Source organism: Panicum hallii, chromosome 2, assembly GCF_002211085.1.
Source record: "Panicum hallii strain FIL2 chromosome 2, PHallii_v3.1, whole genome shotgun sequence".
Lineage (NCBI taxonomy): Eukaryota > Viridiplantae > Streptophyta > Magnoliopsida > Poales > Poaceae > Panicum > Panicum hallii.
In genome coordinates, this window is record NC_038043.1 from 37,174,721 (window position 1) to 37,246,345 (window position 71,625).

Sequence of the window (71,625 nt, forward strand, 5' to 3'; positions counted from 1 at the left end):
GCTTCATGGTCTGGTGAAGAAGAAGCTTGGTGCAAGGCAAATGAGAGAAGGAAGGGATGTGCCAAGATGGACAACTTGTAGTGTTATGTCTAGTGTAGTGGTATGATGAGAGGGAAGGCAGCAGGCGATGGCTTTATATAGAGGTGCACAAGGGATATGTCATATCAAAAGAACATCATACCCCCACATGCAGGCAGTTTGTTAATGCACTAGGAGGCATACTGCTGACCCTACACTTATCCTACTCATTTGTCTATTTGCGTAGAGCTTAGGAGCTAGCAAAAGGTTAAACTATGCATGACCATGACCATACTAAAGAACTACAATGGTAAAAACAGACAAGATAAAGTGGCCGTCCATCCATCCGTGCAACAAAGGTGGATGCAGGTTGTTTAGTGACTCCAAGAAAGGGACTACAAAAAATATCTTGGCAGGGATTAGAGGGAAGCTTCCAGGAAGGTCACATTAATGCATATAGTAAGTGTGATTAAGCTCATCCATGACAGATGAAGACCTAGTAATACTTCTACTATGAAAATGCCTTATAACCAGCTGCAGGATAGAATTTCAGAAATGGATGAGACTGGTCTGCACCTTACCATGCATTGGCATGAAGTTACAGCTAATGGAATTACACGTTAACCAAATATATATATAAGGCCTTGTAGAAATGCAATAAAAAAAATACTGTATAACACACAAACCATTTGGGTACAGCTACAGACTTCATGAGACTTGTCTGATTTCACTTTCACTCCATTGCAGCAGGGTTATCTATCGCCTTAGTCATCATTAGAACAATGCTAGACACGTAGCTGGTGATAAAGTCAGCAGCCTTGAGTAGAGAGAGAAAGACATCATAATACTCATTCTCTGAAGATGCTTGAACGAAGAGGCCACGAAGACCTATTGCTCTGCAAATGGAGAACTAAATAAACTTGAACAAGCAAAATACTTGATATCTTCTGTGGGTGTCCTAGAAATTATCTTCCGTCGCCATTATCATGCTTCCACATATTGAATTTCTGGATTATCGCGTTCTTTGATTTATGAATTAAACACATTGTGCTTTGCAATAGGACAGTTGCATTCTGGACTTGTTGTCAGATGACCCACGACCACTACCCACACACTGTCTTCATTTCTTCTGTTCCTGATGGCACATAAAACTAGGTGTCACTTACTAAAAATTACTGATTAAAATTCAGTCAAATTCGTTCATGCTTGGAGTATGCAGTGATGCTAAGTAGACAGTAACTTGCCTAAGAACAAACTAACTCTTTCTATTTTGCAATCAAAAGGTAAGACAGAAGCTATAGTTATTGTAGGTTGAACATTAATCATCTACTAGGGAATCAAATCACAGCACTCCATATGCATTGAACCTCTCTCGGCTTGACTGCTAGTCTGCTATAGTAGTCATTAACACTAGAACGAAACAGAGGAAGATTATACAACATTTTCTTCCTTTCTTAAAAAAACGATAGGAAGGTTGGCACCACAAAGAAATTAAACTTCCTATTCTAAAGAATGGTGAAAGATGATAGCATTTCTTTTTAATAGATGAGCACTAGCCCCTTTTATTGCCTGCAATTTTGCCATTTTAATAATAAATTCAAAGTGCGTGAAAACAAAAAAAAATCTATGTTCAGAAATAGTTAAGCTTAATATATAAACTCCAAGATCTTACGTTCAGCTGAGCCAAAGGAGGTCTTCAGGCTTCTTTTCTACTACAAGTCTACAATGAATGTCTTCTGCTGGATTAACAGGATCCTGCGGCCACCAATCTTTCTTGTAGCAAAAGAAGAGAAAGGATAGGCTTCTTCAGATTTAGAATCCTCAAAAGTACATCTAAATTAAGTAAACGGCAATATTCTTCAGCGAAAAGGAGATGAAATCAGAAACATGTAATTTAACATGTAATTTTATTATTTAACCTATATCAATATAGCCTGAAAAGCAATGGTGGCATAACAACCATAGTTCATGAACTCGATAGGAGACAATATATAGTTCAAACATACCAGGCTTGTGATTTAGTAATGTAAGTAAGAAAATCAGGATCCTCAAATGCCAAATACAATGAACCAATGCTATATTAGGGAGAAATCACATAGCTAACGAAAAATTTAGTAATAAAAAGCAATCTGTCAACTGAAGTAGTGACTAATTTGTTAGTTTAGTATGATACCTCTGTAAGGATGAACATATTTTTGGAAAAAAAAACAAAAAACAGCTTAGCCAGATTGTTGTAAAATCACCATTTTCTGCAAAAGATGTCAAGGAAAAACAGAGAGACAACAATACTCCAAAACTCAAGAAAGTGATGACAATCATTGTCTTTCAGCTGAACTAACTCTTCCTTTCTAAATTGTGAAGATGTTGCATGCATTAGGTCATCTACAGCTCGGTTCTCCATTTGATCTTAACTTCAGTAACATAACATTTTTTTAAGTAAAGTCCATAGTCGAACATCACTATCATGCATTTTAGGGAGTGATGCATTTATTGCCTAAATAAACAGACCACTTGATCAAATATGCTCTTATTATCCAAGATGATTCTATGGTACTTTTCCGAGATTAAAATGTTAAGTCACATCAATGGAAAGGTGACAAGCTGTCTGTTCATCACAGATCTCATATTTTCCATTCACTCCACCACTAAGGGCTGCATGCAGATAAAGATGTTTCTTACCTAACCGCAAATTGCAATAACATGTTGTTTCGCAGTAAGAAAGATTGAACTTTTTTCCCATTTCAGGTATACTGAAAAACTTCCAACTGATACGCAGAACATAAATAGGCAATTTTATTTTTCAAATAACATATCTCCTTTCCAAACACCATTTGCATACAGATATGCACACATCACTGCACATTCGACAACCAAGATGACATGTGAGGACCAAAATGTGTAAAGATGAGCCCAATGGACGGACGTGTAGAATCTTGAGATGAAAAATTACAGACAATAAGGACAACATATGGAGATTGCTCACTATAATTTAATTATATGAAGTACTTTTGATGCTATTGCTCTCCAAAATCATCAGCATAAGAAGTGAAGTGTCCTTGGTATTAGTAGTAGAAATCTGATGGTACAGCTCATAAAGAAGAGCCTTTCACTAATACACACTTCAAGGTGATAATTAACAAATTATATTGTCGGCATATACAAATCAAGGCTCTAGGAACAGCCCAGAGACAGGACCAGGCAATTTGCATCATTGCCGCCTTGAAAGTTCATGTGGACCTTGTCCTAACACACTTGACCAGCATATGTCTAGGTAAACCAACTTCTCAATGAATCTGTTAAAAGTTGCAACATAGCCTTGTTGCCAGGATGCATGCATGAGAATCAGAAATGAGTGAAGACCAAGACTGTCAAAGTTCGCTACAGAAAAAGCCCAAGTACCAAAACAATGTTGTACTACGTATAATACTAGAATAATTGGAGCACTGATGGGACAAAATGGAAACTTGTGTATCTTGGAGAGCTGCCAACAAAAGACAGCATGCATTGAGCATGCTGCACACTTTTTGAGCGGCAAAACCATGTTACATTATACCATGTGATCCAGTGATTAACGAATATGTGCAAGACCACACACTGCATTAAGATGCTTTCGTTTTGTGTGTAGTGTTGCCACTTGCACTCTCAGCTTTTCTATTAACATGAGCCTTACTTTGTGCAGTAGACCACGGAGGCTGATAATCTTAGTAACACTAACTGGGTTGAGGTGGAACAAAACCAATGCATACAGAAATGATTGAAATCTTGACAGCTAAGAGAGATAGAGAGGCCTAATCCTAATAGCAGCTACACGTATAAGATTGCCCAAAGGAGGAAAAATCTAGGTCAAGGAACACAATAACTCCTCCGAAGGTTTTAAGGAATTCAGTTTTTTAAAGAATAGAATTACATCGAACTGATTTACACATCAAAAGCATGAGACTTTCCTGTAATTGCACCATTTGAAAAAGGACAAAAAGACGCTCAAACAATCATGCGATGAACTAAAATATTCTTGTTCCTTAGAAAAAAGAATCAGCGAAAAGGAACATGAAATCATTAAAGCTGCTCAAAACTGACAGAAGATGCGTAAGATCCTACCAACCCTTCAGACAGATTACAAAGTGGAGCGACACCCCTACAGAGATCTCAAAAGTTGCTCAAAGAGGCAAAGCAAGCATTGTTGACATATTAGTTATGTATCCAAGAACAACCTTGTCTGGTACAAATGAACTCTTCTGGAGGACCTCTATAGGAACTATCAAACAATTCTATACATCACAACTTGCATGATATTATAAGAATTTTCATAAAAGGGGCGTTTAAAAGATCCCTCGAGTCCAATACAAATCGGAAGTGGAAGCTGCCTTTGTGAGATCGTGAGCGCTCACATGGCATGATGCATGGTATGACTTAAAGCCCCTTCATCCATGATACTAGTTTCAGATTCCACTGCAAATACCAAACACTCAGAATCCAGGAGAGTGAATAATCCATATAACTAATGCAAGCCTTGTCTCCCAAATTGTATTCAACTATTGGACATTTGCATGTCAGGGGTGAGCGCAGAATTTTATCTCTATAAAAGCCAACCATCCCTCAGCATACCAACCAAATCTACACAAACTCAATCCACATACCCTTGTACCATGCTCTGCTTTCTACTCTTCCTATAGAATTCTAGCTAGCTCTTTAGGCATGAGAGCAGAGAGGAAAAGGAATGTAAGAAGGGGAGGGTTCATTAGAGCTGTTACAAAAACAACGGGCGAATAACAAAGACGATCAACCAATAACGCAGAACACAACACGCAAATTTTACGTGAAAAACCCTTCAAGGCGAAGGGAAAAACCACGGGCACGAGCCAGTTACGACTTCACTATTTCTGGAGTGTTTTACAGGAACGTCGCACTGATGGCGGCTGCTTACAAGATAATCATCATCCAAAAACCCTAATCACGGTATTTATCGCCCAAGCCTCCGGCGACAGGCCTCCGCTACACTCCCAACCTGGCCACCTCGAACGGGATTTGGATCACAATTCAACAATCTCCACCTTGAGACAAATCCATCTTGTAGCAGTAATATGTAATTATTCTCCTGAAAAATAAAATCAAACTGCCGGTGCCAACATAGCCACTAGGGCTAAACAATAATACCAACTAAGCTTGAGCAAAGCTTAAACTTAGCAACAGGAACAGGCTTAGTCATCATATCTGCTGGATTATCATGAGTACTAATCTTGCGTACCTTCAATCTGCCCTCTGCAACAACTTCACGGACATAATGGTATTTGACATCAATGTGCTTTGTTCTCTCATGAAACATTTGATCTTTTGTAAGGTGAATAGCACTTTGACTGTCACAAAATAAATCAATGCAAGATGTATCTCCAGAAAATTCAGCATACAAACCTTTCAACCAGATAGCTTCTTTGCAAGCATCACAAACTGCAATAAACTTAGCCTCAGAGGTAGATAAAGCAACTGTAGGCTGTAGACAAGCCCTCCAACTGACAGCACATCCTCCAACTGTGAACACATAACCTGTCAGTGATCTTCTCTTGTCTAAATCAGCAGCATAATCTAAATCGACATAGCCCACAAGTCCCTCTCTGTTTCTACCAAACTGCAAGCAAGCATCAGATGTACCCTGCAAGTATCTGAAAATCCACTTCACAGCATTCCAATGTTCTTTACCAGGATTAGCTATGTATCTACTGACCAAACTCATAGCATACGACAAATCTGGATGTGAACAAACCATGGCATACATCAAAGTACCAACAGCACTAGAATATGGAACTTTTGACATGTAATCATAATCTGAATCTGTGCTAGGACACTGAGAGGATGACAACTTGAAGTGAGATGCAATGGGAGTACTTACTGGCTTTGAATCATGCATATTAAAGCAACGAAGGAGTTTTTGAATGTAACTGTGCTGACTAAGAAATAGCAAACCAGATTTTCTATCTCTACTAATCTCCATACCAAGAATTTTCTTAGCAGCACCAAGGTCCTTCATCTCAAACTCGCTACTTAACTGTCCCTTTAAGTTAGCGATATCAACATTGCTCTTGGCAGCAATCAACATGTCATCAACATATAACAACAAGTATATAGGTGATCCATCAACAAATTTAATATAGACACAGCTATCAAATTGGGATCTTTTAAAACCACTGGCAATCATAAAGGAATCAAATTTCTTGTACCACTGTCTAGGTGACTGCTTCAAACCATACAGTGACTTCTTCAATTTGCATACAAAATTTTCCTTACCAGGCAAAATGAAACCCTCAGGTTGAACCATGTAAATCTCCTCCTCCAAATCACCATGCAAGAAAGCAGTTTTCACATCTAACTGCTCAAGCTAAAAATTATGCATAGCAACAATACCAAGGAAAGCACGAATTGAACTATGCTTTACAACTGGAGAGAACACATCATTGTAGTCAATACCTGGTATTTGACTGAAACCCTTGGCAACCAACCTTGCCTTATATCTGACAGACTCGCTAGGAGAAGAACCTTCCTTTCTTTTGAAGATCCATTTGCACCGTACTACCTTCTTCCCTGCAGGCAAGCGAACAATGTCCCATGTGCCATTTTTCTCAAGTGACTGCATCTCCTCTTGCATAGCAAACATCCACTTCTCACGATCACCAGAAATCATAGCTTCAGTGTATGTGGACGGCTCAGCACTGCAATCAATCTCCTCTGCGCAACTGAAAGCAAAACTTACATTGCATTCTTCAATCAATCTTCTCACTAGCTTCCGAACCCTTGTGGGCCTATCAATTTCCATGGGCTGCGAAGACTGCAAATCAGGGGAGTGCTCAACAACAGGTGAATCATCATCAAGAGCCTGTGTATCCTGGGTGCCAATATCATCAGGAGTTTCATAGTCGCCCTCATCAGAGATCTCCACCTGCACACTGACTTTCTAAGGCACATCATCATGAGCATTAGTAACACGATTAGCATAATACATCTCAGGTTCATTGAAAACCACGCTTCTACTCAACATGCTCTTTTTAGTTTCAGGGTTCCACAACTTATATCCTTTTACCCCCTCACCATAACCTAGAAAAACGCACTTTGCTGCTCTAGGTTCTAATTTGCGATGGGCCTCCGCTACACTCCCAACCTGGCCACCTCGAACGGGATTTGGATCACAATTCAACAAGAGCCCTAGAGTGTCAATCACGGTTTTACATCATCCGCTGGTGTTTGGTCAGGATCCTCTGCTGGCATGACTGAAGAGTGTGCAGTACATTTGTCATGTCCGCAACATCAACTCCAGGGGCGCCACAGGTGTTACAACAAAGAGCTAAAGCTGCATGAGAGTGTGAAACCAACCTCTTCTCCAGCTAGTTTTTGAGAAAATGTTGAGTTTTTTTCCTTCTTTTTATCCGAGCACTTTGTATTGGATTTAACTGATTGTACATATACCTGAAGTTTAGTAACAAAGATCCGTACTTTTAGTTGCATCTGATCAAGTGGTAGTCTGAGTGGGATCAAACTCTGATCATTATGAGCATCCACACTTACCTGATGTTCCATGAAGTTAATCCACAAATGTTCTATTAGCTCTCCACTTGAGCATCCCATTCCTTCTTATCTCCCTTTATAATGAGCTTCAAGGGTTTACAGCTCAATTAAGGAAGAATAGTAAATATTTCACAGGAGAAAAATCTATGGTTCTCGTTTTCATTAATATATTATAAAAAATAAAAATAACAGACAGCAACAAAAAGCTCATATTGCTCCACAGTCAGAGAACAATACAAAAAAAATACAATTATGTAGGTAACGTATAAAAAAGTACAAAATATATTACGTGGGCAAGTGTCAGTGATACCTGAATACCTATGTAAACTGCATGACAGGTAATCTGAAGTTTTCATTTCTCAGCAGAATGTTCCAGTCAGAAGCATATAAAAGAGCAAAGGAACAGGTTGTTGGCCTAGTCCTATTAGAACAAGAGACGCAGCAAAGGTAGCTTCTTAGCCAGAAGCAGCAAGGCTGTACTGTAAGTGCATTGCTAGTCGAAGAGAGAATGTAGCTACGTTAGTTCCTGGGTTTCAGCTTCAGGTTTGATCTAATATGGATAAAAGAAATACACGAAACAACACAGCCTTATTCAACCATTAACAAGATGGTGTCCCTGAACTAGAGTCATTTGAATAACACTATGTAGCCTGCTTTTCTTATTGGCGGGGAATTGAACCACTTGGAATCAATGTGTTTTAAAATTTTATCATTAGAATGAAAGAAAAGTTTTATTTAATGAGTTGACCTTTCCATTCAAATTACCATAATATTTTTTTTGAAAGGAGAGAGCTTATATTAAACTAACAGAGCAAGTTTACAATCAAGGTCTAAAGCCGCCGATACGCAGGCCAGAACACCTTTAGACACAAAACCAGAAAAAAAAACACTCTCCTACAGATCTGCCCTAATTCATGAGCCATTCCATTTGCGCTCCGGTTGCACTTTGAGACTTTGAAGCGCTGAAACATTCTCAACATCTTTTTTGCTTCTTCTAGGATGATGCAACTGACCTATCGGTTTGGAGTACTATCATTGAGTGATTGTATTATCGCCAAGCAATCTAATTCCAGCCAAATACAACCTTTGTAAACTAAGAGGGTTTTGCAGATGCCCACCAGGCCTGCTAGACATTCAGCTTCTTCAGCTGAGTAGCAGAGGCGGTCGCTGGACCAATCTGAAAAGATGACTTCACCCGGGTGATTTCTAGCAACAAAGCCCAGGCCAGCATGTCGTGTGTTAGGGTCGGAACCAGCATTGACGTTGAGTTTTATCCATCCCGATGGAGGGGGCGTCCAAGAATCAATTTTTTTAGACATACTTTGACCATCCAGATGGATTGAGGCTGGCTCAGAGTGACAAGGATCTTTACCTCTTACTAAAGTCGATGGAGAAACCACGTCTAAGTTCAAGGAAGCAAGGTAGTTTTCTAGGAAAATTACCGATGCAGAGATGGGGCATTCACCTTTCCCAAACACATCATTCCTATGGTGCCAGATTCTCCAGAAGTGGAGCATCAATTTTACTCTTGTGTCTTTGTCAACATTGTTGAGTAGCACAATAATCCAATCAGGACCTATGTAGTTGAAAGACGATTCGTCAGGGAGTTTCCATAATTGCCGAAGAGCGTGTCTTAATGCAGTGGCTTTTGTGCATCGGACCATAGCGTGATGACCACGTTCAGGTTCCCTGCCAAATTACCATAATATGATCTAAGACCACCCGACATCGCTGCAGGCCTGCAGTCAAACAGTCTACAGACAGAAAGACAACAAAATGTCGGGTATTATGGTTTTGGCTGGTGACAAGGTAGCAATCTATTGGAGATCCAACAAAGAAGTTTATTTACATGTAAAAAATGTCATATAGGAACAAGCAGTCAACAGTTACCACAACTATATGCAACTATGCCTGTATAACACACAAAAAAAGGTCTCATGGGAAGTCAAACTTGAGAACTACACTCAGGACTGCTAGTTGCTATGAGCCTATGACCAGAGAATATCAAAGGCTATCTGACAAGATAACACCCTACACAACTACACAAGAGAACAGGAGACAGAATTGTGCAAGCGACAAGAGCTTGGTGAAGAAATATGGACACAAGAGAATAAATTAGCGAGTTTTGATTATGGCTATTTAGTATGGTCGGTGATTAGGAGTAGTGAGGATAGTCAGAGAGACGAGAAAGGGAAGGGCAGAGGTCTTCCCAGATCGGTTCTAAGTTTCAGGGGACATGTACGCATATTGTGGCAGCTGAGGAGCTAGGTTGCAGGAATAGCCAGGGCAAAAACAGTTGGTGGAGTTATTGAGTAATTGAATGAGAGCGCAGAGAGCCATGGAAGAGAGATTGAAGGAAACGATTTATATGTTTACGAGGTCCGATCATCATGGTCTCACTGAGACAATATTATGTACATTTGATTTTTTTTTTCCTTGCTACTCAGCTAGCCAACCAGAAAGGAGCGATACATACCTGAGTTGTAAAAAATTATGAACTAAATAAATCTTTATCTTTATCTTTATCTTTACCTCTTTCTAAACAGCGGATCGATTCTGCGATACTTTTTGACTTTCGATACGTCAACAGTGATTGACAGGTAGGCCCAAATAGGACGTGGACGAGGACACGACCTCCCATCGGTGTCCTCCACGCCGGGCGCCGCGCCGCCCGCGCACTTGCCGGACTCGTACTTTACGCTCTCCGAGCACAGCCCGCACAGCCACCAGCCCTCGAAGTAGGCCCGCACGCCGGCGTTGTACTCGCCCATGCACTCCTCCAGCCCGCAGCACTCGCAGCTGACCGCCTCCACCTCCATGGCCACTCCCACGCCTCAAACGAATTCAGGCTCCTGATCTTTTCCTGGACTGCATGCAAGAGCTTTCTGAATTCGTGCGATCCAAGGTACGAGCTTGATGAGAATTGGGGCCGTGCAGGCCGATGTTCTTGCTTGCGAAGTCGAGCTCTGCGTTATTTGTGCTTCTCCCAGCTGTTTATATGGGTTCTTTGGAAGGGGAGGGGCGGTTCTGCTACAACGCCTGACGCCGATGCTTGCATGGCACCTGTCGCTGTCCGACGACCGGCGCAATTAACCGCATTGTTTTCGCCGGGAAAGACCGGCCTTTTTGGCACATGGAGGGCGCCATCAGATGATGAGAAACAATGGCGGAGCCAGAATTTAGAAGTTGGATATTCCCATATCAAAAGAAAAATTCGCAATACAAAATGTTAAAAGTTCGTAGTGCTACAAAACTATTCAAATAAAAAATGGTCCATGCAATAAAAAGAAATTACAATTATTTATAATTCCTCATGTGTCCATATCTAAATCTCCTTTGATAAAAGTATTTGCACCAGCACAATTAGTTTTATACTTCAGCAAGTAGCAAACTAAATAGAATGCACCTAGCTCCACAAAGATTCTAAATCATTGATTTGTTATTCATTTTACAGCTCCAAAATCCACGTTAAAAGAACATAGACCGCTTAAAACTAAATATTAATATTTATTGTGCAAGAAAATCATAACTTGGGATGTAAGGTTCCATCATCAATGGTGCTAGTGCTAGAGCTAGCCAGATGCCTAATGCTCGATTCAACTAGGGGCTACCGCTGGTCCACGCCTTTTTGGTGGTATATATACTACCTCGCTCTAACGCTCCTGATAAAGAGTGTGGCATAGGTGGCATATGTCCTTGATGATGTTGGGTGTTACCGTCCTGAGAGAGTGGTGGGTGTTGCCGGCCTAGAAGAGTGGTGGGAGTGCTGTCTACTAGGAGAGATGTCGGCCTCCTAGGCTGTCAGCTCTGGCCAGCAGGCTAGTCTGGGAGTGGGTACTGGGTAGTGCTTTATATCGGCATTAGGCTGACTTATAAGTATCGGCATTAGGCTGACTTATAAGTTAAAGACTAGAGATTTTAACCCAATATAACACATATGTTTATAATTGACATATACTTATTTTTAAAAAAATATTCCTGGGAATAGCCAGGCATTAGTACTGCCTCCGCCCCTGATCAGAAACATGCCAGTCCATCTAACTCTCACCTCGTCGTGTGCATATATCATCACACTGATACATGCCTTGGCATCCCAATCCTCCAATAGCAGCATCAATTCAGATGATTTTCAGGGAAATCAAGAACACTGGAGAGATGAGGAGGAAAGGGCGACCGATTCTGTGAGCCCTCGATGCGAGTTGATGGCTGATGGCAAGGAATTTCTGGCAGCAGCTGGAGGTGTGTGACGGAGAGGAGAGAGGAGAGGAGGGGAAAGAGAGGTGGCGGCTTCAAGGCTGCTGCTAGCTGCGTTGTTGAAGCAGGCAGTTCATGTGTGGTGACATAGCTCTGAGCTGGGTTGTGTGGTCTGCTAGCCCAATAGCATATCTGTTCCCTTCTTTTTCTTTTTTTCTTTTACCTTTTTAAACTTGTAGCGCATTTGCACATGGATTTGTCACAAATGGATTAGTTGAACATGACACGATTAAAAAATAGTTTCTAGCATTATTTTAATATGAACTTGTCATATTTTTACATTTTTGAAAATTAAAATAATTGATATATATTAGGCATGGTCCTAATTCCTCTTCTATAAAGTTGGAGATGCGGTAACTCGTGTGGCTTAACCACGCATTCCATGGTGCAGCAAAGACCAGGGCGAAGCTCTCGGTATGGCTAGGTATTGCCGCCGCCATACCTCTTGTTTTTCTAGGGATCTTGTCATATTCCACATGTTGCCTTCTTTTTATGTTATTTTTTCCTTTACTCCCGCCATCACTTGAGGTTTGGAACTTCATCAGCCTAGTTGAGCCACACCTTAGTTTTGATCTGTCCTCCGCCATTGGCAAGGACATACCTCATATGGTAGTCAAGTTGACAGAGAACTGATTGGACTTATACCATCTAAATTTTGGTCCATATTTATCGGCAAAGAACTGCTGAAAACACAGACGCCGTCAGTACGGAGTAGAAGTGTGTGAGATTTATCATGTTTCGCGATGCAACGTAAGGATATATTTGCCAGTGGAAATAGAATGCAAAACTGCATAAGATAGTAACAGTTCAACCTGTGAAAAATATGTAACGTAGTACAAAACAGCATATACAGAACCTTTTTAACTCTTTCAGTGTTACAATCGAAGATGTAAAATGTGTAAAAGCGGAGGAGAAACAAAAAGATATCAAACCGTCACCGGCAACCGCGACGACGCAGACGCACGTCACCGTTCCAAGCGTCAGCAGTCTCCATGGACCCCGACCCTGCCCTGGCGCCCCCGGCGTCAGCCGCTCTATCCCGGCGGCCCGTGACTGAAGATGTGCCGACACCTGGCGACGGGATCGGTGGCGGGCGGCGCAGGCTGGCTTGGTGCCCGACGATGCAACTGCCGAATCGCGACAGTTTCAATTCAACACCGATCGAACCAGATTCCCAGAGTCCAGCATACTGTAACAAAGAGGCAGCTTGGTCTTTTAACAATTTAACTGGCCTGTTAATTAAATGGAAAGGAAAATAGGAAATGAGGAAATCAATTCTAGCAGGATTGCGTAGGTAGGTTCATGCAGACGAGTCTGCGTGCGTTGTGAGTGTCAGAGTTATACTGTGTGATAATTTTACAAAACTAATCTTTTGTAAAGCCAATATTAAGAGTGGTGATATCAAGATTTCTCATTTTTTCCCAACTCAAGTTTTTCCGTGCGGTTTAGCTCCTACCTCGTTTTATACTGTTTGGAGGTTTTGTAAGATTTATCACATGTAAAATGGTTCCTGTTGTATTTCTAGTGCACAATTAAAACCTCTGGAACATCGCCTTTGTACAATTGATGCTTGGTAAAGCGGTCGAAATCGTCAAGGAAAGGAATACCAAGCTCTGGGATATTTCTCCTCCACGATTCGTCCACAAGCCGAGGGATACGAAGAGGTACGGTATTTCTCCTTCCTCTGCAAATCGGAGCAGCTAGCTACATTGGTGATGGCCAATCCTTGTTGTATTTTTTATATGGAAACCTCGTGTCTGGCCTTCCGGAAAGAGGTGCTAACTGCCAAAATGTATCCGCAGCATCGACGAGAGAAGATATAGCAGTAGTGATCGAGGTTGATACTACGGCGGCGGCCCTGATCAAATCTGTTTTGCACTAATTTTTATGTATTAATGAAACGACCTGAAACGCTCTAAAATTTATGTTTGGATCCAATGCAGTAGATCCGGTGTGTTCTTTGCAAAAATTCCAACACAACTCCATGGCACGAACTTGTACATTAATGGTACAAGTTCGGCATATTTTACACCAACTTTCATGCACTGAGGAAACGGTCCAAAACGCTTCAAAATATGAGTTTTGCATCCATTGAAGTGGATCGGATATTGCGAAAAATTCCAACATAATTTCATCACAAACTTGTGCATTAATGGCACCAGCTCGGCCTGTTTTGCACTGCCTTTCGTGGAGTAATGAAACAGTACGAAATGTGACAAAACATTATATATGAGTTTTGGGTCCAACTCGGATGCGTTCATTACGAAAAATTCTAACACAACTTCATTGCACGATGTTGTGCATTAATATCACCAGTTCGGTCCGTACTGCACCGACTTTCGTGCAGTATTGAAATAGTCCGAGACGCTCCAAAATATAACTTTTGGGTCTCTTGGAGTGGATCGGGTGCGTTCATTGTAAAAAAATCCTATGCAACTTCGAGGCACAAACTTGTGTATTAATGACACCAGTTCGGCAGGTTCTGCACCAAATTACATGAAGTAAGAAAACGGTCCAAAACGCTCCAAAACTTGTATGTGCTCATGGTATTCTTCAAATCTTATATGCACATATTAACGGGGAGTTCTCTTTACTCATAGAATATTATCCTAAAATTTTCAAGAAAATGGGTAAGTAAATCCGGAGTTCAATCTCAAGCCTACCTTATGCCTTGAGTATAAAGTTGGCTTGAACCTTTTTATATCACTCTTTGAAGTGTTGTCATCAATTACCAAAAAGGGAAGATTGAAAGCATCTAGGCTCCTAATACGAGTTTTGGTAATCAATGACAATATTTATGGACTAACAATCTCTGGAGAAAGAAATGAGTATATGTTGGTCCATGAGAATATAAGCATACGTTGGGGTCATGAAGAAATTTGGAGATGATGTAGAAGGGATATGCTCAAGGCAAGGTACTTGATAGGGTTTTCTATTTTTGCCGGTCATAAGATGATTAGCATATGAGAAATGACCGGATTAATAGGATAAATAGCTGCACTATCAAAAGGGATCGTTGTGTCTTTGCTTGACGGTTCCATAGTGCTATTTTGCTTAAACAATTGCATTGCATGCATCAGGGTTAACTTCGTTTGAAAAATGGCAAACCTTAAATTACAAAATGTGTGCTGATTTGATGACGCGGACCGTCCGGTCGAGATGGGCGGACGGTCCGCCATCTTCTCAGAAGGTTTTGGACAAAAACTTGGAGTTTTTGGTGGGCGCGAAAAGTTGAATGGCGGAGGGTCTGCCCAGGGATAGCAGATGGTTCGGCACCTAACATAAGTTGTTCTAGGCCCACCGATTGGTTTGGTGGTGATCTTCGTGGTAGGACCGAACTAATCAGTCAGTCCTTGGTGTCCGAACTTGTTAAAGGGCAGACATTCCGGCCTAGATGGGAGGATGGTCCACCAACTATACAGAGACATTCCTCTGTTCTGGTTGGTTTTTTGACTTGAACAGCGTACGGTCAGTCAGTGGGTGCGGATGGTCCACCAGGGCTCTACGGTCGACTCTGACACGCATTTATTCCTTCTCTGGCTGTTGTTTTTGAACAGCGGACAGTCCGGTTTCTATGAGGCGGACGGTCCGCGAAAACTCTGTTTCCATGGGTATTGAGTGTAATGGCTAGATTCCGAGGGGTGGCTATATATATCTTATGCCCTGTTATGGGTGAGGTCTCTTAGCACTTTAAAAAGTTTCCTTGCATTCTTATGCCAGCTCCCTTCTCTCTTTCACTCACTTTGCTTAGAGATTGCATTCTTGAGAGTGTAAGAGCATTCTAGTGCATTGCATCAAGAGTTTAAGCTTTCTGGCACTAGAAAGTCTTCAAGCAAGCGTCGTGGGCCTGTTACTCTAGGGGGTTGCCGCCTCCTAGATGGCTTGAAGAAGGTAAAACCGCGAAGCCCTTCAGGAAGATTGTGGAGGAGCCCAGATTTGGTTTGTGAGAGGTTCTTGTGCTCACCTCGCCAGAGTGGTGAAGAGCAACTCTATTGGAATCGAGGTTTAGAGAGGGTCATTTTCAAGCCGGCTCAAGATCAAGAGTGGTTCTTCATAGTCTAGCGGTTGAAAGCTTTGAGTCCACCTCAACGTGGATTAAGGGTATCCGGCAAGTCATTGACACTACATGAAGAATTCTTGTCTCGTGCCCGGTTATTTCTTTGCTCAATTTATTCTTGCGATTTACTTTGAGCACTTTACCTTACTAGAAATTGAATTGCTACTTGTCAGACTAGGTTGCAAAATCCCACTAGTGATAGTTATAGGAGTGGTAAAAATAGGAGTTCGCTTGTGTTACTGATTAAATTTGCTGAGTGCTTGTGTGTTTAGTTAAAACCGTCTATTCACTCCCCTCTAGTCGGTATTTTGATCCTACACCCAGACTATATAAGGGCGGGCAGGGATCCCCTCCAAAGCATCACGCAATCATTTACAATCTCAGGCAACACAAACCATTGAACAGAACATAGGATATTACGCAACTCATAGCCCGAACCTGTCCAAACCTTACGTTGCTTGCGTTATTGTGTTCCTAATCTCGCTGACTCTCTACCTACAATCAACTACCTTATAATAAAATACTGAAAGGCGTGACCACGATGGCCAACAGATGGCCACCGGGCGTGGCGCCACCGCCCACGCTGGCCAAGCAGCGCAGGGGTAGCGGCGCAGAACCGGAGAAGAGGGCATGGGGCTTAGCCCGGGGAGGGAAGAAAGATAAAATGGCGGCTAAATTTAAAATTTGAAAAATTAGATCTTTCCAATCTCCAAAAATTCCTAAATTTTAACAGTAGCAAGAAAACATCATGAATAAGTGAATAACACACTGCAACAATAATCACACAAAGATCTGCTCTAAAACAGTCACAGCAAAAATAACTGTCGGTACATACGGACAGGGGTACCTCCTGCTAGGGTGTCCAGGCCCTTAGCGTATCACCATACGTGATCTCCCCCTCGCCTTCTGGGTGACATGGCATACGGCCCGGGCCTGACAGCTGGGGCCATGGTCTCCGGACCTTCCCCATGCTCTTAGAGGTCCGGGGCCTCTAAGTGCCCAGGGGGGGCGGGAGAGCTCTCGGGTAGCCCCCGCGGGCCCGGACTCCCTAGGGAGGTCCGGGGCTGCCACGTGTGATGGCCGGACCATCACAGACCTGACCGCTCCAACCGGCCTCCGGGGCCTGGATCCCCCTTCCCCCGGAAAGAGGTCCGGTGCCACCACGTGCCGCCCCCACGGTGGAGGCAGGGCTAGCCCTGCCACGTGCCTGTGGCAAGAGGCCCTTCGCGGGTCTCCAGGCCACCTACCAGCATTTAATGCGGTAGCTGGGCCGGGCGCGCCCAAGTCAAAAAGTGTGGCCTGCCCCTGACATACAGGGCAGGTAGGCTGACACCATGGTAAGCCCGCCTGTTTCCAAGGCGGCGCGTCGTATCACCGTTACTGTGCGCAAGCGGCGTACAGTCCCATCACGGCACCGCGCGCGTGCGTGATGATGGCCTGCAACAGGAGAGCCGAGGCCTGCGCTGCTACAATGCGCGCGGAGGCAATGGCGCGGCGGGTCAGCGCTGTTCCTTCGCTTGACAGGTTCTCACTCAACAGTGCTGTGCTGGCACGGCTCCACTGTTGAGTAACACTGACAGCAGCCACTGTGCCTGCAAGGCAACACGCGACCGTACCCAGGCCGTGGATACGCACATTATCTTCCCAACCGTGAAGACTACAGTGAGGGGCTAGAGATGGAGATCTCCATATCACATAGAGTAGGCTCCAGTTGGCCGGGCCCACCTGTCGGGGTCCCGCACAGTGTAAGCACCTCCCTTGAGCTATAAAAGGGAGACTGCACTCATTAGAGGACAAGTTCCAGACAAGCTCACGCTAGTTTCCATCCAGGCTTACACAGTCAATACAACACCAAAGTGGACGTAGGGTATTACGCTCCAGCGGCCCGAACCACTCTAAATCCTTGCGTCCTTCCTGCGTTCATCTGCCCACCGATCGAGCGCTCCTAAGTCTCCTCCAAACCCATCCTTAACTAGGATTAGGCGGGTGCTTTCCGCCACCTGACTGGAGATTTCCTCCGACATTTGGCGCGCCAGGTAGGGGACTAGGTTTGGTTTACGCTCGGTCGAAGCTCAAGACCGCGATGGCACAGGAAAATGGTCATCATGACCTCCTGTTGGGTGAGGAAGTGGCGTCCTCGACGCTGCACGCCTCACGCCTCACGCCATCCTGCGTCTAGGGCGGCGGCGCGTGCTGCTCTGCAGCGTGCTGCGGAGCGGGCCTCCGCGGCCCCATCGGTGCCCGCACCGAACGGGCCGCTCGTGGCAGTCAGGGAGTTGCTTCGCAACCCTCCTAGTGAGGCTGCCTCGCCTGACGCCCAGAGGCAATGGCGTGACGATGTCGACCGCCTCCTCAACCTGGCGTAGGCTTCCCCGGGCTCAGCGGGGGGGTCTGTGTCCAGGCAACGCCGTTGTCAGGGCGGCGCATCCGGTTCTGTGCACTCACCATCGGTGAGGAGTGCACGGACCGAGAATCTCCGGGCAGAGCTCAACCGTAGACGTGCGGGAGAGGACGCCCGTGTCTCCATTGAGCGGGCGCGTGGTCGCCGGCTCAACATTGAGGGTCATGACCTCGATGCCGAACTCGCTGCGGTAGCGCCGGCGCCGCAGGGACCTATTCAGGCACCGGTGTCCGGGGTGGGCTGCGCAGCGCTCACAGACCACCTTCGCGCGGTCGCCTGGCCGTCCAAGTTTTGGCCACACCTGCCGGAGAAGTACGATGGGACTTCCAACCCGTCAGAATTCTTGTACGTCTACATCACCGCCATTATGGCGGCTGGAGGTAACGAAGCCGTCATGACAAGTTACTTCCAGGTAGCCTTGACCGGGCCAGCCCGGACTTGGCTCATGAACCTCACTCCAGGGACCATGCAGTCCTAGGGTGAGCTCTGCGCACAGTTCACGGCAAACTTCGCCAGTGCGTACCAGCAGCATGGTGTGGAGGCCCACCTCCATGCTGTGAGGCAACAACCCGGAGAGACCCTCCGGGCCTTCATCTCCCGCTTCACCAAGGTGCGTGGAACCATCCCACGTATCTCCGATGCATCTATCATCACGGCCTTCCGCCAGGGGGTCCGTGACGAGAAGATGCTGGAGAAGCTGGCGACTCACCAGGTGGAAACTGTCACCACCTTGTTCGCCTTAGCGGACAAATGCACCAGGGCTACAGAAGGCCGTGCATGGCACTCTGCAACCCAGGCAGGACCCGCTCAGACAAGCGGGCCTAGTGTCGCTACCCCTGGCAGCGGCAAGAAAAAGAACAAGAAGAACCGTGGCTTTGACAAGTCACGGATAGTGGGTCCGGCCGTTGCTGCTGCAACGATTGGGGGCCAGAACCCCCGAGGCAAGCGCCCACGGCAACAGTGCATCGACCCCGGGTCGTGCCCTGTTCATCCTGGGGCTCGCCACAGCACCACCGAGTGCCGCGAGATCCAGAAGCTCGCAGAGCGCCTTAGCAAGAGGCGCGACCAAGCCTCTAGGGAAGGCTCTTCCCCTCCACGGAGGTCCGGCAAGGAGAAAGCCTCCGATGCCGACGCAGCCACAACAAAGAGAGAATTGGGGTATCAAACCCCCAATAAAGACCTCAAGGGTCTCTTCCACCAGTCCGACTCCAAGTCCGGTGGTGACGAGCGCCGCAAGAAGCTGTACGTCATGTAAGGCTGCAGTTCGGAGCTCGTCTCCCGGCGGGACGTCAAGACCCTTCACCGAGAGGTCCTCTCGGTGAAGCCGAGGACGCTGAAGGCGGTGCCCCATCAGCGGTGAGGAACATCACCATCTCCTTCGGGCCATCGGACTGCCCGGAGAACATGGCGGGCGCAGGTGTGTTGCCGCTGGTCACGGTGCCCACCATCGCCAACGTCCGCCTCCACCACGTGCTGATCGACGGAGGTGCAGGCCTCAGCGTCATCAGCTATGCAACGTTCAAGCACCTGCAGATCCCGGAGTCCAAGCTGACTCCTTCGCGCCCATTCTCCGGAGTGGGCCCGGACCCGGTGTAGCCGGTAGGGACCATCACCCTACCGGTTACATTTGGGATGGAGGACAACTTCCGTACCGAGAACGTGCAGTTCGAGGTGGCGGAGGTTAACCTCCCCTTCAACGCCATCATTGGCAGACCGGCCCTGTACCGGTTCATGGCCATTGCCCATTACGGGTACCTGGTCCTGAAGATGCCTTCTCCGGCAGGCGTCCTCACCGTCCAGAGCGACCGGGCCGCTGCCGTCGTGGCGGTCGAGAAGCTCCATGCGCTGGCAACAGGGCTTGCCCATGCAGCTGGCGCCCAGGGGTCCGACCCCCCCACCTCACGTGCCAAGGCTCTGGCCAAGGCACCTAAGGTCCGTCCGTCCGAGACGGACGATGTACCCGTGAAGACCGTCCAGGTCGGAGCGGAGGCCTCCCAGACCACCCGCATCGGTGGGAATCTGGGAGAGAAATAGGAAAGCACGCTCATCGCCTTCCTCCGGGCAAATGACGACGTGTTCGCCTGGGAACCGTCACAGATGCCCGGGATCCCTAGGGAGGTGATTGAGCACCATCTGAAGATCCACCCTGACGCCAGGCCGGTCCGGCAGAAGCCACGCAAGCAGTCCATCGAGCGGCAAAACTTCATCCGTGAAGAGGTCCGCAAGCTGCTACAGGCTGATTTCATTGAGGAGGTCTACCACCCAGTGTGGTTGGCTAACCCTGTCGTGGTCCCGAAGGCAAGCGGGAAGCTTCGGATGTGCATCGACTACACCAATCTTAATAAGGCATGTCCAAAAGACCCATATCCACTTCCGCGTATAGACCAAATTGTAGACTCCACCTCCGGGTGTAATTTGCTATCCTTCATAGATACCTATTCTGGTTTTCACCAAATCAAAATGGCTGAGGGTGATAGGAAGCATACAGCTTTTATAACAGTGGATGGTCTTTATTGTTATATAGTAATGCCTTATGGATTGCTTAATGCTCTACCCACCTTTGCTCGTGCAATGAACATCACTTTAGGTGATTTGGTTAGAGAAATAGTTGAGGTGTATGTTGATGACATCGTTGTCAAGACTAAAGAATCAAATTCCCTCCTAGAAAATTTAGCTCAAGTCTTCGACAAGCTACGAGCGACCTCCACCAAGCTTAACCCCGAGAAATGCGTCTTTGGCGTGTCGGCGGGAAAGCTCCTCGGTTTCCTGGTCTCCCACCGGGGGATCGAGGCCAACCCGGATAAAGTCCGGGCGATCGAGGCAATGAGACCCCCTGCGCGCCTCAAGGATGTCCAGAGGTTGATGGGGTCCCTTGCAGCCCTCAGCCGCTTCATCTCGAGGCTGGCGGAGAGGGCACTCCCCTTCTTCAAGCTGATGAGGGGGCCCGATCCATTCTCATGGACTGAAGAGGTAGAACATGCCTTCCAAGAGATGAAGCAGTACCTCACCTCCTTGCCAGTCCTAGTTGCACCAGACCCAGGTGAGACACTGTTTCTTTATCTTGCAGCGACGGCCGAAGTGATCAGCATGGTGCTGGTCACTGAGAGGTCCGAGCATCTCCCGTAGGGGGCCCCCGCGGACCCCCCTGTAGGAGAAGGAGGTCCGGCCTCCACCGCTCCAGCAACCGGACCTACTTCGGAGGGTCCGGCCGGGTTCCAACCCGGAGAAGCACTAAGCAACATGGGGTCCGACGGGTCCCCAGCTCAAGCAGAAGGATCCGCTTCGGCTGGCAGAGTCAGGACCGTCCAGAAGCCGGTCTACTACATCAGTGAGATGCTTCATGAGGCAAAGGCCAGGTATCCTGAGACGCATAAGCTTCTTTATGCTATACTCGTTGCGTACAGGAAACTCCGCCACTACTTCCAGGCCCACAAGATCGTGGTGGTAACCTCCTACCCATTGAGGGCCATCCTCCACAATTTCAACACCACAGGCAACATCGCCAAGTGGGCAGTTGAACTCGCTGGATTCTAGCTCGACTTCCAGCCACGCTATGCCGTCAAGAGCCAGGTCCTTGCTGACTTTGTCGCGGAGTGGACGCCATCGCCAAGCGTCCCTGGGGGTCCGGGTAATGGCTCCGACCCCCCACGTCAGGAGGTCAGGGCTCCGGTGTTCACCGGACCCCACTGGACACTCTTCTTTGACGGGTCCACCCGCAGCAAGAGAGCAGGGGCTGGCGTGGTCCTCATCAACCCACGTGGCGAGCAACTGAAGTACATGGTGCACCTCGACTTTGAGGCCACCAACAACATGGCGGAGTATGAGGCCTTGATCTTTGGACTCACGGCGGCTCTGTCCCTGCGGGTCCGGGAGCTCCTGGTCAAAGGAGACTCCCAACTTGTCATCAGGCAAGTCCGGGGGGAATGTTGCTGCAACAATCCCCAGCTCGCAGCCTACCTCATTCATGTGAAGAGCTGGAGAAGGACTTCGATGTGCTGGAACTGCAACATGTTCCACGCGAGGGCAACTCAGCAGCTGATGCACTCTCCGCGAGCGCATCGACTCAGGCACCCGTGCCTGAGGGCGTCTTCCAGAGACATCTGCTGAAGCCTTCCGCCCAGCCTGCCGACCTGGGCGAAGGGGGTCGGACTAGCACCTCGAAGCTAGCGGTCCCGGCGGCGCTCCATCCGTGGAGCCCGCCAAGGGTCGTGTGCTCCCTCGAGGGTCCCGAAGACCTCAAGGAGCCATGCCCAAATTCTCAGGAAGGTCCCAATGCATGGATCTCTAAGGTCCGGGACTACCTGAAAGATAATTTCCTTCCTGAAGACCAAGCATCTGCTGAGCGCATAGTCCGGATGGCTAAGTGATACACAGTGGTACAAGGGGATCTCTACCGCCGTGGCGCCAACGGCATCCTCATGCGGTGCATTATCCAGGAATAGGGTCGCGACTTGCTCGCAGAGATCCATGGAGGCGAGTGCGGAAGTCATTCTTCATCCCACACGCTGGTCGGTAAAGCCTTCCGGCATGGCTTTTACTGACCGACAGCGCTCCAGGATGCAGCTGAGTTGGTAAGGTCCTGCAAAGCGTGTCAGTTCCATGCAAAGCAGATACACACTCTAGCTCAGGCGCTGTAGATGATTCCTCCCTCTTGGCCCTTTGCTGTATGGGGGTTGGATATCTTGGGACCTTTCCCTAGGGCCGTCGGCGGGTACCGGTACCTCTATGTCGCCATTGACAAATTCACCAAGTGGCCGGAGGCAACCCCAGTGGTCAACATCACCAAGGCGTCAGCAACCGCTTTCCTCAAATCAATTGTGTGCCGGTTCGGGGTCTCGAACCGGGTCATCACCGACAATGGGACTCAGTTCACAAGCCAGTATTTTCAAGAGTACTGTGAGGACATTGGCATCCAGCTCTATTTCGCCTCAGTGGCACATCCCAGGAGCAATGGCCAAGTCGAGCGGGCTAACGCTGAGATCCTCAGAGGGCTCAAGATCCGGACCTACTGTGACCTTGAGAAACACGGCGCAAGGTGGATTGATCAGCTTCAGAGCGTGCTGTGGGGAAACCGGACCACACCCAGCCGAGCAACAGGGGAGACCCCTTTCTTCTTGGTCTACGGGGCCGAAGCGTGCCTTCCCCCGGAGATCACCATGGGCTCTCTACGAGTCCAGGCTTTTGATGAGGACTTGCAGGAACAGCAGCGTCGCCAAGACGTGGACCTCGTCGACGAGCGCAGATGGCAAGCAGCAGTCCGAAACGCACGATACAACCAAGCGCTCCGGTGCTACCACCAACGGTTCGTGCGTAGTAGGGAGCTCCGGGTCGGGGACCTAGTCTTGAGGCGGATCCTGAACCGAGAGGGCCTGCACAAGCTCTCCCCCAGCTGGGAGGGGCCCTTCAAGGTGACAAAGGTGTGCCGACCCGGATCTGTTCGCCTGGCTACGGAGGAAGGCATGCAACTACCAATCCATGGAACATTGAACAACTCCGTAAGTTCTACCCTTAGGACCTGGTTGGGAGGAAATTTTTCCTTTGTAATTGGTAGCATCAACGTGCGGACCAGAGCGGTGGAGGTCCGCCCTCGTAAACCCGGCCCCTGGCGTACATCGCACAACTCTTCTGTACCAATTCATTAAGGGAAAACTTGTTCCCAGTGTGTCCTTGAAGTCTATGCGATTCTATTTTTCTTTGCTTCTCATTACGCTAACCCCCCACGTGGTTTTTCGCGTCTGTGTTGTGCCTAAGGCCTTTCTTGAGTTGATACGCTACGTCTCTGCCCTGGGACCTCTGTCTCGCGGGAGAAAAGGAAACGGACACCCGGGAATTGGCCTTAGGGAGACGTGCTCATTCTTTGCTGCGGTCCAGGGTCGTGTAGCCACTTAGCTTGGTTCCGTACCCTAAGCCTACGCGCCCTACCCCCCTAGGGCGAGTACCGTTGCCCCTCGAACCATAGACCCGGGGGCCGGGACCCCTTTGATCCCCGAACCTAGGAGGCCTTCGCTGGCCAGACCGGGACCTCGTGGGGACGTCTACTAAGTGTCGATCCTAAGTCATGTGCAGGACCTCGGTTCTATGGCAGCTAGTCCCGATCTAACGCGACTACCTCCCAGGGGACCACGGGACCTCGGTGCACTTAGGAACACTTTATAGATCGACAACCAGGAAAACAGCTAAGTTTTTCGCAAAAAAGTAGACGCACGAAATACTTAAATACATTACTGATAATGTTATATTACATCACATCACAAAGTTATATTACAGAAACAATATCAAAAGTGCTAATCCTATTGCCCTGGTGGTCCGGAGGTGTCGGGCCGACGTCGGATGCGCGACACCACCATGTCGACCGCCTCCTGCATGCCCTCCTTTGCGGTGGCCGCCGTCGCCCGGAGGGGACCAACCAAAACGGGAGTTAGCTTCATGGCGGGGTCATGGCTCCGGAAGCTGGTAAGGATGTACTCAGCCGTCCCCCGGGCAACTGCCCTCCCTTCTGTCTCCAGGAGGTCAAGCATGCCGGACTCCAGGCCTTGTAGTCGCTCGGCGGTGGCGTCTAGCACCTGGAGGGCGACGCCCAGCGATGAAGGAGCCTCCACCACACAGATGGGGTTTGCTCCGAGAGCCTCCAGGGAGGAGTTCACCTCACCGGCTGTAACGCCCCGACAATTTCAAATCTAAACTACGCGTTCCGATTAAAAACCTAACCGACAGGAAACCCTCCGCCACACGCGCACTGTCAAGTTCCCCGCCGTGTACCGCACAGCGTCCGGCCGCGATACGACAACCGGCCGCGACCGCTGCCGCAATTAGCGCCGGCGCTCCTCGTGCGACGCGCGAATCTCGCGCGCGCATGGCTGACCGGCCGGCACGGCTGGCGCCGACGCGCCTCTCCCTTCCCTCTCTCCTTCTTCTTCTCCCCTTTTCCTTTTCTCTCTTTTTCTTTTTCCCATTTTCCTTTCCCTTTTTTTCTTTTTTTCTTCCTTCCTTTCTTTCCTTCCTGTTTCACCCTCCCTGCTCCTCTGCTCCCGAACGCCACCCCGCCCTCGCGCGCACGCCGCCGTACGCGCGCGCGCCGCCGACCCTCGCGCGCACGCGCTTCACGCGCACGCGCTCGGCCGAGCCGCGGCGCGCTCGCGCACGCGCCGCCCGCACGGCCACCGCGCCGCCCGTCGCTACGCCGCCCCGGCCTCGCTGCCCGCGCCGTGCCTGCGCGCGCCCCGCTCTGGCCTGCGCGACGCCGCGCCGCACGCGCGCACGAGCGCTTCCCCGCGCGTGCCGCGCCGCCCGTCGATGCCCCTCCCCTCGCGCGCGTCTGTGCCCAGCCGCCCGTACCCGCGCGTGCGCCGCTGTGCCGCCTCGCCGCCCGCGCCTCCCCTGTGCTGCACACCGCCGCCCGGCCCCCCACGTGCGCGGCCGCGCCCCGCCGCAAGCCACGGGCGCCATTAATGGCCGCCCGTGGAGCCGCTCCGCCGGCCGCCCCTTTCCCCCACCGCCGGCCGCCTATAAATAGGCCCGGCCGCAGCCCCTAGCCCCCCACAAGCCGCGCCGCCCCTGCCTACCTCCTCTCCCGCGCCCAGACCGCCGCCACCCGAGCCGCACGGCCGCCGCCGCCTGCCCCACGCCGGCCCGCCGCCTCGCACAGCCCCCGCCCGAGGTGAGCCCCAAAGTGGAACCCCCTCTTCCTCCTCTCCCTTTTCCCCCACACACCCGAGCCGATTAGGCCCCTAGGCCGCCGGATTTGGGGCCGGCCCGAGCTCCCCCTTCCCTCCCCTGTTTCTGTCAACGGGAGGAAGAAGAAGGAGGGCAAGTTTGCCCAAAACCCCCTGGCCTTCCCTGCTTTTTCAAGGAGACCCCCCCCCTCTCTCACTCTAATGACCATAAGACACTTCCTTTCGCAAAAGAAACCCTGCTCTATCGGATATTTCAAATAAACCCTTCATTACACGAACTTAATTACACTCGACACCCGTTAGCATACCCTAAATACCCCTAGCATTCGCAAATAAGTCCCTACCCTTTTTAGATAATTGTGAATAGGCCCCTGGATCCCCGTTTAAGCCCTGAAACCACCTTTAGCGCGTCATTTTATGTGCGAAACGACCTCCGATTGACCCAAAACTTTACCACGCCCTTTCTAGTATAGTTTTAGCCACGCCATTAAGAAACCACCCCGAGATATTGCCCCTAACTCCGTAACTAAATTATTTCCGATTCAAGCCTATCGGTAAAAGCTTTTAGTTCTTTCGCTTGATTGTGTGTCTGTTTGTTTGCGTCGTAGGACACGGAGTGAACGACGAGGTTCCCGACCGCGACCAAGCAACTGAGGGCCAGTTCTGCGACCCCGAACCCGAAGGACAGTGCTTCGATCAGGACTTCCCGCAAGGGTTTGACGATGGCAAGTTCAATTCCGCCCTTTGATGCATATTTTTGTCCTAGTTTTTATAAACACAACCCAGTGGCCTGTTTTATGAAATTGCATGGTTTTGCGTGCCGTAAACATGGTAGGATAGCCACCCATGTTGTGATAACCTTACCTTGAACACCTGATTTATAAAGGAAATGCGTGAGTGTGTGGGAAGGGATAAAATGTGGTTTTGAAAAGCGAGTCAGACGGGATGGACGGCAGTTCTGCATGGATTGCCGCTGGTGTGCTCGTACCTGTGTGGTAGGGCAAGGGAGGGAAATGTCCGTCTTGTCACCCCTAAGGACCGAGTTGTTGTGACATCTCACCTAGCTTCCTGTCGTGCAAACCACTTGACCGTTGTATGGGCAACGGCTTGGCCTAACCCCACTAGTTAGTCTGATAGCCATCAGGAGAGCTGGGAGCAACGGGTGATCAAGGAGACGGGATAAGCTCTGTGTGACTTATGCCCCGGTTAAACCTCAGTGTTAGGTCGAATGACCCCTTGATAGATCCCGTGGTGGCTAGTTAGGTCTAGCTAAGGTGGGTAAGGGCTTCGATGGGATCTGCACCGGCGCTAAGGTGTTCGTGTTGTGGTACCCCGCCTGTGGGTAAAGTTGCACACCTCTGCAGAGTTAAAATCTATTCGAATAGCCGTGCCCACGGTACTGGGCAAGTTACGGTGTGGTCACATAACTAGTGTTTCTCTCTGGGAAGGGTTGAACTGGTGTGAGTTGTTTGAAAAGTATCCGGCAATGGTGTTGTGTGCTACGACGGACGGGGAGCCCGGTAGCGGCTTGAAACTTGGATCCGTGAGGATCGACATTGTGCGTTCTTAGACACTTGAAAACTTGTTTTGAAAAATGCTTTTAAAACGAACCCTTGCATATAATTGTGTTTCCGCAAAAGAACCGTAACTTTATCCTTGGATTATCCTGTGCATCTAATTCTGTTATAACCCCCCCCCCCCCGTGGGTGTGATTGGACTTGCTGAGTACGTTTGTACTCACCCCGTTCTTACTTTACAGTGGAGGATCTCGACTACAACCCCGAGAACGACGAGTAGGGTCCCGTCCTGCACCCAGTCTTGCCTGTGGGTGAGGTCACTGTTGGAGCTCCGCATGGCGCAAGACTCTGATGATTCTTTGTTCGTAGCTAGTGTAGTTGTGTGGGTTCTGGTTGTAATCCTCGTGATAGTGGCGCTTCACTGCCCATTACCGCGTAGAGCTGTACGGTGATGTACCATCTGATGTAATAAATGTGTTATCAGCCTCCTGGGACTGATAAAGTGACACTTTTAAGTCTTCCCTGATGGGGGGGACGCTTCAGGTGGTATCAGAGCCGTAGGCTGGCCGTAGGACGTGACCCTAGGAGCGAAACCCTTTTTAAGCCCTAGGATTTGCGCTGGCTTAGCCCTTTTCTCACGCAAACACTCACCACTGATTTTTTTTTACCCTGTTCCAGATGGCTGACAATGGATGGGTCAACGGAGTCTGCTACGCAGAGCCTGGCCTTCCTAAGTTATTATTGCTCAGCCTGGAACGCGTTGGGGTTATGGAAACGCCGGAGTACGCCTACCGAGAATACATCTCCGGTGGCACCCTTCGGTGCGACACGATGATTTTTGTGGAGAGAAGCACCCGCTACCCGGATGTGGACCCTTGGTTCATCTCCACCACTGGCTTTCGCTTCACCGACACGTACCGAAAAGCCACTCGTAAAGCCCTGCGACGGCTGCGCGTGCTCTACAAGCACCACCTTCGGCGGACCCCCATGGGATTTTTCCCACCCGCTGAGAGAAGTGGACGCACTTGGATTGCCAGGATAAGGAGACTTGGACGAGAAGAAGAAGACTTAGAAGATGCGGTCTCCCACCGATCCATCTACCTTACTGGCTTGGATGCTCTCTGCCGCGAACAGTCGGCACAACTGAAGAAGCTAATCCATGGGGTTGAAAAGTTAACCCAGGAGCTGGAGGAACAACGGACAAGAGCTGCAACCGCCGAGTACTCCTTAGCCACCCTCCAAGCCCAGATGCAAGAATACGAGACCCGCAACGGAATAGGTGGATGGATAGAGGAAGAAGAAGAAGAAGAACCCATGGAGACCCATTGGGATAAGGGTACACAGACCGAAAACGAGATGGATCGGTTCCTTCCAATAAAGAAGCGCTCCATCAGGACCGAGGAAGAATCCCCTTGATAGGATTAGCACCCCTAGCAAAAGCCCTACCCTAATGACCACGTATCCATGAAAACTGTACCACCCTTGTTATAATAATAAATATCATCTACTCGCTTTTGCACCTGTACCAGGTTGTTTACCCTACTTCTGTTTCAGATGGCTGAGGAAGGATGGACCCAGGGCGATTGCCAAGCTGCACCTGGATTCCCCAGCCTCTTGATCAACACCCTGGAAGACCTTGGCGTTACAGAGCGCCCAAGGTACTACAGCCGAGAGTACGAACACCATGGTACCCTCCGCTGCAGGGTGATCCTGGTCATCGCCAGGAGCAACCGCTCCCCCGACATCCAGCCCTGGTGGGCGACCGCCACAGGGTTTAGACACCAAGACACCTACCCCTTGGCCATCAGAAAAGCACTCCGTTACTTGTGCCGGATTTTTGAAGAACACCTCACCCCTACACCAGCGAAGTTCTTTCCGCCGGCCATCAGAACCCCAGTCTGGGAAGCGCGCATGAGAAACCTGGAGCGACGTCACCACGAAGAAGGCCCCCTGTACCAAGTGGCTACTTACCTAGCCGCCCTGGACCAACTCTTTGACGAGCAAGCCAACCTTCTGAGGGAGCAGACTCACCGAGCCGAGCAAGCAGAGCTCGCGGTGAGGATACAGCAGATCCGAGCTGCCCATGCCGAGGCGAGAGCCGCAGCCGCGGTCAGTAGCGAAGCAGTCGCCCAAGAGAGCCTCAGGCAGGCCCGAGACCGGCGTATGCAAGATTGGACCCAAAGTGGAACACCAGTCCCGGCGATAGGGGAAGACCACGTTTTACTCGGGACGCCCGTCATAGGGTGGGGATCACTCTTCAGGAGCGCACGAGCCCCACCCGAGAACCCTGAAAGCTCTGCTGCCGCCGACGAAGGGGATGCTGCGATGCAGCCCCTGACCGATGGGAACCCAGAAGACGGCGAACGAGAACCTCTCACCCTGTCCGCCCCGGAAGAAGACACACCACGCAAGTAGAGTGACCGACGCCATCCCAGTGATGCCTTCCCAGCCTTTCTGTTTAAGACGTGCCCTTTTGCAAGACCCTGGCCGAATAGCACGAGGCTTAGTCGTACCCCTAAGTTGTACCCCCCCGTGCTTAATAAAATAGTTGATGCTTGTGGTGATTGTATGTTGGTTTGTTGTGTGCTACTTGTTTATATGGATACCGGCAGGAGGAAGACCCTGCCTTATATATACGAATTAAATAACTTAAACACCACAAAATCGTAACCCCGATTTGCCCAATCAACAGGTGACCCCCCGGAACGTTGCGAGGGCCTCCCGTGGCCGGAACCCCGTAGCCGCTAGCGTCGGAGCACATCCCGTTGAACAAGATCTTCCCCAAGGAGAACAAGAAGTAAGCCAGAACCGAGGGGGAAGTCAAGAGGGAGAACAACTACCACCACCCCCACCCCTCGGAGGCCTGGCGCAGATCATCCATAACCAGACCCTCATACTGGAGACTCTGGCGAATGCCCTCATGAACCGGCAGCCACGAGGGCAGAATATGAACGACAAGCTGACGGCCTTCCTAAGGACCAAGCCACCCACCTTCGCCGGATCCTGCAACCCGTTGGATGCTGACGACTGGTTGCGGGTAATTCAGAGGAAGCTCGAACCATTCGAATGCCAGGACCGGGATAAAGTCCTTCTGGCAGCTCACCAGCTCACTGGAACAGCATTATCCTGGTGGGAAAACTATTGTGCTGCAGCCGAAGATGCCTCTACCATCACCTGGGGAGAATTCGTAAGGGAGTTCCGCCGCTACCACATCCCTTCGGCCACTATGAAGCGCAAGGCGGACGAATTCCGCGCACTACAACAAGGGAATATGACGGTGGAAGAATACACCCACCGGTTCATAGAACTGGCCCGATATGCGCCGGAAGAGGTGAACGATGACGACAAAAAGCAAGACATGTTCAAGAAGGGACTAAGCCCAGAGCTCCGGACCTTGCTTACTCCTCAGATCTATCCGGACTTCAACACCCTAATGAACAAGGCCATCCTCACGGAAAGGGCCAAGGCCGAAGAAAGAAAGGACAACAAACGCAAGTTCTTGGAAAGTAAGGCTCGCCAACAAGACCGTTTCCAGAAGCCGAGAAATTCCAGCTATACTGCACCAGGAACTCAGGCCCCAATGCAGTATAGAACTCAGTCCCAGGTGACAGGATCACAGGCCCCGCCTAGAAGCCAGAATACCTCGAGGGCCCCGCAAAGCAATGCAAGTCAGGCCACCCCCGACAACAACAATGTTAGGGCTTGTTTCAACTGCCGAGAGACAGGGCACTTCATCGCCAACTGCCCTTACGCCAAGAATAAGCCGGCAACATCGGCCTTCTCCAACATAGTGAATGGGCCCAGACCAGCCCTGACCGGTGCCAACCGAGTGCCCGTCCGCAACAACGACGGCAGCCAGCAGGTGAAGCAGCAATCATTTGGACGAGCCCGCGTCAACCACATCGACGCGCAGGAGGCTCAAGAAGCTCAGGGCGTTGTGCTCGGTGAGTACCTAGTCAACTCGGCTCTGGCGACAGTATTATTTGATTCTGGAGCATCACACTCGTTTATATCCTCGAGCTATGTGGAGAAGCACAAAATACCTACAGTACTACTAAAAACACCCCTATTAACCCGGACGCCTGGAGGCGACATCAATTGTCAATTAGGTTGTCCCCGGGTAAGGATCAATTTAAGTGGGGTAGACTTTCTAGCAGATTTAGTAGTACTTAAGCCTGGGGGAATAGATGTGATCCTTGGGATGGATTGGTTAAGCCGACACAATGGTCTCATAGGCTGTACCGACAAAGTGGTACACCTAACAAACCACGAAGGAGTACAAGTGATCTGCCGTACCCGGGATAGTAAGTTTGACCCAATGGTGTTTAGCGTGGAAGCCAAGCCCTTAGAAGGAGTCCCGGTAGTAAGCGAATACCCAGATGTATTCCCCGAAGAGCTTCCCGGTATGCCGCCGGACAGGGATATAGAATTCGTCATAGACCTTATTCCCGGAACCTCTCCGATAGCCAAGAGACCCTATAGGATGGCGGCCTCTGAATTGACAGAATTAAAGAAGCAACTAGAAGAACTGCAGAGGATTGGCTTCATCAGACCAAGCTCGTCGCCATGGGGAGCCCCAGTACTGTTTGTCAAGAAGAAAGATGGGAGTATGAGGTTGTGTGTAGATTACCGGGCACTGAACGAGGTTACCATTAAGAACAAGTACCCCCTCCCCAGGATTGATGACCTTTTCGATCAACTAAAAGGAGCCAAGTACTTTTCTAAGATCGATCTAAGGTCAGGGTATTTTCAGCTTAAGATTAAGGAAAGTGACATCCCTAAGACAGCTTTCGTCACCCGCTACGGGCAGTTTGAGTTCACCGTAATGTCCTTCGGACTAACCAATGCCCCTGCCTATTTTATGAATCTCATGAACAAGGTATTTATGGACGAGCTGGATAAGTTTGTCGTAGTCTTTATTGACGACATACTTATCTACTCTAAGAGTATTCAGGAGCATGAGCAACATCTGCGGGTAGTATTGGAAAAGCTGAGGGCACATAGGTTATATGCCAAGTTCAGCAAGTGCGAATTCTGGCTGGAGAGAGTAGCTTTCCTTGGTCACATTCTAACCGCGGAAGGTGTAGCAGTGGACCCAGAAAAGGTCGAGGCAGTATCCAATTGGCAGCAACCGACTAATGTTAGTGAAATCAGGAGTTTTCTTGGATTAGCTGGGTACTATCGGAGATTTATCGAGGGATTCTCCAAGATAGCCCGACCCATGACGGAACTTCTTAAGAAGGAGAAAAAGTTCGCTTGGACAGAGTCCTGTGAGAGAAGTTTTCAAGAATTGAAGCAAAGGTTGACAACCGCCCCAGTGCTGACCCTACCGGATATTCATCGGGACTTTGTCATTTATTGTGACGCATCCCGACAAGGTTTAGGATGCGTACTGATGCAAGACGGGAAAGTCGTTGCATATGCCTCCCGCCAACTCAAGACTCATGAGCTGAACTATCCGACCCATGATTTGGAATTAGCAGCCGTAGTGCATGCCCTTAAGATTTGGAGACATTACCTGATCGGGAATAAGTGCGAGGTTTACACCGACCACAAGAGTTTGAAGTATATCTTTACCCAGCCGGATTTAAATTTAAGGCAGAGAAGATGGTTGGAGTTGGTCAAGGACTATAATTTGGAGATTCAGTATCACCCCGGAAAGGCGAATGTGGTAGCCGACGCCTTAAGCCGGAAATCCTATGGGCCCAAGGATGACAACCTGCGCGAGGAAATGGCACGATTAAATGTGCACATTGTTCCTCGAGGTTCCAGCCATGTGTTAAACGTCCAATCAACATTAGAGGACAAGATTAGGGAAGCCCAAAGCTCGGATCAAGAGTTAGTAAAAATTCGCAAACAAACTGGAGAAAACAAAGCACCGGGTTTCAGGGTAGACGATAAAGGAACATTATGGTACGAGGATAGGATTTGTGTGCCCCAGAATGGAGACTTCCGGCAGATAATCATGGACGAAGCCCATAACTCGGCCTACTCTATCCACCCAGGATCTACCAAGATGTATATGGACATAAAGCAAAAATATTGGTGGAATGGGATGAAAGCGGATATTGCGCGATTTGTGGCACATTGTGATACCTGCCAAAGGATCAAGGCCGAACACCAAAAGCCGGCAGGACTATTGCAACCATTGCCTATCCCAGTTTGGAAATGGGATGAGATAGGAATGGACTTTGTAGTGGGTCTGCCTAGAACACAAAAGGGACACGATTCCATATGGGTAATAGTGGACAGACTCACTAAGTCGGCTCATTTCATACCTGTACGAACCAATTACGGTGGAGAAAAGCTGGCAAAGCTTTATGTGGAGAACATAGTAAAGTTACATGGAGTGCCTAGCAGAATTGTCTCTGATAGAGGGACCCAATTTACATCCAGGTTTTGGAAAAGCTTGCATAAAGCTATGGGTACTAAGCTAGACTTTAGCTCCGCATACCACCCACAGACGGATGGTCAAACCGAAAGGGTAAATCAGATCATGGAGGATATGCTGAGAGCATGTGTCCTGACCTATGGAAATGATTGGGAACAGAATCTGCCCTATGCAGAATTCTCGTACAATAATAGTTACCAAGCCAGCCTGGGTATGTCGCCATTCGAAGCCCTCTACGGAAGAAAGTGCAAAACTCCCTTAACGTGGTCGGAAGTCGGAGAACGTGCGCTAGTAGGGCCCGCACTTATAAAAGAAGCAGAAGAAAAAGTAGCGGAAATCCGCGAGAAATTGAAAGCAGCTCAGTCCCGACAAAAGAGCTACGCAGACAAGAAGAGGCGGGGAATAAGTTTCAACCCAGGCGATTTTGTTTATCTCAAGGTCTCACCCATTCGAGGAACACGAAGGTTTCAAGTACAAGGAAAATTAGCCCCTCGGTACATTGGACCGTATCGAGTCCTGAAGAAAGTCGGAGCCGTGGCATACCAACTGGAATTACCGGAAGAAATGTCGGATATACACCCAGTATTTCATGTCTCGCAATTAAGAAGGTGTTTGAGAGTACCCGAAGGTGAACACGTGCCGGTGGAAACAATAGACCTACAACCGGATCTGCGGTACCAGGAAGTACCGGTCAAAATCCTGGACACTGTCACCAGAAGGACAAGGAACTCCGAAGTGCGAATTTGCAGAGTTCAGTGGAGCAGGCATGGAGTGGAGGAAGCAACATGGGAACGCGAAGATGCTCTGAAGAAGGAGTTTCCCCATTTGTTTAGGAGCCAGCCGAATCTCGAGGACGAGATTCATTTAAGTGGGGTAGGTTTGTAACGCCCCGACAATTTCAAATCTAAACTACGCGTTCCGATTAAAAACCTAACCGACAGGAAACCCTCCGCCACACGCGCACTGTCAAGTTCCCCGCCGTGTACCGCACAGCGTCCGGCCGCGATACGACAACCGGCCGCGACCGCTGCCGCAATTAGCGCCGGCGCTCCTCGTGCGACGCGCGAATCTCGCGCGCGCATGGCCGACCGGCCGGCACGGCCGGCGCCGACGCGCCTCTCCCTTCCCTCTCTCCTTCTTCTTCTCCCCTTTTCCTTTTCTCTCTTTTTCTTTTTCCCATTTTCCTTTCCCTTTTTTTCTTTTTTTCTTCCTTCCTTTCTTTCCTTCCTGTTTCACCCTCCCTGCTCCTCTGCTCCCGAACGCCACCCCGCCCTCGCGCGCACGCCGCCGTACGCGCGCGCGCCGCCGACCCTCGCGCGCACGCGCTTCACGCGCACGCGCTCGGCCGAGCCGCGGCGCGCTCGCGCACGCGCCGCCCGCACGGCCACCGCGCCGCCCGTCGCTACGCCGCCCCGGCCTCGCTGCCCGCGCCGTGCCTGCGCGCGCCCCGCTCTGGCCTGCACGACGCCGCGCCGCACGCGCGCACGAGCGCTTCCCCGCGCGTGCCGCGCCGCCCGTCGATGCCCCTCCCCTCGCGCGCGTCTGTGCCCAGCCGCCCGTACCCGCGCGTGCGCCGCTGTGCCGCCTCGCCGCCCGCGCCTCCCCTGTGCTGCACACCGCCGCCCGGCCCCCCACGTGCGCGGCCGCGCCCCGCCGCAAGCCACGGGCGCCATTAATGGCCGCCCGTGGAGCCGCTCCGCCGGCCGCCCCTTTCCCCCACCGCCGGCCGCCTATAAATAGGCCCGGCCGCAGCCCCTAGCCCCCACAAGCCGCGCCGCCCCTGCCTACCTCCTCTCCCGCGCCCAGACCGCCGCCACCCGAGCCGCACGGCCGCCGCCGCCTGCCCCACGCCGGCCCGCCGCCTCGCACAGCCCCCGCCCGAGGTGAGCCCCAAAGTGGAACCCCCTCTTCCTCCTCTCCCTTTTCCCCCACACACCCGAGCCGATTAGGCCCCTAGGCCGCCGGATTTGGGGCCGGCCCGAGCTCCCCCTTCCCTCCCCTGTTTCTGTCAACGGGAGGAAGAAGAAGGAGGGCAAGTTTGCCCAAAACCCCCTGGCCTTCCCTGCTTTTTCAAGGAGACCCCCCCCCTCTCTCACTCTAATGACCATAAGACACTTCCTTTCGCAAAAGAAACCCTGCTCTATCGGATATTTCAAATAAACCCTTCATTACACGAACTTAATTACACTCGACACCCGTTAGCATACCCTAAATACCCCTAGCATTCGCAAATAAGTCCCTACCCTTTTTAGATAATTGTGAATAGGCCCCTGGATCCCCGTTTAAGCCCTGAAACCACCTTTAGCGCGTCATTTTATGTGCGAAACGACCTCCGATTGACCCGAAACTTTACCACGCCCTTTCTAGTATAGTTTTAGCCACGCCATTAAGAAACCACCCCGAGATATTGCCCCTAACTCCGTAACTAAATTATTTCCGATTCAAGCCTATCGGTAAAAGCTTTTAGTTCTTTCGCTTGATTGTGTGTCTGTTTGTTTGCGTCGTAGGACACGGAGTGAACGACGAGGTTCCCGACCGCGACCAAGCAACTGAGGGCCAGTTCTGCGACCCCGAACCCGAAGGACAGTGCTTCGATCAGGACTTCCCGCAAGGGTTTGACGATGGCAAGTTCAATTCCGCCCTTTGATGCATATTTTTGTCCTAGTTTTTATAAACACAACCCAGTGGCCTGTTTTATGAAATTGCATGGTTTTGCGTGCCGTAAACATGGTAGGATAGCCACCCATGTTGTGATAACCTTACCTTGAACACCTGATTTATAAAGGAAATGCGTGAGTGTGTGGGAAGGGATAAAATGTGGTTTTGAAAAGCGAGTCAGACGGGATGGACGGCAGTTCTGCATGGATTGCCGCTGGTGTGCCCGTACCTGTGTGGTAGGGCAAGGGAGGGAAATGTCCGTCTTGTCACCCCTAAGGACCGAGTTGTTGTGACATCTCACCTAGCTTCCTGTCGTGCAAACCACTTGACCGTTGTATGGGCAACGGCTTGGCCTAACCCCACTAGTTAGTCTGATAGCCATCAGGAGAGCTGGGAGCAACGGGTGATCAAGGAGACGGGATAAGCTCTGTGTGACTTATGCCCCGGTTAAACCTCAGTGTTAGGTCGAATGACCCCTTGATAGATCCCGTGGTGGCTAGTTAGGTCTAGCTAAGGTGGGTAAGGGCTTCGATGGGATCTGCACCGGCGCTAAGGTGTTCGTGTTGTGGTATACCCCGCCTGTGGGTAAAGTTGCACACCTCTGCAGAGTTAAAATCTATTCGAATAGCCGTGCCCATGGTACTGGGCAAGTTACGGTGTGGTCACATAACTAGTGTTTCTCTCTGGGAAGGGTTGAACTGGTGTGAGTTGTTTGAAAAGTATCCGGCAATGGTGTTGTGTGCTACGACGGACGGGGAGCCCGGTAGCGGCTTGAAACTTGGATCCGTGAGGATCGACATTGTGCGTTCTTAGACACTTGAAAACTTGTTTTGAAAAATGCTTTTAAAACGAACCCTTGCATATAATTGTGTTTCCGCAAAAGAACCGTAACTTTATCCTTGGATTATCCTGTGCATCTAATTCTGTTATAACCCCCCCCCGTGGGTGTGATTGGACTTGCTGAGTACGTTTGTACTCACCCCGTTCTTACTTTACAGTGGAGGATCCCGACTACAACCCCGAGAACGACGAGTAGGGTCCCGTCCTGCACCCAGTCTTGCCTGTGGGTGAGGTCACTGTTGGAGCTCCGCATGGCGCAAGACTCTGATGATTCTTTGTTCGTAGCTAGTGTAGTTGTGTGGGTTCTGGTTGTAATCCTCGCGATAGTGGCGCTTCACTGCCCATTACCGCGTAGAGCTGTACGGTGATGTACCATCTGATGTAATAAAAGTGTTATCAGCCTCCTGGGACTGATAAAGTGACACTTTTAAGTCTTCCCTGATGGGGGGGACGCTTCACCGGCCCACCTAATGATGCGGCCGATGCTGGTGCTCCGCTCCACCTGGAACTTCTCCACCCTCACCTCCCTCTTCTGGAGGGCTGCTTCGTGCTCCCAGAGCCTCTGGGTCCCGGCCAACAGCTCCTCCTCCACGGCCGCCTCCCGCGCCTGGAGTTCCTTGAGCCAGGACACCTCCTCTGCTTCGCGGGCAGTGAGTTCTTCTTCCCTCTTCGCCGCGGCTGCCGCCAGCTTTGCAAGAGTGGCCTCCTGCGCCGCGTTCACCTCCACCAACCTCTTGGCCTGCTCGGCCAATTCTAGGGAGATCTTCTCCCGCTCCGCCGCTGCCTCCACCTTCTCCTCCGCCGTGATCTCCCACCTGAGAGCATCCGCCTCCCATCGCACTGCCGCTCTCTCCCGTTGGGCCGCGGACACCTCCCGGTTGAGAGCTTGCTGCAGTTGCTCCTGCAGGAGCTCGCGCTCCAGCACGAGTTTGGCGCGCTCATCGGCGTAGCGGGCGGTGACGGACTTGATGCGGTCCCCCAGGCGCTGCTCCCAGTCGAGGAGCCGGTGGCGTTCTGCCTCCAGCCTCTCCCCCTCCCGCCGGATCCTTGCCTCCAGTTCCTCGTGAACCTGCAGGCTTTTGGCAAAAAGGCGGGGGAGTGGGACCTCTGCTAGACTTGGAAGAAGACGCCTCCCCAGCACCACCTCCGGCTCCTCCTCCTGTGCGGGTAGGGTGGTGGTGCTGGTGACTTCTGCCACCTCCGGTGCCGCCGCGGCCTCTAGCATCACCTCCGGTGCCGCCACTTCCGGCGCTGCTGCTGCTCCCGGCTTCGCCTCCCCCGGTGCTGCTGCTGCTGGTACAGCTGGAGGAGGCTCCAGCTCAGCGTCCGGTGCTGCTACTACTTCAGGCGCCTCGGTCAACGCAGCTGGTCCGACGGCCTCCTCCTCTGGGATGGGCTCAGGCCTCGGGGGTGTGGCGGCCTCCGGTTCCGGACTGCTGGGTCCGGCTGCTGCTGGTACTGGCTGGGGGTCGGACCCTCCAGCTGAGGCGGCTCTGGTAGTCGTGCTTGTGGCATCTGGAGAGGGGGACCTGTCAGACCATCAACAAGGTTAGAGCACCAGGAGGCAAATTGGGATAACAAGAGATTCCAGGGAGACTACTTACTCAAAATCAAACCACTCCCATCGGCCCCGCATTTTTGGGGGGACCACCTTTTCTGCCGAAGGCCCACCGGACCTTTGGCGGGTGTCCCCGGCCGCTGGCGCTTCTGGCGGCGGGGGTGGGGTTTGTGGCCTTGGCTCGGACGGTACTGGTGGCGTTGCCGGCCGCCGTGTCGGCGGTGGTGGTGGAGGAGTCTGCTGCCTCGGAGGAGGCCGTCGGGCCTCCTCCGGTCTCCTCTCCGGCTGTTGGCGCTGTGGCGGAGGTGGTGGAGCTCTGCTCTGCTCCTCTGCCCCTACCGTCTTCTGGCGCTTGGGCGCCGGCTCCCCGACCAAGGAGCTGTCGCCACGCTGGAGCCTCCGGGACTTGCTCCCTTCGGCTTGGCTGCTCCGCGCGGGTGCTGCTCCCTGGGCCCCGTCGCTCCTTTGGGCCGGGGCAGCACCCGCATTCTCCTTGTGCTGGTGCTCTGGCACTGGCACCTTCTCCTTCCCTTTCCCGCCGGGGGCCGGACCTCCGGGTCTTGGCTCCCCGGGACCTTCGCTGGTACGTTGCTGGCGGTCCAGTGTGGCGCCGAGGATCTGGAGCCCGCGATTGGGGTCGCCTCCCAGTTGCCGGACCGCCAGGCCGCCCTCGTCCAGGGTCGGCATCGACACCAGGACTGATGACCGCAACGCCTGGTCCTCGCACAGGGCCTTGACCCCGCTCGGGAGGACTAGGGACTCTGGGCTGAACGCCTCGCCGGTCATCGCCCGGAGCGCTGCCTCCAGCTCCGCCTTGGTGAATTCGGAGCCGGGCCCCCGTACGATCCTGCTGCAGTCGTTCAGACCTGTACACATGTAGGCCATCCGGGACCGTTGCTGCAGGGGGGCGATCCGCCACTTCAAAAAGTCGCCTAGCACCATCAAGGATGTCAGGCCGCTCCGTTGGAGATTTTTGACCCGATCAAGGACCGGGCCGAGCTCCTTCGGTATCGTCGGCTTGGCCTTCCAGGTGCTTCGATCGCTCTGGGGTCCGTCTGTTGGCAGCTCCAGGCGGTCGTGGGAGTTAGCCTCCGCAATGACCCAGCCTTCACGCCAGTCCTCCCACTTGGAGCTGGAGAAGGCGCCGACCTCGCGCTTGCTCCTCCCGGTCCCGACCAAGGCATAGAAATGCCGGAAGATGGTGGTGCAGGGGCGCACCCCCACGAACATCTCCATAAAGTGGGCAAACACCACCACGAGGACGGAGTGGGGGGTGAGATGATGAAGTTGGAGGCCGAACTCCTCCAGGAGCAGGAGGAAGAAGGAGGAGATCGGAGGAACCAACCCGCACATAATGTATGAGTTGAAGAGAACGAACTCCCCCGCGGCAAGGTCGCGGAGGGGAATCTTGCCGGCCCTAATCTTCCCGGCTTGCGCCGGCACGGACCATCCCAGAAGGCGGCGCACCGAGTCCAGCTGAGTCTGGCTCTGGAAGCGGCGCGGGAAAGGAAGCGAAGACATGGCGATGGATGTTGAGTTCGCTAGGGATGGATCGCAAGGAGGCAGAGAAGAGAAGGAAGCCAAGCGCAAGGAAGCTGATCGCAAGAAAGGATGCGGAGGCGAAGGGGCGCTGCAGTGTCTGTTGATGGCAAGAGCGAAAAGGTAGCCGTTCCCTTCGGCGCCTACCTTTTATGCAAAAGGCTGTTGCCCTCTAGTGCTCCGCGACGACCGAGGCGAAGTCGAACGGTTGCCTGCGCCAGGCCCCCTCCTCTCACACCCAATGACCGGTGGGCCCGGGCCCGCCAGTCAAAGGTGTGGCTGCTGGAGGAAAAGGGGGAAGGCGGAATCTGAACCGCCCGAGCCGCGGGACGGGCTGGAATAAGACAAGAATCTGAACCGCCTAACGCGCACGGCGCGGGCGGAGGATGGGCCCCTCGGGGATCCCGCTTTGGGGGAAAGGTCATCCATGCCCTTCCCCGGCGGAAACAAGCTGTCCACCCGGCGCAATGCTGGGAACTGGCCCCACCTACGGGTTTATCCTTCACCCGAGGTGGGCCCGGGGGCCTCTGTCGGTACATACGGACAGGGGTACCTCCTGTTAGGGTGTCCAGACCCTTAGCGTATCACCATACGTGATCTCCCCCTCGCCTTCTGGGTGACGTGGCATACGGTCCGGGCCTGACAGCTGGGGCCATGGTCTCCGGACCTTCCTCGTGCTCTTAGAGGTCCGGAGCCTCTAAGTGCCCAGGGGGGCGGGAGAGCTCTCGGGTAGCCTCCGCGGGCCCGGACTCCCCAGGGAGGCCCGGGGCTGTCACGTGTGATGGCCGGACCATCACAGACCTGACCGCTCCAACCGGCCTCCGGGGCCCGGATCCCCCTTCCCCCGGGAAGGGGTCCGGTGCCACCACGTGCCGCCCCCACGGTGGAGGCGGGGCTGGCCCTACCACGTGCCTGTGGCAAGAGGCCCTTCGCGGGTCTCCAGGCCACCTACCAGTATTTAATGCGGTAGCTGGGCCGGGCGCGCCCAAGTCAAAAAGTGTGGCCTGCCCCTGACACACAGGGCAGGTAGGCTGACACCACGGTAAGCCTGCCTGTTTCCAAGGCGGCGCGTCGTATCACCGTTACTGTGCGCAAGCGGCGTACAGTCCCGTCACGGCACCGCGCGCGTGCGTGATGATGGCCTGCAACAAGAGAGCCGAGGCCTGCGCTGCTACAGTGCGCGCGGAGGCAACGGCGCGGCGGGCCAGCGCTGCTCCTTCGCCTGACAGGTTCTCACTCAACAGTGCTGTGCTGGCACGGCTCCACTGTTGAGTAACACTGACAGCAGTCACTGTGCCTGCAAGGCAACACGCGACCGTACACAGGCCATGGATATGCACGTTATCTTCCCAACCACGAAGACTACAGTGAGGGGCTGGAGATGGAGATCTCCATATCACATAGAGTAGGCTCCAGTTGGCCGGGCCCACCTGTCGGGGTCCCGCACAGTGTAAGCACCTCCCTTGAGCTATAAAAGGGAGACTGCACTCGTTAGAGGACAAGTTCCAGACAAGCTCACGCTAGTTTCCATCCAGGCTTACACAGTCAATACAACACCAAAGTGGACGTAGGGTATTACGCTTCGGCGGCCCGAACCACTCTAAATCCTTACGACCTTCCTGCGTTCATCTGCTCACCGATCGAGCGCTCCTAAGTCTCCTCCAAACCCATCCTTAACTAGGATTAGGCGGGTGCTTTCCGCCACCCGGCTGGAGATTTCCTCCGACAATAACAATTCAGCATTATTTGAACTTTCCAAGAATTTTGTGCTTCATGTTAATGGTCATTAAATTAAGAAAAAATACTGTAAATTATCATTTTAAGTCTAGTTTCTAAATAAATTATTTGGGGGCATATTTCATAGTAAAATTAAACTTCCTTCACAAGCATGCATTCATACAAGGCACAAAAAATAAATAAATTCACGCAACACAAGTCCATGATGCTTCATTATACCCATAATGATACCCATGATGCTATGCTTTAAATGTTTAGGATGTTTGGGTCCTGACAGTGCACTCGTGCTCACAAGCTTTCTGAACGTTGAGAAAAAGTCTACGAATTCACGGCTGTGCAAACCGTGGTCATAAGCTTTTATGAGCGTTACAACACTTACTGCGATAATTTAAAAAGAAAAAGAAAAAAGGTGCGAGGATAGTGTCTTTCGTGTCGCACCATTATCGGGGAACTGCGTTCACCGCTTATTTAAGCCTCCGGGCACGCCAACTGTTTGTGCCTCGACTCCTGGCATCCAGTTCCCTTTATTTGCTTCGATCGCTTTCCCCTCCTGGTAAGAGCTCCTCGCCACGTTCATGGTGTCCCGGCCCGATCGACGCTCCCACTCCCACAAGCTAAACCATCCTCATCGGCATCCAACTAGCACAGCATGGCACATTGCCTGTCCGGCCCGGCTGTTTGGACGGCCACGCCAAACACCTTGAAGAGGCAGCCGTTAGAGAGTGTTGCTTATTATTCTATTGCCCCTACCATAAATGCAGCGAGGGGCGATTAAATGCGCTGTCTTATATTAAGCGCCTCACATGCAGCTGAGCATGCAGAAGCTTCTGCTCTCTCCCTCTCTCTCTCACTCCTCACCACCTCCCGCTCCCATCACTCACCATCCTAATGCGATCTCATCACACGAACACGCACGGCGCAATTAGTGCTCCACGCTATCGCCGCCAGTTGCAGCCTTGCAGTGCACTAATGTATATGTATGCACACATGAATAATCGGTTGTTAATTTTACCCCGGCCCGGCCGGCTCCATCCTAACGAAGCACGCGACGACCCGTCTATTATATATATATATATATATATATAGTAGTTACAAGTTGCACGTAGAATAAATTTCTCTATATACGTACACACGCTCCAGGCAGCTAGTGTTATATAAGCACCAGCACCTTACTCACTCGTCCCGTCAGATACACCAGTGCAAGCGAGCACTGTATCGTCGTCGTCTTCAGTTTGTTTGCAATGTCGTCGACACCCCAGAGGTACTTATTGCCGTGCACGTTGTTGATCTTCTCCTGCTTCTTGCTTCACGGCGGAAGAGTGGCGGCGGCCGGGAAGGTGCCCGCGATCATCGTGTTCGGCGACTCGTCCGTGGACACGGGCAACAACAACTTCATCCCGACCATCGCGCGGAGCAACTTCTGGCCGTACGGGCGCGACTACGCCAACGGCCTCCCCACGGGCCGCTTCTCCAACGGCCGCCTCGCCACCGACTTCATATCCGAGGCCTTCGGCCTGCCGCCCTCCATCCCGGCCTACCTCGACACCAACTGCACCATCGACCAGCTCGCCACCGGCGTCTCCTTCGCCTCCGCCGCCACCGGCCTCGACAACGCCACCGCCGGCGTCCTCTCGGTGATCACGCTGGGCCAGCAGCTGGCCTACTTCAAGGAGTACACGGACCGCCTCAAGGTCGCCAAGGGCGAGGCGGCGGCCAAGGAGATCATTGGCGAGGCGCTCTACATCTGGAGCATCGGCACCAACGACTTCATCGAGAACTACTACAACCTGCCGGAGCGGCGGATGCAGTACACGGTGGGCGAGTACGAGGCCTACCTGCTGGGGATCGCCGAGGCCGCCATCCGCCGCGTGCACGCGCTTGGCGGACGCAAGATGGACTTCACGGGCCTCACGCCCATGGGCTGCCTCCCCGCCGAGCGGATTGGCAACCGCGACGACCCCGGGGAGTGCAACGAGCAGTACAACGCCGTCGCCAGGACCTTCAACACCAAGCTGCAGGAGCTCGTCGCCAAGCTCAACAGCCAACTCCCGGGGCTGCAGCTCGTCTTCGCCGACACCTACCAGCTCCTCGCTGCCGTCGTCAACAGGCCGGCCGACTACGGTAACCACTGAGCACCGCGCACGACTCCATTAATTCTTTTCTTGCACGATCACAAGATAGCCATGCAATGCTGGCGGTAGCTCGCTGCATTCATGTGGGGTCACTCCTCTCCAATTCTCCATTAATGGTGCTCTGCTCTGCTCTGCTCTGCTCAGCTCCGCAGAGAGCTAGAGGCCGTCCGGCATGCGCGCCACATGCCCATCTCTTGGCAACACGTCGCAGCCAGCGGCTGCAGAATTCAACAGTGCCCTCAACTCATTACTACAAGCTTCTGCCGCTGCTCTTCCCTTCACTTGCACACAGTTTTTCGTGATTAATTGCTACTTGTATTTCTATATATATATGCTCATATTGGCAAATTTAAATTAAACGGATGTATAGAAAGTATTGTATAAAGCAATGATTATTTAACTTTTTTTCTTTTCGGAACCTTTTTCTATATCATTGACTGGGACTAGTAATCAATAATCAAGACTGCAGTGCGAAGAGGCTAATCTAATCATTGTTAGTTCCATTTTCCCTTTCCTGGTGCGTGCGCAGGATTTGAGAATGCAGTGCAAGGTTGCTGTGGGACAGGGCTTTTCGAGGCAGGCTACTTTTGCAGCTTCAGCACCTCGATGCTATGTGGAAACGCCAACAAGTATGTGTTCTTCGACGCAATCCATCCCACGGAGAAGATGTACAAGCTGCTAGCCGACACCGTCATCAACGCCACGTTGCATGTATTCATGTGAAAATACTTGATCTTGGTGATGTAGACAAGGCATGGACGGGTACATTATGGCTGTGCTACGGTAGTGTGTACCGTGTATATTGTAAACAGGCACCACACAGTTTTCCACATACTACACTCTTGAGAGCATGTCACATTGTTACATGGTAATATGGTAGAGGCCACTTGTGCTGTAAATCTGGTCTTCTCAATTTTGTGATTTCTCTTGAATACATACAAAGTGTACTTATATGTTATTTTTAGAAAAAATTCAGTTTACACCCTTAAACTATTACAAGCATCCGATTTTCAACGTTCAACTACAAAACCGGATAACGAGGACTATCTAATTGTTGAAACTTGACAAGTTTGACTCTTTTGGTGCTTAAATATGATTTTGTATTTTAAAAAATTAAAATAAAATCTAGTTAGATTAAAAAATCAAATCTAACTCATTTTAAAAAAATATATGATACAAATGTAATATATTTGTTGTTGCTCTATTTGAGTCTTATTTATTGAAAAGTAATAGGAATAACTGCAAGCAAACAAATAATATGAACATAAAAAATATATGATACGAATAATTGATAAGTAGATTGCCAATAAATATATCATATTTTTTTTAAAAAAATACTGGCGCCCGTTTCATTTTTTATTTAATATAAATTACTTATAAAATTTTTAGTCTAAATTTGAATACTTTTATTTTTCATAAAATAAAAAAAATCACCTTTGAAACCATTTAAAGAGCTAAATTTGTCCGGATTCGACAGTTAGATGGTTTTCATTATCCGGTTTTGTAGTTGAAGAATGAAAATTAGATTTTTATGATAATTTAAATGTGTAAATTGGACTGTCTTTTTTTCTCGTGATGTTGCACGCATTCGCATGCTGCAGCCTGCAAGCTAAGTCTCTCAACTGCAAAAGGTTTTCCTTGGTTCCGCTATGGTACGAAGTACTGCTCTGCTCCAGCATCTACCTCATACTAGAACAATGAAGTGGTCCACAATCAATAGGCGACGCGCGTGGTCGCACGGGCCGGACGTGCTTCATATAAAGATGTAATCAAATCAGATATGTATAGAAACCAGATATGTATGGAAATGGATTTGGATATCTCGGATATCCGTGTTCCTAATTCCTTCCCGTTTCTATCGCTTAGGATGGAAACGGATTGATACACATGAAAACGGATTCGGATATCTCGAATATCCATTTCGAGTATTATTTTGCTGTTTGCTTCCCGTTTCCATCCCTGACTCCATACCTTGTTTATCAAAGAATGAAAGATAAAAAAAAGCAAAAAGGAAGCTACTAACTGTCCGCATTTAAGCATTTGGAGGAATGTACGTATGTAATTTATTATGTCATTCAAGCATTATTAGTTGAATCCAACGATGTGCGTGTATGCAAACTTGAACTGCACGTTGTTTGTGGTGGAATCTTTCCATCTCTAGGCACTTCTATAGAGTCATTCTAATAATTAACGGTTGTTTTGGGGAAAAAACAATGTTTGTTATCCATTGCAGAAAGCGGCCCTGCCTGTCCATGTACGTTCAGTTCCTCTATCATCCTGGTTGTCCCAAACTATCAAGCTGCATCACTAACCTGCACTGGCTGTTTTCCTCGTTTTAGTAGGACTGCTCGAACATGCACCTTAGTCCTTAGTCCTTAGTCCTTGGGGACCTCTCATCAGTTACATTTAAAGTGGAGCTTAAGTCACTACCGGTTAGTTGCCAATAGGTATGCTAATCCGGTACTGAACTATACATACTGTACTTATTTTAACCCTGCCAAAACAATAAAGTTTGCACCTTTTCAACTATGAAAAATAGCAGAGTATTTCTTTTGTTACGAGACGATTGCCAAAAATATAGGAGTACACTCCTCGCTTGAAACAAGTATAGAAGTACACAACAGCAGCTACTGTTTAGTTACCTATGAGTTCATCTGTCACCGTCTGACTCTTTCCAAAGTAAGAGTGCATGACATGTAGGAAGACCATGGGTTTCCCCCTTGCTTTAAATTGCTAACAAGAGCACATTTTATTATTCTTTCCCACTTTAGATATTCAATTTTAAACATATATATTAATTTGTTCTAAACGTCATATATATATTTAAAATAAAGGGATAACCTTCAGTCTCAGTGGAGAGTGTCATCACACAATTACCAAAATTGGAAACTTGGTAACTGTGTCCTAAACATCATATATACATTTAAAATTTTTTAAATGATAACACTCTTCTCTCATCCCATAAAACTTCTCCTCCTCTCTCCTCATAAATGACTCAGCTATATCAGTAAATTTGCTGATATGGCATGAGATTTAATATGGTATGACATTTACCGTTCATGGCACTTCCATTGAGATTCAACTTTAGTTCAAAGGCAACAAGGTAGTCATCGTTGGGCGATCACATCAATAATGTTCGGTACCAGCTGCACTGTTGCACGAAGTACCGAAGGGCAGCGTGGTTCGGCGACGGAAGTGTATCCATCAGTCACTATCTCGCTCTTTTCCAATGCATGGCATCGAGGAGGACCAAACCAACAATTTCAGGCCTGCATTGAAGAGCCGCCCCTCCTAATTCATCAAATCAAGATGGTCGGACCATAAGCCAAGAAAAAGACAATACACATAGCCACTCTTCACCTAAACCAATGCAGATATTTCCAAATACCCAATAAAAACCACTCGTATTTGAAGAGGCCTCTCTAAATAAGCCTAAACGGAGAGCCTTCCTTTTGTGGAAAGGAGCCGTCCGCTATCCCTTGAACCGCTAAAAAAAAAGCAGGTGACTCAGCGGGCAATCCGTCAGTCTCATTCACCTCCCCTTCGCTCGCTGTACACGATATTTCTCTAAGGTCTGGCACGCCAAGAAGGCCTCCGCTTCTGCAAATACTCCGTATGACACGTTCTTCCATCCTGACAGCCACAGTGACATTGAGTGCTCATCAAAGACACTAGAACATTCGGCGCGCTTACCACATACATTTTGAACAGCAAATACAATCATGGCAAAAAGATTAATACACCAGTACACCACAGCAGATTTTAAACTGAATTGAAGTATCAGAATTGATACATGTGAAAGGACATTCACAATTCGAGACAAGCACATTGGTAATTAGAAACAAAATAATGCATTATATTTTCTTGGCATGAACCATCCTGAGATGGGATAGAAGCACAAAATGCTACTTAAACTCATAGTCGGTGGGTAATGGGGAAAGAGCCCTGACCAGGTGGTGCTTTCAGGTTGTCCTTCACGCTTCTGTTATCCTTCTTTTAGCTTTCTATTCTGCATGCCATGTATTCAAGGGTCATGAAATAAAATGGGTTAGACAGGAAGTAGGATCCGATGAAGATTAATGCAATAGGCAGATATTAATATGTTTAGATGTAAGCTTAATCATGGAGGCTTAAGCAGTGCTCAACCAAAGAAGCCCCAACATCATAAGTTCACACCGAGCATTTGGTCTTGAGGAAGCATATTAGAATTCAGCTAGTTACCTCTCTAATCTCATTCAACACACAAGCATGCACAATAGGGATCTAAATGAATCAACCATAGCTTGAAAAGATCATAGATAGAAATGCATGTGTTGCTGGTACGTGCCACTAAACGGGGTTGAACATCGCACATGATTCTGAATTATATACCAGTATTCGTGTTTCCAAAAGAGCAGGCATAGAACCAAAGCTATTGTAATCTCATGCTGGAATACAGGTAACAGAATGACTACATTGGGCAGCACATTCCATGTTTACAATATAAACTTAGCTTTGCATTTTAAATCAGTGTGCAGGCTATTTACTTACACATCTTTAATTCGTCCACAAGTATGACATATCGGAGTAGTATAGAACTCTAGAAATGTGAAAAGAAAATGGATGCCAAGGCAACTATTCATGTTTCTAATGGCTAAACTATTCAGAACACTATATGTACTAAAAAGATGTAACTGGCTCCTGCTTGGTTTATGACATTCAGTTTCAGATGCCTTGTGTTCTGAAGCTGCAAATTGCATCATATTGTCAACAAAGATGTCAAAATGGCCAACTATTTTCTGAAAATGGAGCTTCATATGAAAAATCAGGAGATATTATTGGTGCTTACAACATCATTGGAATAGTGTGTGTGCCTCGCAGCGCATGGCACAGAACAAAACAACAACAAACAACAACTTAGCCTTTTGTCCCAAGCAAGTTGGGGTAGGCTAGAGTTGAAACCCACAGAAAACAAGAATAAGAAACACAAAAAGGGCACAAGCCAAAGGAAGAGTTAGGGGTTAAACAAAAAGTAACAAAGGTCACGATTCAGGTACGTTAATTGCTAATCTCCAAGCGCTCCTATCCATAGCAAATTCCTTAGCGATATTCCACTCCTTAAGGTCTCACTTAACCGTCTCGTCCCAAGTTAGTCTAGGTCTACCTCTACCTCTCTTTACATTATCGCCCCGCTTTAAAACTCCACTACGCACCGGCGCCTCAGGAGGCCTCCGTTGTACATGTCCAAACCATCTCAACCGATGTTGAATCAACTTCTCCTCGATAGGTGCCACCCCGACCCTATCTCGAATCTCTTCATTCCGGACTCTATCCCTTCTTGTATGCCCGCAGGACCAACGTAGCATACGCATCTCTGCTACACTCAGTTGCTGGACATGTCGCCTTTTTGTAGGCCAACATTCAGCACCGTATAGCATCGCCGGGCGAATCGTCGTCCTATAGAACTTACCTTTTAGCCTCTGTGGCACCTTATTGTCACAGAGGATGCCCGAAGCCTGCCGCCACTTCAACCAACCGGCTGAAATTCTATGTCTAACATCTTCATCAATGTCTCCATCTTTCTGAAGCATTGATCCTAGATACCGGAAAGTATTCTTCTTGGCCACCACTTGACCTTCGAGGCTAACGTCCCCATCCTCATGCCTAGTCGGGCTAAAGTCGCACATCATATACTCGGTCTTGGTCCTACTCAGTCTGAACCCCCTCGACTCTAACATGTGTCTCCACAGCTCTAACTTCATATTAACTCCTGCCCTACTCTCGTCAACTAGCACCACATCATCAGCAAAGAGCATACACCAAGGGATATCACCCTGTATATCCCTTGTGACCTCATCCATCACCAAAGCAAATAGATAAGGGCTCAATGTTGACCCCTGATGTAGTCCTATTTTAATTGGAAAGTCACTGGTATCGCCATCACATGTTCGAACACAAGTCATCGCATCCTTGTACATATCCTTAATGAGGGTAATATACTTAGTTGGGACTTTGTGTTTTTCCAAGGCCCACCACATGACGTCTCTCGGTACTTTGTCATACGCCTTCTCTAGGTCAATAAAGACCATGTGTAAGTCCTTCTTCTCCTCTCTATATCTCTCCATCAACTGTCGTACTAAGAAAATCGCCTCCATGGTCGACCTCCCAGGCATGAACCCAAACTGGTTTTGGGTCACCCTTGTCAATCTTCTTAAGCGATGCTCGATAACCCTCTCCCAAAGCTTCATCGTATGGCTCATCAGCTTAATCCCCCGGTAGTTAGTACAACTTTGAACATCTCCCTTGTTCTTGAAGATCGGTACTAAAATACTTCTCCTCCATTCCTCCGGCATCTTGTTTGACCGGAAAATTAGGTTAAAAAGCTTAGTTAACCATACTACCGCCCTCTCGCCCAGGCATCTCCACACCTCAATGGGGATGCCATCGAGACCCATCGCTTTACCTCCCTTCATCCTCTTCAAAGCCTCCCCGATCTCTGCCTCCTGAATCCTCCTCACAAAGCGTCTGTTGGTATCATCAAATGAGTCATCCAACTCAAAGGTAGGACCCTCATTTTCCCCATTAAACAACTTGTCGAAGTATTCTCGCCATCTGTCCTTGATCTCCTCATCCTTCACCAGAAGTCGATCTGTCTCATCCTTGATGCATTTGATTTGGTTTATGTCTCTTGTCTTCCTCTCGCGGGTCCTAGCTATCCTATAAATGTCCTTCTCTCCTTCCTTCGTACCTAGCCGTTGATAAAGGTCATCAAAAGCCTAACCTTTCGCTACACTTACAGCTCGCTTTGCAGACCTCTTCGCTAATCTATAGCCCTCGATGTTGGTTACGCTCTTGTCGAGGTGAAGGCGTTTGAAACATTCCTTCTTCTCCTTAATAGCCCTTTGCACCTTGTCATTCCACCACCAAGTCTCTTTCACTTCCTGCTTGCCTCCCCTACTCACACCAAACACTTCTGAAGCCACCTTCCGAACACATGTCGCCATCTTTAGCCACATATCATCTACATCTGCTCCTTCTTCCCAAGGCCCCTCGCCTAGCATCCTCTCCTTAAACGTTTGTGCCTCTTCCCCTCTAAGCTTCCACCACTTCGTTCTCGCAATCTTGGCACGTTTGTCCCGGTGGGTACATACCCCAAAACAAAAATCCGCCACAACAAGCTTGTGTTGGGGGACAACACACTCCCCAGGTATCACCTTACAATCTAAGCAAGCACGTCTATCCTCTCTCCGAGCAAGGATAAAATCGATTTGGCTCGAGTATTGTCCACTATGGAAGGTCACTAGATGGGACTCCCTCTTTCTAAAGAGGGTATTTGCTAACAGCAGGTTGTAGGCCAACGCAAAATTCAAAACATCCTCTCCCCTCTCGTTCCTACTACCATACCCGAAACCCCCATGTACTCGCTCATATCCTACATTAGTCGCACCCACATGGCCATTGAGGTGTCCTCCTATGAAGAGCTTCTCACTGATAGGCACGGTACTAACCATGCTATCAAGATCTTCCCAGAACTGACTCTTGGAGCTCTCACTAAGACCTACCTGAGGGGCATAGGCACTGATCACATTCAGAACCAAATCTCCAATGACCAACCGCACTAGGATAATCCGGTCGCCTTGCCTCCTAACATCTACAACTCCATCCTTAAGACTCTTATCGATCAAGATGCCTACACCATTCCTACCCGAAGTTGTCCCCGTGTACCAAAGCTTGAAGCCAGAACCCTCCACCTCCTTCGCCTTCTGGCCCTTCCATTTAGTCTCCTGCACGCATAGAATATTTACACGCCTCCTAATTGCTACATCGACTAGTTCTCTTAACTTACCTGTTAGAGACCCTACGTTCCAACTACCTAGACGAATCCTAGTTGGCTCGGCTAGCTTCCTTACCCTTCGCACCCGTCGAGAGAAATGCGAAGACCCTTGCTCATTTTTCACTACACCCGGGCGCAGATGTAGCGCGCCACAGAGGCTGCGACGACCCGACCATTGCTCACTTATCATCGTACCCGGATCACGATATGACGCGCCCCTGAGGGGATGACGACCCGGCCCTTGCCCATTTAACACCACACCCGGGTTCCGATGTGGCGTGTCGCTAAGAGGGTTACGTCCCAACGAATTTCTTATGGGTTTCATTTCCATTAGAGTGGCTGATTTTTATGCTGGTTCGCCAAACCTAACACAACCCTCCACATTTTCTCATCGCGGGCTTGGGACCAGCATGGCACAGAACACACAGAAAATAAAAGTTCAATGTTGCCTGTTGCACCATGTTGCCCACAAGGCTCACAACAATTCCACCATGTTGCCTGTTGCCCTTAAGCAACCATTGCCATCATCCTTGCCTCTCTGTTTTCTATGCAGTTGACAGGCCAAAAAAAATCATACATAAAGCATTACTTTTCTATGTCTCTCTTTGTATTAAAAGCCTACAAAGCCATCTTGGAAAAAGAATAGTTTTAACAATAAGCGAAAGAAGTATCTTATAAAAGATTAAGGCTATAGGTTGGAGACTAAACTGCACATTAAGTACATAAGTTGGATCTGTAAGAGCTACTGAAATAGCAAAAGTAGACCATGGTACACATCAATCTGATTATGGTGGTGATTTTTGATGAGTAGTTAATAAATATACATTAGCACATACATGGCAAACTGAAATTGAATGTATGTTTAGGAATCCATAACTTGCAAAATATAGCATACTGACAGCAATGTGATAGAGAAATAGTCCACTGATAAAATGTAAAGGACCAACTCATCAATTCGTAAGAAAGTCTGTGTCTAGGACAAGAACACAATGTCTCATCAATTGCACAGAACTTATTGAAATACATGTCAATCTCTGTACCAACCACTGAACAGATATGCTCAGCACAGCTAATAGAGATGGAGACTGTACAAAATCAGCACGCAAAAAATTAAAAAAGGAAGAAAAATTGTATACCTTGCACCCATTTCATCGAACACGTTGAGGGCATCATTCATGGAAGCGTTGATGCCCGCAATGAGGGCACAGGAGCAGGAGGAGGAATGGAGAACGTGCTAGTGCTGGTGTATTGGAGGCTGCTGGATGTGGCGCAGTGGCCATACAACAAGAAAGGCTGTTGTTGTTGATTTGAGGGAGATGGACGAGAGAAGACGAGAAGTTGCGGCCTTGCTCAGCTGCTGTTGCTCCTGTGTGGTTGAGAAAAGAACAGAGAACTGGCATGAGAAGCAGAGATGATTTGAGGGTTGCTGCTGCTAGAGATTGGATTTGCATGCAATTCGATTGGAACAAAGTAAGCCACTGTAGCTAGCTAGTGTTGCTTCGACGAAGAAAAATGAGAGGAGATAGGAGAAGATGTTTGAGTGATGCAGGATGTGGATATGCTGCTACTGCTATGCATCTCGTAGGAATGAGAGAGCTACCTAGTGCTTCTTTGGAAGAAAGAAGAGAGAGATGATGCCGATGATATGTACTTAGCCATGCGAAGAAGAATCTGTAGAGAGGCACTGCCCCTGCCCAGGCCGCCGCGCAGGCTCGGCGCCTCCCCTACCCCGGCCTCCGCGGAGGGTGGAGGGGAGCTCGCTGTCACGACCCAAAATTAAAACCACATGGTTAAAAATTTAAAACATCATCATGAGCATCATCCAAGCATCAAGGAGCATCATATGCACTTAATTACATCATGAGCATCCATTTTCTTGTGTGATTTATGTGTAAGTTGTGAAGCAAGTTCAAATTCTGTTATGTAGCTGTGCCCCCAAAGATTTTATTCAAATACTAGATTTCAAATGATTATTTTTAGATATTTTTTCCTCAATTTTTGGATGTCTCTGCCGAGCCATAAAATTCTTGGAAAGTTTGAAAACTGCAGTTTTGTATGATTTTTTGTGGGCAATTTTGACCTCCTTTTGAGTCGTTGTTATTGCATTATATTCTTGGTGGTATGATCTTGCTTCGGTAAAAATTTGGTGATTTTTGGAGCCCGGGAAGTGCATGTATTTGATTTTGCAAGTTGAACCATTGCCTTTCTTTTTCCCTTCTCCCGGCCCCACCTGTCTGCCTCCTCTCTCTCTCCCGCGCGCCCGGGCCCGCGCGTCAGCCTCCCCCTCCGCGCCTCCCGCGCCTCTGCGCCCACCCGTTGGGCGCCCGCGCGGTGGCGCATGCCGGCGGCCACTGGCTGGGCCAGCGTGGCCGCCGTCCCTTCATCTCCCCATGCCGCCCGCTCGCCTTCTCCTCTCTCCCCACTCAAGCGCGTCCTCTCCTCTCCCCCGGCCCGAACCCTAACGCCCCCAACTCTCCCTCTTCCTCCCGCTGCCGCCTCCCCTTCTGCCGCCGCAATCTACCGCCGCCGGTAAGCCCTGCTCCGATTGCCCGCGCCTACACCACCTCCTCCTCCTCCTTGTTTGATTCCGGCCGCCCGCCGCCTCTCCCTCCGCCCGCAGCTCCTCCCCGACGCTCGCCCCCTCCCGCCGCCGCCGCTCTCCGCCGCGCCGCCGCCCGCCGCCCCATCCCGCTTGCCCGTGCCGCGGCCGGGCACCCTTACCGTGCCGCGCGGCTGGTGCGCGTGCGCCCCGCCCGTCTGCGCCCCCTACCGCTCCTCCGCTTGCGGCCGCCGCGCGCGCGCGTTCACGCGCGAGTCGCACCGCGGGCATGCGCTTGCCGCGCCCATGGCGAGTCAAGGCCACGGCTGGCCTTGACTTCGCCTGGGTCACGCGCCCGGCCGCCTGGGCCTGCCTGTCGGCGCCCAGGGGCGCTAGATCCGGGTGGATCTAGCGCTGCCGCCTCGTTTTTGCTTTTGTTATTTCATGTGTGAACTTGTAAATTGCATAGAAACTGTTGTAAGTCTCCAAAAATTGTGAAATTTGTTTTGTTTGACTCCTCTGTAATAGATCTACTTAGATAAATTAATTTTATGCATGTTAGAGTCCTGTACCTTGAGTTATAGTTTATTCTTGCTAAACCAAGTTAATTGTTAATCTTGTTGTGTGATGCTTTAGAAATGCTAAGCTAAATCTTGTTAAATTTCTGATGAAATGCTTTATCTCATGGTGCAGCTTGTGTAAATGTTCCTAGGCTGTTTGATAGGGTTTTAATGCATTTTTGGTTTTGCTGCCTGCAAACTTGTAAAATGAATAACTTTTGATAGAAAGTTGATAAAATGATAAAACTACTTCTATTACTTTTGTTTTCATGTCCTCTGCCTCCAGTAATTCTTTGAGAATTTATGGAGATTTTTTAAGTATCTTTTAAGATTTAACTTGAGTTTAACGGCTGAAAATTATAAATAGCATAAGTAATTCCACAAATATGTTTTTGATGCAATTTCAACTCTCATGATTTCCTCTTGAGATCCCCTATGTGCAGAAATAAAACCATGATTTATTCTTGCTATATGTTGTGTGAGCAAGTTCGCCTTCGGGCTTAGATTTTGAATTATTGATTGAGCTTCGTGTATTTTGCTTGCGTGCCTCCTTGTGGTACTTCATTTCCATTTCATATCATACCAACTCTTTGCATATCATTAGCATCATCCTAATGCACACATCTCATTCATGCACTTTAGTGACCGAGACGCCGGAGGACGCACCCGTTGAGCCCACCGAGTTCGTTGAGACCGAGCCGGGAGCCAAGTGTGTTGTTGAGCAAGAAGAGAACCAAGGCAAGCAGCTAAGCATGATTTCTTGACCTACTTAACTTTCTTAAATTTAGTTATTTCACTTGGGGTATCTATGTTTATGTTAAATATTTATCTATTGCATCGTTGGTCCTATTTTCATGCAATGTCCTCTCTTGATTTTGTATATCCATGCCCTTGGCACACGTAGCTAGTTGCAACCAAATTAACTAAATGCTTAGTCGTGCCTAGAGTTGGTGGATATCTTGTAGGGAAAATTGGAATAGGATCACTTGTTTCACCCACATTTTGTTATCTTAAACATGTTGTCCGGTGTCGGGTTGTTGGTTTGGATCGGGCTAGTTGGAAGTGTGGTTTTGAGGTTTGAGCAGAAGGTAGGGCCTAGAGAAAGGAGTCTCGGAGGTTTAGTCCGCTTGAACCGATTAAGGACCGTACGTGGATGACCTTGGAAATTGAGCACTTATCGTACTACCACATATCCATTCAAAGGGTGGATAAACCGAATACCCTCTAGTTCTAATCGTTGATGCACGGTCCTAGATGCGTGGCCGTAGGGCTTTGTAGAGAGGCTTAGGGGTGTCCCCGGTGGACCTAGGTGACTCTCCGCGCAAGCTAGGCGTGATGTTCAACGGTTACAACTTCTCGGGAAAGGTTGATGCGAGTACCCCCTCACCCCACGTGATCGGTTGGGTGAGTCGCATGGTCCTTGTGTCGTGTGGGTAAAGATGTACACCCTTGCAAGGTTATTGAATCAATTCGAATTGCCGCGCTCTCAGTTATGAGCAAGCTCTTTATCCTATGAAATCTTCGTAGAAGTTTTGGTCAAATGGTTGGTTGCATGTTACGTTCCCTCTTGTTGAGGCTTAGGATTTGAGTTAGCTAATTAACTAAAATTTGAGGTGGGTTGGGCAAGTTAATTAAAATGCTAGGAGGCTAGATGGTGGAATTAGGGAGCTCATACTTATTTAATTTACTTAACCCTAAAGCCTTTTTGTGAGCCTTCATATGCATTTTTCTTGATCTATTTATTCGCGTAAGTCTTGCGAGTATCTTTGTACTCATGTTGCTTTATTATACTAAATTGCAGGTGAGCTGGAAGTGGTATTTGGCCATTTCTTCCCTGCCGAACCCAGCGCGGGCGAGGAATAGGCCAATATGGTCAATGGTGTTCTTGAGCAAGACGCCATTAATATTATCTATCGTTATATTTTCCGCTGCGTATCGTACTTGGGGTTATCATGATAAACATTAAGCTTTATGGTTTTATCTCTTCTATATTATTGTGAGCCCGAGGCTTGTATCCTTTGTTGAACCTTAAATTTTAGATTTGGAACCTCCCCTTATGCCATTGTTGTAATGGTTAATGGCTTAACTTTGTATTAAAATTTGCTCTTTGTGGATCAATGGTGATGTATGAGCTTGTGACGGTATGTGCATATGCGTGATCTTGGACATATGTTGGAGCACATACCGGGACTACCGGGTTTAATATTATTTTCGGCGAAAAGTTAAGTTGGTTCTTGGGAGTTTAGATGTGGGTTAACCCGTGGCGCGCCATTGGTGCGAGCGCGAGTTAACTCTCATCTTCATGATAAGGACCGACGGTTTCGCTTAAAATGATATTAAATTGGGCGGTTCTCACACTCGCCATGCCCGGCCGCGTCGCACCGCCCCTGCCCCGGCCTCCGCACGGGTGGAGGGAGCTCGCCGTGCCTGGCCGCGCCGCTGCTCCTCCGAGCTCGTCGCGCCCGGCCGCCCCGCTCCGCTCCTCCGCCCAAGCTCGCGCAGACCGCCCCGCTACGCACCGCCGGTCCTTGCGCCGGAGCTCGACGCCGCCGGCCCCGCGCTGCTCGGCCACCTCTTACCTCAAGCCCGCCCCGCGTCGCACCGCCCCTGCCCAGGCCACCACGCAGGCTCGGCGCCACCCTTGCCCCGACCTCCGCGCGGCGGAGGGTGGAGGGGAGCTCGCCGTGCCCGGCCGCGTCGCGCCGCTCCTACCCCAATCTTCGCATGGGCGGAGGGCGGAGGGAGCTCGTCGTGCCTGGCTGCACCGCTGCTCCTCCGAGCTCGTCGTGCCTGGCCACCCCGCGCCGCTCCTCCACCCAAGCTCGGCGCGCCCGACCGCCTCATGCCGCTCGCGGCTTCTCCTTCCGAGCTCACCGCGCCCGGCCACCCGAGCAGAGAGGGAGAGAGAAGGCGGCGGCGGGGAGCGGGAGAGTGAGGAAGATGGCGGCGGGGAGCCCGGGGGGGGGGGGGGCGAGTGAGGGGTTAGGCTGGTGTCAATGGGGGCCGGTACCGGTCCCCTATCGGCGCGCAGGCGGGAGGGGGAGAGTGAGGGGTTAGGCTGGTGCCAATGGGGCTGGTACCGCCCCCTATCGGCGCGCAGGCGGGAGGCTGGCGGGAGGGGGAGAGAGGGTGGGATCCATCCCGCCATGCGGGAGCGGGCGCTTTCGCCCCGCTCTCGTCCGCATTGGCAGGCGCGCGGTGGCGGGAGGCGGGCGGGAGCGAGACGGCGCGCTGGCGTCGGCGTGCGCGGGCGAGAGGGGTGGGACGGGAGTGATGTGGCGCGTTTCGATTAGTCCACGCAGAGGAGAAAAGAGAGTGAAATAATTAAATTCGAAAAAAAAGTTGACGTGGAGGAGAGAGAAGTAAGAGCTGGCACTATAGCCCGTGCATTGGAGGGGTGGAGTGAGAGTGGGGTGAGAGCTGACGTGGCGGGGAGGTTTTTTCCCCACCACTAGACTCAGCCTTAGAGTTTTGGGCTGCGGGCTGCGGTTGGGGTAAATGGAAAAGTGCCACGCAGAGGTTTTTTAAAGACAGCAGTATTATTGAATTTTTTTCTTTTTTATCGAAATAAATATTAGTCTGAGGTCCTACATGCAAAATATATGAACGTGTTAGTGTATAACATGGACGAGCTGGATTTAGTTATGATTTATAGAAAGTAGAAGGGCTTTTTTGCAAAATAACCAATGCATAGGCTGAGCGAGCGCGGGGAGGAGAGCAAACTGAGGCATCTTTTAATCAATCTGATGCTGATCAAAGACAAGGCTGACAAGGCTTGCATGCACATGAGTGCTTAACCATTTTTAGTGCAAGTCAGCTTTGGCATTGGTAATTATTTTGCCACCAGCACTGAAGACTTCTCTCTAATAGAAATATTGTCGCGTTACCTTTGTAAGTGTCGTGTTTCGACTACTTTAACCGCGGATCGTCTACCGCGTGATGGAATCAGAAGAAATCGAGTAGATCTAAAACAAGTTGAGTGCGAGAGAGATGGAAAGGAGAAGGGGGCATGGGAGTTATATCTTCGTGGCCCTGCATCGCGGGTGTTGCAGAGAAGCCCGCCATCGTCGCGGGCGGCGGTGTTGCTAGGGGTAGTCGAGCTTCGGGTCGCAACCGAGGGAACGGGATGAGGCGGCGATGTTGAGGACGGCCGTAGGTGGGTCTTCCCGCCGCTGCTGCGATTCCTCGATCGGCTAGGGTTTACAGTGTTGGTGGGGTGGCGGCGGCGACGAACCTCGTGTCATGTGCCGCTGGCCCCCACCTTCCTTATATAGCACAGTGCGACGGGGGCCCACCAGCTACAAGCGAGCTGGGGTGCCCCCGATCAGGGCGTGGGTGAGAGGAGGCCCATCGGGCCCGTTGGGGCTCGAGGGTCTCTGGAAGATCAATCCAACAGTCTCCCCCTTGATCTCACCCTATACTTTTATTTTCCTTTCCATTTACTTTTTCTCGTTTTGTTATAGATTTATGCATAGAGCATGCCTCATCGTCACGATCAACTGCCAATAGATTTAGCAGGTATAATACACGCTTCCATTCAGAAATGGATTCTTTAACCTTTTGGACCCTTGTAGTCTGAAGATCACAGGCTATCCCTTAGCCCCATGCCAGCTACGTGTTTCTTGAACACGCTGGGTGGTAAGCCTTTCGTTAACGGATCCGCAAGCATCTTTACTGGGCTCATATACTCGAGATTTATAATCTGATCTCGGACTTTATCTTTCACAATATAATACTTTATATCAATGTGTTTGGCAGCACCACTTGTCTTATTGTTGTGTGCATATATTACTGCGGGCTCATTGTGACAGTTCGTGTACTTGTAATGTTAGACACATATTTTGTTAGTGTGAAATGTGTATTTGTTAGTATAAAGTTATGTGTGTTTATGTGAAGTTTTTGAAAAATTTAAAGTGCAAATAAAAAGGGTATTTTTGTAATTACAAAGAAATCTAGGGTCGTTTTTGTAAAATGTATTTGGATTAAGGTAATTTTAAAATAAGTAAAGGGTGGTTTTGCAAATATGTTCTTCTTACCTAATGTTTTGTAAAAAAATATATATATTTATCCAAAAGTTGCATTAGAAATGCCTGTGTTGAAGTGGGTAAAAAGTTTGGGTAAAGTGGTAAAAATAAGGGAATTTATGTGATTTTATAAAAGTACGAGTCCTTTTATGCAAATGTTTGATTTACAAAAGTAACTTTCAAATTTACTCAGGGCTAAAGTGTAAAAAGTGCAAGTCATCATGACATGTCTATCCAATCATTATGACGATTCTATCCCGTCATTATGACATGTCATGAATGCTTGCATTTAAGTCCTGAATTTTATAAAATTACACTTTAAGGACAAAAGCAATTCAAATCCGACTTTTGTTCAAAGATTCACGTGTAAAAATATAATTTTTGAGTTTTTGAACTTGAGCCCTAAAGCAATGTTGTAGAGCTTGAAAAACTCTCCAACTTTCGTTTTGGGCATTTCTTCATTTGGGTTTTAAATCAACGGGAAATTTTGGTTTTACAAACAGGTCCCTACAGTTTTTGGAATTTACGCATAGATCCTTGGGGAAAACCAATCCTTCTTCTCCTCTGTTTTTCTTTTCCCTGGTGCTCCCTTATCCCCTGCCGATGCTATCCCCTTTCTCTGGTCCACACCGGTTCTTTCCCCTCCATCCCTCTCTCTGTTTCCCTCCTCACGCTGGGGCAAGGCGAGCTGCGGCAGCGGGAGTGCTGCGCGGCTCGGGCGGCCGGCCGCGGGTGGAGCGGCGGTTCGCGGCGCGCGGGACGCGCGGCTGGCTGGGCCCAGGTGCAGGCGCGCGCTGGTGGGGCGCGCGGAAGCCAGAGCGGCGAGCGCGGCAGCAGCCAGGCGCGCGCAGGTGGCGGGCCCGGGCGAGCGCGTGGAGGCTGGCGGGCGCTCGGGGCCGGCGCAGCGACTCGGCTCGGCGGCAGGCAGCAGCAGCCCGTGCGGCGAGCGGCTTGGGCCGAGCGGCGCACAGCGCGCGGCACGCGGCTCGGTGCGCGGGAGCAGGCGGCTCCAGGCGCGTTCGGCGCGAGCAGGCCCAGGCAGAAGAGGAACGGCGCGGCTGCAGCAGGCAGAGGGCGTGGAGGCCAGTAGCGCGGGAGAAACGGCGGCTCGGCTGGGCGCTAGATGCTGGGCGTGCGTGAGAGCCAGTGGCGTGAGCGGCTCCAGGCGGCCGGGCGAGCTGATGCAGACGGGCGCCACGGGAACTGGCGATGTGGCACGGAGTGGGCCCTGGCGAGCGCGGACGAGTACAGGAACAGGTGGCCCGAGCATGGGCACGGCAGTGAGCGGCGTGAGAATGGTTCGGCAGATGCGGAACGCGCGCGGGAGGCGCGGCGCGCAGCGGCGACTCGTGGCCGGAGCAGGAGTAGCTCGGGCAGCACTGGAGTGCGATATGAATGGACCAAGGGTGCATCGAAGGCGATAGTGGTCGCGCGGGAGGCGTGACGCTGACGCGTGAGTGGCACGCGAGCCAAGCGGCGCTGGAGCGGTTCGCGGGCGGTGCAGGAGCTAACCTGAGCGACGCTGAACGGGTGACGCGAGCGTGCGCGCGGTGACGCGCGAAAGCTGGCGGTGTGTGCAAGTGTTGGGCGGCCGGAACAGAGCGGGCCCATGAGCGCGAGCAGGCGATGCTGGAGTGCGACGTGCCGAGTAACGGCACGCGCAGGAGGAGTTGTGGTGGAGAACTATTGTGCGAGGTACAGGAACGCAATGGCCGTCTCGAGGACGCAGCTCAGGTGTTCGACGAAACGTCGATACGCATGGTACTGGAGAACGCGAGGGTCCTGCTGTTGAGCAAGGCGTCAAGGGTGCAAGACGCCGTAGGGCGGATGTTGCAACAGCGTGCAGGAAGGTCGCACGTAGTGCGGGAGGTGCGGCGGTGCGACGATTCGGGGCGGACCCGCCCAGGGGGCAGTAGAGCCGCGCGTAGAAGACGTCAAAGGCCGTTGAGGAGAAAGCAGTGGACGAGATCGGACGGCACTGTGAACTTTTCGTGGAGGGTTTGGAGGTGGTCAGGTGCAAGCAGACCATGGCCCTCGCAGAGGCAGAGAGAGCGAGTGTGGCGCGGCAAGGCGAAAGCGAAGGTCCGGACGGATTTGAACTAGCACGTCCACGGATACGAGCGAGAGTGCTCTACCGGTGACCGGCTCGACTCGAGTCAGCAAGCGCGTGCATATACAAGACAACAGGCCATCTTCCACCCACGGCAACCTTTTCCAACAAGCTTCTTCGTCACTCACGACATCTCGTCATCGGCGAGTTCATCTTATCGCCGATCCTGTTCATCGCGGGAATTCACTTTCCGCCCATTCTTCCTCCACATCCAAAACTACCCCAAGGTTTGCCCGGATTCTTTGAACCTTTCTAATGCCGGCAATTCCTTTGCCGGAATATCGTCGTTAACTCCTGTTATCTGTTTTCCCGAATCAGGGACTTGATTGCTATGTTTTAGAAAGTTCTAGGGTGTCCTTTGTAAAATTTTCAAAACTTTCTTTGTTTCAAATCAGTGAACATTTACGAGTTTGTGTTATGCTCTTGAATTGAAAGTCTTGATCTGTGGTCTAGGTTAAATGTTAGGGAATGAATGCTTTGTTTGTACCATATATCGTATGCATGTGTTTTAACTAAAAGATAAATCATAAGATGTATGTTTCAAGTGGAAAAGTGTGGTAATTAGTTAATCCATCACACAAATACTCCTATCCCTACCGTCAAGACGTTATCCTCGTCTTGATTACTGTTTCTTTAAGTTCCTTATCGTATAAGGATTCCCGTTAGTTCTTGTGTGTCTGCTGCTTAGCCAAAACATCTTTGCGGCTATGCTTTAGCATTGGCTATCAGTTCAGCTGCTAAGCATCCGTTTTCCTTGAGTCTAGGATGTTTCTGTGTAACAGCTGTCAGTCAATACTCTACCATCGGCTGGTTAGCTAATACGGTTGTTACCTTTCTAGTATCGACTATTGCCGATACAAGTCTGTTGTTCTATCCTGCATCGACTACACCTAGTCGATGTATCAAAGGTGCACACGCAATCTAAGGATTCTTGCTTTCGGCCGATCCAAGCCGATTCTAGTCGTTTACCATATCGGTTATGGTCGATCGATCCTTAGTTTTCCCATCTCCATATCCACACACTCCTATCAGTCGATTTATCGACTGAAAGATCGGCTATCTATATTTATCAGTCATATCCCCTTAACCACACTCTAATCGGCTATACGTCACTCAATTGTTGTGTTGACGTAATCGAGTCGATATAACCACACTTAGTTACCTAGAATAACACTTAAGCACATCTCAGTTAAGACAACTGTTTTAGGAATCATCCTTCTACCAAAATAATCGATGCTTTCATCGATCACCTAGGAAATCGATACACCTTTCCATCAGCTAAACCCTGTTGTTTCCAATCGACTTTGTTGTAATCTTCAACGAGTAGCCGATTCTAGTTAGTTGTCCCCCTAAAGCTCTGTCTAGATTTAGTTCAGATCTTTTTGGTTGTTATATGAGTAGTATGTTACATGAATGTTGGATTGCAACTTTATTGTGAAGTAAAATAGTTTTGTGTACACATTTGAATGTAATGTTGCATTGCATGTAGATACGACTACTTCTACAAACGGTACCTACGAGATCTCCCAGGAGTCTACGGAGGATATTCCTGAAGATCAAGTGAACGTCATCAAGGAACTGACTGAAGCCCCGAACCAAAGTTCGGAAGATATTGACATTTCTGACTTCAGACCCACCAGTAAAGGCAAGCCCCGGACATATCCCACTACTTTATTTACACTGCAATCTATATCTATTTATCTATTCTTATGCATTACGTCTAGGAGTTGAGATGAAACCCTAGTTGCATGATCTCTTAGGAATCCAATGTATTGAACCCGAGTCCTTATCGTTTAGACGCTCTGCTAAATAGGACCGGTAAAAGTCGAGTGATTTCCTGTCACTCGCGCGATATAGGAGTTGCATGTTTACATTTCTGCAACTACTATAAGGATGACGGACAGGGTCATGAGCTGTGTCATGATCTGGAAGTTTACCCTGTCTGTTTTGATAAAAGCTTTAAGGTCGAAATGTGTGGTAGTGGTGGCTAAGTTTTTGAAAGTACTAGCCACATGCCGCGAAATATGGTAAGCAGTAAGCCTAGTAACCAATCGGCCCGGCGAGTGGACATACCTCCCACCACTCGATTAATTTGGTTCTTTTCACGCACCGACCTGTGGGAGTACGTTCTGCAAGGCAGACAGGAATACGGGTTTTGTAGTCGCGCTACAGACGTATGTCCTGCACATATAGGGTGTGCGTATGGTCCTGCAAGTCGCTTGTGGTGGCCTGTCCACGACCCGGAAAGAAAGGCAAACGGTTGCTTCGGAACAACTTGTGGATGTTCCAAGCGTGTGTGTTAGGTTTACCTTGCAAGGTTAAAATTCGATTCGAATCGTCCGCCTCTCACGAGGATTGAGACTGCTTATCCCTTTTACCACATCGAGTAAAAAGTGAAATGGTTGATGGAATAATCTTGATGGATGATAATCTCTATCTTGCTTGTTTAGTATAGGTGCTTACCTAGAATGGCTAATCAAGCTAGAATCTGAAAGCTAAAACTTGAAAGTAGTTTATACTCTCTGTTGCTTTTCAGCTGAAAATAAACCCAGGGCCTTTACAATGCCTCCATGAGTCTAGTTATGGGCTAAAGTATACCCAATCCCGGGTAAGCCTTGCTGAGTATTAGTATACTCAGCCTTGCTAGTTTTATGTTTTTCAGGTAAAGCCTTTGAAGACCCTATTCTTCCCTTGTTTTGGCCCTGTGCTCTTCCAGAAGGTTGGTCCGCGGAATGGGCTCCGTCCCCGGCCAACGTCGGTGATACCGAGTGATGTCGTGCCCGGGCTTAGCATGACATCCGTCTTGACGACGTATTGTAAATCTTCGCATATGTTTTCCGCTGCTAATAACCCTAGCTTTAACAGTTTGTAATCTTTTCTCTAAATTTGAAGCTTCATGTTTCTTTGGGGCAACCCTTGTTAGGTAATTCTCTATGATGTAAAATGTGATGGTGAATGTATCTCTGAACTCACCTTCGTGTGAGGTAACCTTATTTGATCCTGTGTATCGGTGGTTTATCGGGACGTTACCCGACAGGCCAAGGGATTATACCGATTGAAGCACGTTGGAGCCCTCTGGAGTGGACTCGCGGACTTGAGCCGGTATAATTCAGGTTGGTTCTGCCACAGCTGGTATCAGAGCTATAAGGTTACCCTGGAGATATATTTTGCCTTAAAAATGTTTTCAGTATAAAAGTTTGACCAACAGAATGTTTGGCAAAGCTGCGTTGGATTCGTTAAGGACTGAGCTTAGTACGTAAAGCCCTAGGGTAATGTTTATGAGGGAAATAGAGGTGGCTATAGTATATATATATATAACCCTAACTACCAGCATTACTTTTCTGTCAAAATTTAAATTTATGCACAACCCAACTTTTTAATTCTGTAACGACACCTTCAATCGTGAGGTAAGAAGGTAAGGATCCTCAGCCAACTGAGGGAGCTTGGCCTTCCCGTCGGTGATGCGAACCGAACGCTGTTTCTCAAGCAGTGGCCTACTTGAGATGCTGCCAATGTACCAACTTCGGTTGACTACATTGGGAGTATATAGTTAGGTAAGGGGGTATGAACAGCAACATCCCCGCATTTTGCGGTACCCCCGTGAATACGTTGTTTCGACGACGTATGTTAACGTCGTCTGTACGGCGGTAATTGTACAGATGCTGTTTCTATAGTGAACAGTAATGATTGGGGACGCTTTCATGACATGCTGGCATGAAAGGTTCAGTATATACATACTGTGCTTTCTGCAGGTACACTAACCTCGTTACGTAAGTTTGAAAGTAAGAACGACTAGTATATATATAGGGAGAGACGTATTTATATGATGCCACCGTACTTAACCACGTAAGACCAAGATTACTTGGCAGTTGTTTTCGTTTGTGAGGACGTGTAGAACGTGCATACATCATGACATCTTGGATTGACCTGATTGCCTTGGTTGACACGTTGATGTACTGAAATATGTGCTTGTATCTGAATGCCTGTTTAGACTTTGTGTTGTAGGAGCTAACGTAATCTGCTAGTTTGAACCTTATCGCTGATCTTAGCTCGACAACTAAATCAAACCCTTGATCTTGTCTTGAATCTGTTTCGGCAGAACCATTGAACTTCTCCTTTGATGGTTAAACCTTGATGGTTATCATCAAACCCTTCAATCCATCATACAGTGATTCATCTATCCTCTCTTGGTGTTGTACCTTATATCGTTGGCTATTCTGGTTACAACATCCGAGAACTACACCTTCAATTTTTGCTCAGATAATTTTGGATAAATTAAAAAGATGTATGACCATAATTACTTCCGGATACAAATCTTCCGGCGAAAATCATGCATCATAGCATATGTTATCTTTGGTCAATGCATGGTGTTGCATCGTCATCGATAATCCGTAGACTGACTAACAGGTGAGCCTCTAGTATAACCTTAGGTTGTCCTCGGTTTCCTAAGTCTATCTTGCTGCTGTTGGCACTATAGGGTTGCTATTCTTCTTTTGTGGTGGTGTTTAATCACATGACCATGATGCCGTGTCGGAACCTAAGGCCTCATGTGCACTGCAGTCACATGATTGAGCCATTAGGAGCGCACTGGTGACTAGGTCTATGTGACGTAACCCCACTGCAATCTCTTCTTATGCACCCTTACTAGTGTCCTAACTTTTAATCTTTGTCTAAGGATATAGAACTACCTAGGTGTTCGTTACGAGAGAACGGTTGTAGGGCGCGAGTCACGTGCATCATCAGCTCATGAGGGTATGCATCATACTTCATGCATTTCATACGTGCATACATTGCAAGTATCATCATCCTTGCATCATGGTGTATGCATCATTTGGTCAACATCATGGTAATTGCATTGTGTCATATGCATCATCTCGGTCGTGCATGGGATCCCTCATCCTCATGTTGCACCATCATTGTAATCATACATCTCAGCAGTGCATCATGTTCATGGTTATATATGAAGCATTGCACTCTGAATTGAAGCATTTTATCATTATCCCTTGATTGCATCGGTCTAAATAGGCATGTTTGCAATCAACATCCTCTAAACTATTCATATAATAAACCCTGAGCAGAAATGTTTCAAACATCACTTATCAACCTCTTGTGCTATCCTTACTTGCTATTCATAAGTTTTGTGATGAATGTCGCTGACATTTATTGTCCTTATGTTGTGATCTTAGCTCTATGAGAATTTGATCACCTTTTCCTCTCTTATCTTATCAAACTCATCTGTGTACAATCTCTTCATGCTCTCGTTATACTCATCTCGTCCTTCTCTCGTCACCAACCTTAATCTTCTCTGGTGTGATTGCTTTTGCCACTTTTGGTGTGTGATTCACTTCTCTTCCCCTTAGAGCCTTTCGTCCGAATCTCGGGACGAGATTCTTTTTAGGGGGGAGGGCTGTGACAGTTCGTGTACTTGTAATGTTAGACACATATTTTGTTAGTGTGAAATGTGTATTTGTTAGTATAAAGTTATGTGTGTTTATGTGAAGTTTTTGAAAAATTTAAAGTGCAAATAAAAAGGGTATTTTTGTAATTACAAAGAAATCTAGGGTCGTTTTTGTAAAATGTATTTGGATTAAGGTAATTTTAAAATAAGTAAAGGGTGGTTTTGCAAATATGTTCTTCTTACCTAATGTTTTGTAAAAAAATATATATATTTATCCAAAAGTTGCATTAGAAATGCCTGTGTTGAAGTGGGTAAAAAGTTTGGGTAAAGTGGTAAAAATAAGGGAATTTATGTGATTTTATAAAAGTACGAGTCCTTTTATGCAAATGTTTGATTTACAAAAGTAACTTTCAAATTTACTCAGGGCTAAAGTGTAAAAAGTGCAAGTCATCATGACATGTCTATCCAATCATTATGACGATTCTATCCCGTCATTATGACATGTCATGAATGCTTGCATTTAAGTCCTGAATTTTATAAAATTACACTTTAAGGACAAAAGCAATTCAAATCCGACTTTTGTTCAAAGATTCACGTGTAAAAATATAATTTTTGAGTTTTTGAACTTGAGCCCTAAAGCAATGTTGTAGAGCTTGAAAAACTCTCCAACTTTCGTTTTGGGCATTTCTTCATTTGGGTTTTAAATCAACGGGAAATTTTGGTTTTACAAACAGGTCCCTACAGTTTTTGGAATTTACGCATAGATCCTTGGGGAAAACCAATCCTTCTTCTCCTCTGTTTTTCTTTTCCCTGGTGCTCCCTTATCCCCTGCCGATGCTATCCCCTTTCTCTGGTCCACACCGGTTCTTTCCCCTCCATCCCTCTCTCTGTTTCCCTCCTCACGCTGGGGCAAGGCGAGCTGCGGCAGCGGGAGTGCTGCGCGGCTCGGGCGGCCGGCCGCGGGTGGAGCGGCGGTTCGCGGCGCGCGGGACGCGCGGCTGGCTGGGCCCAGGTGCAGGCGCGCGCTGGTGGGGCGCGCGGAAGCCAGAGCGGCGAGCGCGGCAGCAGCCAGGCGCGCGCAGGTGGCGGGCCCGGGCGAGCGCGTGGAGGCTGGCGGGCGCTCGGGGCCGGCGCAGCGACTCGGCTCGGCGGCAGGCAGCAGCAGCCCGTGCGGCGAGCGGCTTGGGCCGAGCGGCGCACAGCGCGCGGCACGCGGCTCGGTGCGCGGGAGCAGGCGGCTCCAGGCGCGTTCGGCGCGAGCAGGCCCAGGCAGAAGAGGAACGGCGCGGCTGCAGCAGGCAGAGGGCGTGGAGGCCAGTAGCGCGGGAGAAACGGCGGCTCGGCTGGGCGCTAGATGCTGGGCGTGCGTGAGAGCCAGTGGCGTGAGCGGCTGTCGGTGCTCCAGGCGGCCGGGCGAGCTGATGCAGACGGGCGCCACGGGAACTGGCGATGTGGCACGGAGTGGGCCCTGGCGAGCGCGGACGAGTACAGGAACAGGTGGCCCGAGCATGGGCACGGCAGTGAGCGGCGTGAGAATGGTTCGGCAGATGCGGAACGCGCGCGGGAGGCGCGGCGCGCAGCGGCGACTCGTGGCCGGAGCAGGAGTAGCTCGGGCAGCACTGGAGTGCGATATGAATGGACCAAGGGTGCATCGAAGGCGATAGTGGTCGCGCGGGAGGCGTGACGCTGACGCGTGAGTGGCACGCGAGCCAAGCGGCGCTGGAGCGGTTCGCGGGCGGTGCAGGAGCTAACCTGAGCGACGCTGAACGGGTGACGCGAGCGTGCGCGCGGTGACGCGCGAAAGCTGACGGTGTGTGCAAGTGTTGGGCGGCCGGAACAGAGCGGGCCCATGAGCGCGAGCAGGCGATGCTGGAGTGCGACGTGCCGAGTAACGGCACGCGCAGGAGGAGTTGTGGTGGAGAACTATTGTGCGAGGTACAGGAACGCAATGGCCGTCTCGAGGACGCAGCTCAGGTGTTCGACGAAACGTCGATACGCGTGGTACTGGAGAACGCGAGGGTCCTGCTGTTGAGCAAGGCGTCAAGGGTGCAAGACGCCGTAGGGCGGATGTTGCAACAGCGTGCAGGAAGGTCGCACGTAGTGCGGGAGGTGCGGCGGTGCGACGATTCGGGGCGGACCCGCCCAGGGGGCAGTAGAGCCGCGCGTAGAAGACGTCAAAGGCCGTTGAGGAGAAAGCAGTGGACGAGATCGGACGGCACTGTGAACTTTTCGTGGAGGGTTTGGAGGTGGTCAGGTGCAAGCAGACCATGGCCCTCGCAGAGGCAGAGAGAGCGAGTGTGGCGCGGCAAGGCGAAAGCGAAGGTCCGGACGGATTTGAACTAGCACGTCCACGGATACGAGCGAGAGTGCTCTACCGGTGACCGGCTCGACTCGAGTCAGCAAGCGCGTGCATATACAAGACAACAGGCCATCTTCCACCCACGGCAACCTTTTCCAACAAGCTTCTTCGTCACTCACGACATCTCGTCATCGGCGAGTTCATCTTATCGCCGATCCTGTTCATCGCGGGAATTCACTTTCCGCCCATTCTTCCTCCACATCCAAAACTACCCCAAGGTTTGCCCGGATTCTTTGAACCTTTCTAATGCCGGCAATTCCTTTGCCGGAATATCGTCGTTAACTCCTGTTATCTGTTTTCCCGAATCAGGGACTTGATTGCTATGTTTTAGAAAGTTCTAGGGTGTCCTTTGTAAAATTTTCAAAACTTTCTTTGTTTCAAATCAGTGAACATTTACGAGTTTGTGTTATGCTCTTGAATTGAAAGTCTTGATCTGTGGTCTAGGTTAAATGTTAGGGAATGAATGCTTTGTTTGTACCATATATCGTATGCATGTGTTTTAACTAAAAGATAAATCATAAGATGTATGTTTCAAGTGGAAAAGTGTGGTAATTAGTTAATCCATCACACAAATACTCCTATCCCTACCGTCAAGACGTTATCCTCGTCTTGATTACTGTTTCTTTAAGTTCCTTATCGTATAAGGATTCCCGTTAGTTCTTGTGTGTCTGCTGCTTAGCCAAAACATCTTTGCGGCTATGCTTTAGCATTGGCTATCAGTTCAGCTGCTAAGCATCCGTTTTCCTTGAGTCTAGGATGTTTCTGTGTAACAGCTGTCAGTCAATACTCTACCATCGGCTGGTTAGCTAATACGGTTGTTACCTTTCTAGTATCGACTATTGCCGATACAAGTCTGTTGTTCTATCCTGCATCGACTACACCTAGTCGATGTATCAAAGGTGCACACGCAATCTAAGGATTCTTGCTTTCGGCCGATCCAAGCCGATTCTAGTCGTTTACCATATCGGTTATGGTCGATCGATCCTTAGTTTTCCCATCTCCATATCCACACACTCCTATCAGTCGATTTATCGACTGAAAGATCGGCTATCTATATTTATCAGTCATATCCCCTTAACCACACTCTAATCGGCTATACGTCACTCAATTGTTGTGTTGACGTAATCGAGTCGATATAACCACACTTAGTTACCTAGAATAACACTTAAGCACATCTCAGTTAAGACAACTGTTTTAGGAATCATCCTTCTACCAAAATAATCGATGCTTTCATCGATCACCTAGGAAATCGATACACCTTTCCATCAGCTAAACCCTGTTGTTTCCAATCGACTTTGTTGTAATCTTCAACGAGTAGCCGATTCTAGTTAGTTGTCCCCCTAAAGCTCTGTCTAGATTTAGTTCAGATCTTTTTGGTTGTTATATGAGTAGTATGTTACATGAATGTTGGATTGCAACTTTATTGTGAAGTAAAATATTTTTGTGTACACATTTGAATGTAATGTTGCATTGCATGTAGATACGACTACTTCTAC

General features: G+C 49.6%; 2 protein-coding genes across 3 annotated transcripts; one reads left to right on the top strand and one right to left on the bottom strand.

Moving 5' to 3' along the window:
• Positions 1-24,571: 24,571 nt before the first annotated feature.
• LOC112880987 (MAP7 domain-containing protein 1-like) lies at positions 24,572-39,704 on the bottom strand. Its single transcript, XM_025945706.1, has 3 exons — positions 39,625-39,704; positions 37,820-38,889; positions 24,572-24,933 (listed from the first exon to the last, which is right to left on the bottom strand). Exons 1-3 carry the CDS (start codon positions 39,702-39,704, stop codon positions 24,572-24,574), a joined length of 1,512 nt encoding a protein of 503 aa, XP_025801491.1.
• A 3,657-nt stretch (positions 39,705-43,361) lies between these two features.
• LOC112882277 (GDSL esterase/lipase At2g04570-like) lies at positions 43,362-45,264 on the top strand. Of its 2 annotated transcripts, none has more exons than XM_025947295.1 (2): positions 43,362-44,315; positions 44,856-45,264. In XM_025947295.1, the coding sequence occupies exons 1-2, from the start codon at positions 43,436-43,438 to the stop codon at positions 45,047-45,049; spliced, it is 1,074 nt and encodes a 357-aa protein (XP_025803080.1). In that variant the 5' UTR covers positions 43,362-43,435; the 3' UTR covers positions 45,050-45,264. The 2 variants fall into 2 exon arrangements, with proteins under 2 accessions (XP_025803080.1, XP_025803081.1); XM_025947296.1 differs by lacking the exon at positions 44,856-45,264 and adding an exon at positions 44,471-44,844.
• Positions 45,265-71,625: the final 26,361 nt, after the last annotated feature.

What these genes read in the sequence shown, in the direction of transcription:
- LOC112882277 (XM_025947295.1), top strand. Translation starts at nt 43,436, where the DNA reads ATGTCGTCGACACCCCAGAGGTACTTATTGCCGTGCACGTTGTTGATC. An exon ending in CAACAGGCCGGCCGACTACG is followed by an intron (nt 44,316 to 44,855) that starts GTAACCACTGAG and finishes GTGCGTGCGCAG; the next exon opens with GATTTGAGAATGCAGTGCAA.
- LOC112880987 (XM_025945706.1), bottom strand. Translation starts at nt 39,704, where the DNA reads ATGACCGGCGAGGCGTTCAGCCCAGAGTCCCTAGTCCTCCCGAGCGGG. An exon ending in TGCGAGGACCAGGCGTTGCG is followed by an intron (nt 38,890 to 39,624) that starts GTCATCAGTCCT and finishes ATGGTCTGACAG; the next exon opens with GTCCCCCTCTCCAGATGCCA. An exon ending in CCGCATCATTAGGTGGGCCG is followed by an intron (nt 24,934 to 37,819) that starts GTGAAGCGTCCC and finishes GGGGCGTTACAG; the next exon opens with CCGGTGAGGTGAACTCCTCC.